General features: G+C 43.1%; 3 protein-coding genes and 1 non-coding gene across 5 annotated transcripts; 2 read left to right on the top strand and 2 right to left on the bottom strand.

Moving 5' to 3' along the window:
* The first annotated feature begins 9,015 nt into the window (after positions 1 to 9,015).
* Positions 9,016 to 12,120, top strand: her1 (hairy-related 1). Of its 2 annotated transcripts, none has more exons than XM_062988329.1 (4): positions 9,016 to 9,250; positions 9,759 to 9,854; positions 10,292 to 10,379; positions 11,001 to 12,120. In XM_062988329.1, exons 1-4 carry the CDS (start codon positions 9,185 to 9,187, stop codon positions 11,705 to 11,707), a joined length of 957 nt encoding a protein of 318 aa, XP_062844399.1. In that variant the 5' UTR covers positions 9,016 to 9,184; the 3' UTR covers positions 11,708 to 12,120. The 2 variants fall into 2 exon arrangements, with proteins under 2 accessions (XP_062844399.1, XP_062844400.1); XM_062988330.1 differs by having other exon boundaries at positions 11,004 to 12,120.
* Positions 12,121 to 13,795: 1,675 nt separating this feature from the next.
* mepcea (methylphosphate capping enzyme a) lies at positions 13,796 to 22,782 on the top strand. Its single transcript, XM_062988325.1, has 5 exons — positions 13,796 to 14,174; positions 15,583 to 17,256; positions 19,124 to 19,342; positions 20,530 to 20,653; positions 20,832 to 22,782. Exons 2-5 carry the CDS (start codon positions 15,613 to 15,615, stop codon positions 20,882 to 20,884), a joined length of 2,040 nt encoding a protein of 679 aa, XP_062844395.1. The 5' UTR covers positions 13,796 to 14,174; positions 15,583 to 15,612; the 3' UTR covers positions 20,885 to 22,782.
* Positions 22,783 to 25,597: 2,815 nt separating this feature from the next.
* Positions 25,598 to 59,070, bottom strand: LOC134303070 (neuronal migration protein doublecortin-like). The gene is made up of 7 exons (XM_062988328.1): positions 58,868 to 59,070; positions 51,065 to 51,457; positions 48,421 to 48,746; positions 36,268 to 36,370; positions 35,694 to 35,783; positions 34,728 to 34,825; positions 25,598 to 28,963 (listed from the first exon to the last, which is right to left on the bottom strand). Exons 2-7 carry the CDS (start codon positions 51,420 to 51,422, stop codon positions 28,904 to 28,906), a joined length of 1,035 nt encoding a protein of 344 aa, XP_062844398.1. The 5' UTR covers positions 51,423 to 51,457; positions 58,868 to 59,070; the 3' UTR covers positions 25,598 to 28,903.
* Positions 36,583 to 36,656, bottom strand: trnat-agu (transfer RNA threonine (anticodon AGU)). The gene has a single exon. It is a non-coding gene; the product is annotated as a tRNA-Thr (tRNA).
* Positions 59,071 to 72,089: the final 13,019 nt, after the last annotated feature.

Consider the following 72,089-nt stretch of genomic DNA (forward strand, 5'->3'; position numbering starts at 1 on the left):
AACAAAAAAAAATTACTTTTCTATCAGATTAACTTAAAAAAGTTAAGTTAAGGTAATAAAACAGAAAAACGCCACCATTTACATGTAAATCCGCCTTTTTTCAGCTTGCTTCAGGCAGCCATTTGTTTTAACTTTTGAAACCTGTTGTTGCAAATTACTTTTTACTTTTCATTGAAGGCTTTTTGCAAAAGTAAACTTGTCTTCCTAAAATGTCTTTTGTGAAGTGGAACCTTTGTTAAACTAAGTGGACAAACATTTTCTTCCTCATTATGCTATTTTTGAGTAGCATGTACACCAGTCTGATGGGGCTTTTTCATCTTCCGTCTAATTTTGGTAAATGTTGAACTTTACTTAACAATTTTGTTTAAAATAAATGATCTTAATGTTGACACTAAATAAATAATCAAACAGCGCTGCTTTATTTGCCGTATTTAGGCTACATGCTAGCATGTTAGCATGCTAGCCTTCATACGAAGCAAAGAGTGTGCTGGCTTGGTTTATTTTAATCCTTAAATTAATGCTATTAATGTTGATTTTAATACTTCTGTTTCTTGTTTCTTTTTGTTGTTTTACAGGTTCATGGTTACTGTGAGGAGCTGTTTGTGTTTCATCAGATCTTTATATACAGTTTGTACAGTTTTAAAGATGTTTTCTTGACATGTTGTATTTTAAGTAAATACTTCTGAAGTGAAATAAAGAAAAATAATTTTATAATTGTGTCTGTTTCTCTATAAACATTTGTAATTCATATTTAAAATGTAATTAACATGAAAACTAAGAAAAAATCAATAGTTTTTTCCATTGAGCTCAAGATATTAAATAGAATTATTGGGAAAAGCAGTTGGTATAACAAAAAAAAGAAAGTTTAATCAACTTGCCTTTTAGGTGTAATAACTTAATGTTTTAAGTTATGCTAACTCAAGTTTTCATTACACATTACTTAACTTTTTTAAGGCAACCGGTTTCCTCAAATTTTTTAAGTAGATTGAACTTATCCGGGCTTACAGTGTACAGATAAACAACAGTACAATAAATATAAAGACATTTCTAATCTAAAAGTAATTAAGGGAGATGAGACTAGAGACAAGTGTAGTGTTGGCCAATACATGGTACTGAGTAAATGATAGGTCAGGTAAAAAAAAAAACCCAACATATTCTGATGTACAGGTAGCATAAAATACAAATCAGTAGATGATTAACATGTGTGGCATTTTGATGGCCTCTTAATTTCTCAATAATTCAGCTCCTGATTGATTATTTTTTGCTTTTACTGCATTTAATAGCTCTGTACTTGTACTCTTCCATGACAAAGTAAAAGTGCTAGTATGTCAGCACCCATTAAAAAGGTTGAAAGAAAAATCCCAAACTGTTACCTGAGGAAATTTGGCAAAACTGATACATGGTAATCCAAGAACAACCAAAACACAAAGTAGAAGCTATGATCGACACTGTCAACAGTAAAGCAAGCTTTATACTGTCATAGAGGCTGTCCTGCAGGCTTTTTTGTCTTTGATGGTGACAGCTAAGTTGTGTTGAGCTTTAAGGTCTGATGTATTAAATGTATTGCAGTCTAAAGCATCCCTGACTGAAGACAATTATTTCCATTGTTAGATTTCTGACCATTAAGAAAAAAGATTCTCAGCCTAAAGGAAAAACATTAGTTTTCTTGAGACTGCAGCCTTGTGATGCTTAAAACTACAACCTTCTGATTATTAAGACAGTAACTTAACAGCAGAGCTACCACAGCCTTATGTACGCAAATATAAAGCTATATACAGTCCTCTTATTATATGGACAATAGTATTGGGGCACAACCTTGGACATCTCATTCCAAAACCATGGGCATGAGTATAGAATTGGCCCCCACTTTACAAACGCCACAGCTTATACTGTTCTGGAAGGCTTTCCTCAACATTTTGAAGTGTGTCTATAGTGAGGTCAGGTCAGAGCTTTATGCATACCACTGAAGTTCCTTCACACCAAACCCGTTAAACCCATCATGTCTTTACTGAGTCAGACTCGTTCCCACGGTGGAACTCTGAGCTTCTATCACCGTTTGTCTGTTTCCTGGATTTGGTCACATGTTGGTGGTGTTAACGAGATGCATGAGGAGCATCAGAAGAAGAGTGTGTTCAGGAGAGGTGTGTGTGATCTCACCCAATACACACCGATAACTTTCCCACACTGGAAATATGAATCTTTGAACTGGGATCTAATCTGAAGCTGGATGAAGCTTAGTATCACCCGATCGGCTTTACTCAGACTTACTCTCTGAGCTCTGAATTTTATGTTCAGTCTGATCACTGTGGCGTTTTGTAAAGTTTAGGTGTGAGGAGGGAGCACTGACGGGAACGCAGGTTCATGTGTGATCAGGTACAAACTGTGACGTAATAAAACAGAGAGTCGTGTTTTCATTCTGATGTGCTGTTGAGAGTCGCAGAACATTCCCAGCCTGGCACGTCACCACTGAGGTCCTACAGACAAACTGAACAAACAACTTATAAACACATGCTTTTACAGCACAGGACCAAAAGTATGTGGACACCATGGACATTAATACAAAGTTCCTCCATTGGTGGAGCCTTAAGATTACACTGGACAACAATTTTTTGCCAAAGTTCTGTTACCTTGAATTTTTTTGGTGATTGTGACAAACCCATTTTATCTGAACACAAATGTAGTTTCTGATTGTCTGTATCACATAGACATTTTGAGAAACATGAGATTACCTTTACTGATACTAAGAACACTTACGTCAGGATGCTGTTTATAGACTTTAGCTCAGCATTCAACACCATCATTCCTCAGCATCTAATTGGAAAGCTGAGCACGCTGGGCCTGAACACCTCTCTCTGCAACTGGATCCTGGACTTCTTGACTGAGAGACCTCAGTCCGTCCGGATCGGTAAGACCACCTCCAGCACCACCACACTGAGCACCGGCGCTCCCCAAGGCTGTGTGCTCAGTCCACTGCTGTTTACTCTGCTTACGCACGACTGTACAGCGATGCACAGCACGAATTCCATCGTTAAGTTTGCAGACGACACAACTGTGGTGGGACTCATCAGCAACAACGATGAGTCAGCGTACAGAGAGGAGGTACAACATCTAACGGACTGGTGCCAAGTCAACAACCTGTCTCTGAATGTGGATAAAACCAAAGAGATGGTCATTGACTTTAGAAAGACACTAAGGGACCACTCCCCACTGCACATCGACGGCTCATCTGTTGAGATCGTCAAGAGCACCAAATTTCTCGGTGTTCATCTGGAGGAGAATCTCACCTGGACCCTTAACACCAGTTCCATCACCAAGAAAGCCCAGCAGCGTCTCTACTTTTTGAGAAGACTGAGGAAAGCTCATCTGCCACCCCCCATTCTCACCACGTTCTACAGAGGAACAATCGAGAGCATCCTGAGCGGCTGCATCACTGTCTGGTTCGGAAATTGTACTGCGTCGGACCGTAAGACTCTCCAGCGAGTAGTGAGGACAGCTGAAAAGATCATCGGGGTCGCTCTTCCATCTCTCACGGACATTTTTAACACCCGCTGCATCCGCAAAGCTCTCAGCATTGTGGACGATCCAACCCATCCATCACATGGACTTTTTACTCTGCTCCCGTCTGGGAGACGATACCGCAGCATCCGGACTAACACAACCAGACTGTGTAACAGTTTTATCCCACAAGCAATCAGACTCCTAAACTCAGTACTGTAACAATTTCCTCCGGACATTTTCTGCTGCCACACACTGAACTGTATTGACTGTTACTTGCATTTTTGACTATGTTACTTGCATTTTTGCACACCTCCTGGAAATGCACAATAATTTCTGCACCTTACTTGTATTTTGCACCATATTTACTTTTTAGGCACCTTATCGGCATTGCCAATTTTACGCTGCTAATGTACAACATGTCACTACCTCAGGAACCATTGTACCATCTATTCACCATCATGTACTAACACTTGTCTTTAGTCCTGTGTTCTAATTACTTGTTTAGATTAGGGATAATAAGGAATATCTTTTGTAGTTATTTATTATAGGATTTTTTGTATTATTGTTGTATTTGCACTGTTTTGTATTGTCTTGCACTTTTTGTACCGTGTTACACCGTGATCCTAGAGGAACGCTGTTTCGTTTCAATATGTACTTGTATGTAGCTGAAATGACAATAAAACCTCTCTGACTCTGACTCTGACTCTGATTATAACACATTTAAATCTTATACGTGTCATTAGTTCAACTGAGATAAAAGTGTTTTGCTGCTGATTTTTGTTTCTACTCAACATCTGGTGCATCTCGTATTAGTGTCCAGCAATAGTCAGCCAGCACTGACGGATTCCAGTGGCCTTGGTAACATTTTTCCATTGTGGCAATGTCTTGGTGAAAGCATTCGCCATGCTCATCACTTACTGCACCAAGATTAGGGAAGAAATGCAGGAAATGAATTTTCAGTGACGTTGCACTTCATCACTTTGTAAGCTTGAAGAAGGTTGTCACCCAGCTTGATGAAGTTTGGCGCTCGATAGTTGCAAAAAAAAATTTTTCAACAACATCCTGGAATGATTTCCAAGTGATTTTCTCAGGTCTCACCACCAGCTCTTTGAACTGATCATTCATGATGTGTCGCATTTGTGGACCAACAGAAATGCCTTCACTAATCATGGTATCAGTTATTCTAGTGAACTCTTCTTGCTTTTTATTTGTTCGTTGCCTTTATAACATTTTTCATCAGCCCGAGTTTTAAGTGAAGTGAATATCTTTTTTTTTTTGGGTCCACAAGTGGTTTATGTGCAATATTGTTCTGCCCTGGGGTCAAATTCTGATGAATTGGCCAGTTATTTTTAGTGTAATATGATTCTTCTTATGACTGTCCCAATTGCAAATGAAGCAGCAATACTTGGTATATCTGAGCTGCAATCCAAGAAGCAGTGCCACTCTAAATCTCCAGCTGTTTCAGTTGTAGTTGCTGTACTTGATGTGTTTCAACAACAGTTCCATGTTCTGGTATGTTTCCTTCATTTGTAAAGCATACCAACAGGTACTGAAGGATAGACATTGTCACTGTATAACAAGACAGCCTTGAGGCATGAATCAATAAAATGGTACGTGATAGGAAACATTTGAGGTGATTTTTGTTATCAGCAGCTCAAAATACCTAAGACACACCCAAAAGTGTTCAAGAAACAAAATCTCTGTTGACCAGTGTTATGGAACATGTCTATGGAAATTGGCCACATTCAGTCAAAAAAGCATTTGTGAGGTGAGGTCAGGCACTGATGTTCTGACATTCCTGGCTGACATTCCAGTTCATCCCAAAGGTGCTCACCAGGATTGATGTCAGGGTTCCCTGCAGCTCATTAGTGTTCCTTTACGCCAACATGGCCAAACATGTCTTTCTTCTTCAGACTGTTTCTAATAAGTTAGAAGCACATAATTGGTTGTATATTCAGGGCATAAAATATTTTACGACTTTTTTCAATAATTAGTAGGGCCATAAAGTGTATCTTATGTCTTTAAAGAGTTTATTTAGAGGTTTTGCAGGTTTTTCTTGTAAACCACACAAGCTTTATCGGCTAATAGTCCAGATCCTCACCAACCCGCCCTGTTTACTAGCCTGAGATTGTCCAAACCCATGCAAATACAAACCAAACAAGACCATCTAGACCTGGTCTTGAGGTCTATCAGAACCAGACTGACAAACTAAAAATACCAAACCATACCAGAGCTAGATTCAGCCAGACATTGTGCCGATTTCTTCTGTTCAATCCACCATACCAGCCAGTAATTGTCAAAAACAACTTAAATAACAAAATCAGAACAGAACCAACAGTCTGAAAGCTATCTATATCATCTATATCCACAAACCATCAAACCAGGCCAACCTGAATTTAGAACTATAGATAATTTACATTTAAATTTTCAGCATTTAGCAGACGCCTTTATCCAAAGCGACTTACATTACAGTTACAGTATACAGTCTGAGCAACTGAGGGTTAAAGGCCTTGCTCAAGGGCCCAACAGCAGCAACCTAGCAGTGGTGGGGCTTGAACCAGCAACCTTTGGATTACTAGTCTTGTGCCTTAACCACTAGGCTACGGCTTGCCGTAGATAATCAGACCCAGACTGGGCTGGCAAGCTAGAACCAGTCTGAAACTGTTTAACACAACTGACCCAGAACCACCTGACCAAAACATGCCTGGAAATATTAAATCCCCCTAAAACCATCAAACCAGACCATCCTAATATGAATGAACCAGCTTGGAATTGTCCAAAATCCATCCAAAAGCAGCTTGGTCTTGTTGACCTGCCTTATAGACTTGATTTTATTGTAAATTATATCCATTTATAACGAATATCACTTCTACATCATGTCTTTATTAAAATTTAGTCACAAATTAATCTACAGTAACATTTGTGATGAGTGTAGGTGCAGCAGGTCAGCATGGGGTCAAAACTGCCCCCCTGATTCTGTATCTGACCTCATTGCTGCACTCCTGACCGCAGTGAATAAACTGTAGTTATTGGTTTATGGGTTTGTTAAACCTGCTCTGTTTACCCATCACGGTGGCTTTCCAAACACCCCACCTACAGCCCTCATGTGCACCACACACACACCTTCACACCCAGGTTACTTCACCCTGCAGAGCTCCGGTCTGGTTCCCACGGTGGAGCTCCGAGATTTAATCACCGTTTGTCTGTTAAATTCGGCCACACGTTTGTGGTGTCAACGAGATGCATGAGGAGCATCATAAGAACAAAATGTGTAACGGGTGTGTGATCTCACTCCATTCACTTTCCCACACTGAAAAAAAGCCCAAAATATTAGAATTCATCTCTCACCACCATTACGCACCTTCTGTAACTTCTGTAAACCTTCTGTAAGGCAGATCGCATTTTATGCACATTTTTAAAGATTAAATGTAAGCACTTTAAAGAATTTAAGCTGCACCTTGCTGAGCGATGGTTTTGGTTTAAGAGCGTTTATGTACAAATTATAATGAAAAAAAGAAAGATGTTTTCAGTTCTGATGAGAGCTGAGAGTCAGAGCGCATCCTCAGCCAGTCACTTCAGACAAAAAACAGCATCTGTCCATTTAAAAAAGATGCATTTAGATAGTCACCACTGTTTATTGTATAGTGTGTATATTTAAATGAAATAATTTATAAGTACATGTTCTTAAACTACAAGACCAAAAAAACAAACCATCGCGCAATCATGTGTGGGAGATTTTTATTCTTCATGCACAGGTTTGTGCTTTGAGAAAACATTTTATCATTCAGTCTCTTAATTCACGGCACTGGCAGGAATCACCACACTTCAGAAACACGCGTGATTTATTGGACACGTTTGGGTTCTGCTGCGCGTTTTGGCACAAAAGCGCACACGGTCAGCAGGTCAGCATGGTTTAACCCGCATCCACCTCCCCTCCCCTGCAAAAACATGAACACACTTAACACACAGGTGAGAAATCACACCTACAGATCTCACACGCGTTGCTGTTTTTATTGCTGACATGTATTTTCCATTAACTCTGGACTATTGATAAATACATGAAATTGGGAGTATTACGCATGTGCTTTGGACACTAGTTCAGTCCTGATTTGTGTGTATAAATGACGCTGTAGCCAGCGTGTGTGTGCAGGGTGTGTGTAAGCATAGTGTGTGTGTGTGTGTGCAGGTTGTGTATTTGCAGGTTGTGTAATGGCTGGTGTGTATGTAGGTTGTGTGGCGTGAACCGACTCTCGCGCTTTACGGTGTGAGTGTGTTTATTCTGACACATCCCGGTACATCACCGATCCGTTCCCACGAGAACCAGATAACCTTTTAACTTATTGGTACTGGTTTATGGGTTTTAGGTTACAGATTTAATTTACTAAATATCCGTGCTGTGGGTCTGTCCATGTTTTTTTTTCTTGCAAAATACTGCAAATGTAATATTAAAAAACAGGTTATGCAAGTGAAGCATTATATTCACCATATGACAATATGTACGTGGACACTTCTCCTAATGCACTGATTAAATTTAAGTGCATTCATGGTGTGGTGAAGGCCATTTCCTGCTGGAACATTTCTCTATTTCACAAAACGGTCAAACAGTCATGGTTTGGTGAGTTTGGTATGGATGAAGTCCAGTAGTCTGCACAGAGACCTGACCTCAACCCAACTAAACTCCTTTAGGATGAACTGAAACGCTGATTGTGTGCCAGGCCTGTTGTCCATTGTCAGTTCCTTATCACACAAATGCTATTTTATTTAAACAGGCACAAATTTCCAAAGACTTTAAAATCTTGTGAAAAGCTATCCCAAAATAGGTACCCTTGTTTTTGAAGTTTTCCAGCAAGCTAATGATCAAATGTCCACATACCTTTGGTCACATATTAATTTCCAGAAGGTCTCTAAAGCTTTTAGTTGCTACTATGAGGGACAAACAGAAAAACTACAGTGCAAAGTGTACAGTGTATGCGTGTGTGTGTGTGTGTGTGTGTGTGTGTTGGGGTGGAGCGTGTTGGTATAGGGGGTGTTAAAGAGTCCATTCAAAATGAGGCTAAATTAGGGTCTGTGCAATAAACCAGTACAATTCAGCCCATAAAGGCATAAGCAAATTATTGCAACGTAAAACATAATTGTGAACAGATCAGCAATAAAACAGATGAATGATTTCTGTTTGTTTTTGTGTTTTTAAATGACAGGTTTGGTCTATTTAGATCGTTTTTGTAGGTTAATAATAGTGTTGTATTTCAGATAAACGTTCAGAAAGTTTTTTACATTGTAAACATGCAAACAAGAAAACTAAAATAGAAACACACATCCATATCCAAGGGTTTCTTTCCATATTTATTTACTCTACACTATACATTTTACTAAAACGTTTCGATCACATTTTTGGTCCACTATTATTATAATGCTTGTAGAAACTTGACCACAAGATTCCAGCTCAGCTGTACAGAAGCACTTTGTGAATATTTAATCGGTTAATAGTTTCTTATCTTGGAACAAATCATCACACAGATTGGAAGCATCATGCAGCCCTTAATCTGGAGTTTGTGGACCGAATGGCTGAAGGTGTCATTCACACCTTTGCCCCAATGAAAAGGTGCCAGTTCTTCCCTATAAAGGGGCACCAAGAGTAACTCCAGCTCAGATCACTGCTTATTCACCAGAGGATTTACATTTCTGCATGACTGAGAAAAGGATTTTAACCATGGGGACTCCAAAAAATCCAAAAAGCAGAGCATCCAGAAGAGTGAGTAAAAATGGTTTTAATCATCATTTATTTACAGTCTGATTCTTTTCAGAAATCATGCTGGAAAAAGATGCAGCATTTCATTCAAATATGTGGTAGCAGTTTCTAAAAAAAGAGGAGATTTAGTTTGTTATTGTTTAGTAAATAAAACGTTCCATGTTACTAATATTCTCATTCATTTGCAGTAAATGTAAGATGCTGTTTCCTTTAAATCTATGAGAAATTTGGGAAAGTCTCATTTTTAATATCATGACAATAATGTGCTGCAATTCATTTCTTTATAAATATTGACTAGTACATATTTGCCTAAAAATAAAATTGTCAATACCAATTTATTTGATAGAATCTGTTAATACACGATGGTGTTTTTAGTGTAAAAATAAGGTCTGAATGTTCACAAATCCAAACGTGCTGAAATGATCAGAATACCAGATTAAACTTTTTAAAGTTCGATGGAAAACCATTTAAAGCAGTTTTAAAATGTACTGATGGGTTTTATGATGTTTAGGTGTTGAAGCCGGTCATCGAGAAGAAACGGAGAGACAGAATCAACCAGAGTTTGGATGAGCTGAGAACTCTGCTGCTGGATAACACCCTGGACTCGGTATTAACACACATTCATTCTTACTTTTATACAAAAATAATCCATCAACATGTTGCATCTAACACCCTACAGTTGGTGGAACGAAATGGTTTTGACAAATAAAAGCTTTTTATTTTGGCTGTATTAACATATTATGTCAGAAGTGTTCCAGAATATTAAAACACTAGATCTGAAAAGCTTTTCTTTTTTTTTGTAACATCATAACATTTAACTAGTGTGTACGATATAGTGATATTAGTATAAGTATTAGTAGTGTTTTTTAAGTGTGGACCAGCAGGGGTTCCCTTAATTTGGGTATGACTGACAGGGAACCAAAAGCGACCCTTCTAAGATTTAATCTTTAATAGGTCCAAACATTTGTCCTGTCTCCCCTGCAACCCAGTGGCTATATAAATTCCATATATTCTAAAGGAACTGTATTTTTATGATCTCTGTAGAGGCTACAAAACCCTAAACTGGAAAAGGCTGAGATTCTGGAGCTGACTGTGGAGTACATCAGGAAAAAATCAAGTAAAGACAGTACCGGTAAGCTTTCTTTCACCCATTTATCTAAAATGATACCACATCTTTTATTTATTATCCACATTCGACATTCTATGTCATTTCTGTATTTAATCAATGCCTTGTGAGTTGTGGGTTTGCATCCCAGCTCTGTTAAGCTTACATGTATATCTTTATATATGACAAATAAAAGTGTTCCACCAGCTCTTGATTATCCTTATGTTTACATTTATTGTGCAACCCTTTAATACTGCATTATACACACATACACGTATATAAAAATTTCATTATTGATTCAATCATGCGCTGTGTGATTCTATACAATAAATATAAATATATTTGCATATTTTAATGTATTTCTCTCTGTTTTTTCCCCGTTTTACCTTCAAACATTTCCTTCCCCAAATCTTTCCACTTTCTTGCTTGAACTATTTTTTTATCTCCCTCTTTGCTGAACTTTCTGTCTTAATTTTTTATCTCTTTTTCTTAACTGCATGAAAAAAAACATTATAACCTTTTACTCATCATATCTTATTAATCTCTATTTCACTATAAAAATCTTCATCTTCCCCTCTTTTATCTTGGTTGCTTTATCTATTACCTCCTTTTCCCCTTCTTATCTTCTCCTCCTCCCACACCTATCAGCAGATTTGAACAGGGATCTTTGTGACCCTGTCCCGACTGTCAAGACCACCGGCGTACCCCGTGTACCCTTTATCAACCTCCACGATGCACAGAATCTCCACGCCCCAGCTCCCTCTAGTCCGCTTTACACGGCCGGCTTCCAAGACTGCGTCTCTCGTCTGGCCAGCTTCATCGAGTGTGTGGATCCATCACAGCGGGAGAACTTCATCCAGGGCCTTCGTCAACACCTGAACTCACATACTGACACCATCTCCAAGGTCAGAGGTCACAATCAAGCCAGCTCTCCCCAGTGGGTTAGAGCCAACCTGCACCCAAGTCCTGAGCCATTTTCATTCAGCAATGGGCTCTATTCCGGCTCGTTTGCCCTGCATCATCCCTATCCATCTCCTCCATATTCATTATCTCCTCCTCCCTCACCGTGCTACTCCAGCTCCTCTCCTCCATACTCCTCATCTCCCACCTACCTTACCGTGCCCTGCCACTTCTCCTTTCCTCCATCCATCTCTCCACTCTCCTCTGATTCCACCTCATCATCGTCCTCCTCGTTCTCCTCATCTTTCACAATGTCTGCTCCTGCAGTTTTAGCTCCGGCGGCATCAGCAACTCAAGCTCCTCAGCAACCTCAGACCCCTCACTGTCCATCCCAGCAGATTCTGAGGCGAGAGCTGTTCCCCTGTCAGACAAACGCAGTCTGGAGACCCTGGTGATCAGGGAAAACAAGAACTCTTTGTATCTCTAGATTATTTATTATTAAACAGAAGAGAAACACCAGGTCGCGCTTCTACACTTTTCCCTCTCAGTCATTGAGAGAGATTGAGCTTTACATAAGAGAATCTAATTCGCAGAGACACTAAATATGAAACTAAAGGGGTTATGATCTTTCATCTCAGTCCATGGTGCTGTGTGCCAAATCTAATGGAATGTCATATATATATATTTTTTCCTTTCACTCTTTCATACTGTTGACATTCCTCTTTCCTCTCTGACTTTACCTACCTGTTCTTTGTTACTCTATATTATATATAAAGTGTAAATATATTTATTTTCTATATGTGTACAGTCTTGTAATTTAATTGTACATGTTTACCAAATAAAGCTCTAATTTTGTTACATATTAAAATGTGTCTTTAGTAGTATTATTAGAAAACACAGATTGTTTAAAGTATGTTGTGCAGAGCTTTGAGCTTTTGTCAGTTTATCTGGTCATAAAATAATCAAAATCTAACAAGTTTTTCTGTATAAAATTATTTGTACAAATACCAAAAATATCATGCAGAACACAGGCCTGAATATTAATCCATGTAGACCAAACCATGTAGACCAAAGAGTTAGTTTTAGTGCCATAAATCAACATTTTAAAATTTCTTTATTGTGTATATGTACTGTTTAATGATCTGAATATATTCAGTGTAACTTATTTGCAGCAGCACAGTCGATCAGAAAGTGGGCCTGAAAACCTCTTCATCTCTCCTAGTAAACAACGTCTAACACAAAAGCTCTACAGTGATCAGCTCATACTATCTAGATTACATGTTCTATATTTAGGGTGTTTATTGTTTGGGAGGTGGGTTTCGGATCTATTTTGGTAGACTGGTGTATGATGTCTTATAAATATAGCATAGCTTATCTCATATTAGAATCTAATTAGAGCACTCGGCCTTTAGACCAGTGTAGTCACGCCGTTAAAAGTCTAGGACCTGCTGACATTAGATCAAACTTTCTTTCTTGTTTTTACATTAAGCAGGGTGAAGAGCTGGCCATTGGAATTGGTCTTTTCTTATTTGTTATGCAATTGCAGGGTCTAAATATGCTTGATTTCACTCTGTATGGTGGGAAATAATGTTTTAATTGCTAGTAATGTTAACTGGGAATAGTTCATTAACATTAAACGTTATTGCTAGTATAGCAACATGAGTCTTTGAGGAGTTTGGTATGTTCTTTCAAGCAAACTTTAGTCTCGCCAACCTTCCCAAACACACAGAAGGATGAACTGGGAACACTAAGTCGCCACTAGGTGTGAGCAAGTGAGTGAGGGAATTGGATCGCGACCCTGTCCAGGGTGTATTTCTGCAAATGTCCAATGTTTTAGTGTGCAACTCGACCAAATGTAACACTGTTCAAGCTAAATGTATATTATATTTACCACACTTTAAGAAAAATGCAACCGAATACAAGCTACAGCCGTGCACGCTGTGTTTGTGTTTGAAAAACTACATTTCCCAGAAGCCCTTGCGGTTCAGCCGTTAACCACATACCTAAAGGCTGAAGATAGTCATGATTTATCAAATTTCTTTCTGATACAAGTCAGTTATAAGTCATACTTGACTTGTTTTAGACCCTGAAGAGTTAAATTACGAGACATTTGATTAAATAGCGTGTTTATTAATCAAACCTGACAAAAACACATGTTTACTAGGTACAAGCGTTAGACTTTATATTGCCTGTAAGGAAGCGTGAAAATAGAACTAAAACAAACGGATTTAACATCATTGTTACGAAATAACATAATACAGTGTTTATAATGCATTTGAATGATTATAAAGTGCACATCTCGGTTCATAACATTCGATTAATCTGTGTATCGTTTTCGCTCGGGCATCTGTTAGGACTCATATGTAACGCAAAGTAGGCTAGTCCCGCCTTACAACTAATTTGATTGGCCGTGGAAATCTAACTCGGCTATCTATTGGCTAAGTTGGCTGCTTGTCAGCGTGCTTGAAGGCTGAGAGACTATATAAGGCTCAGAAACCCCCTCGCTCGCCACAGTAGAGTCTGCAGCTGAGAGGAAAGTTTAGGGTTAGCTTAGTTCAGAGTGAAATAAAACAAAAGCGCTCATTATTGCTGTCATTGTAACTCCTCACGCACCATCACACAGATTCAAACAGTCTCACGGTTGTGTGTGTATGATTATTCGGATGATATTTGGTGAGGGGTGTGTCTGATGAACTGTTTTGGATCTTTAGTATGACGTTAGCAGCTGTGCTAGCTGGGTAGCTGAGCTAACTGAAGGCAGGGAGGAGAGTTAGGAAGAGGATTTAATCGCTGTTTGTGAGTCTCTGATGTGATTGATTATGTTCTCCTGCTTTAAACAGACTTGAGCTCTGGGTGATGAATTATTCATGAGGAGGCGGGGCTTACGGGGACGTTACGGAGATTGTGGGCGGAGTCACGCAGGTAACGTAAACTCAACGCTTTTGTTTTGACACTTTGATGTAAACCGAAACTTATTAACCCATAAATATCAGATTTTATGCTTAAAACGTGTTTATACTTAATGAAATAGTCTTATTAAACTATTAGCTTTATGTTTTATTAACAGTTAAGGTTAAAACTTTAAACACTCTTGTAATTTATGGCAGTCTTGAGATTTTAATGTTTACATTTAGATTTTCAGCATTTAGCAGAGATTTATATCTAAAGCGACTTACAGTATACAGTCTAAGCAATTGAGGGTTAAGGGCCTTGCTCAAGGGCCCAACAGTGGCAACCTGGCAGCAGTGGGGCTTGAACCAGCGACCTTCTGATTACTAGCCCAAGATGTTAACCGCTGAGCTACCACCGTCCTTTTGATGAATTGATTCTGTAACTGACTGGTTGATTAAAATACACTTCTTTGTCCAAAAATGTCTCAATGACCATATAAACAGGTCTAGGAAACGTTTAGATTTTATCAAGCTATTCCTAAGATAGTAAAGGTCACAAGACCAAGCACAAGGTACATGGACCAGTGGTCTCTTTACCAAGGTCTGGAAGAGAACCCAAACTGGTCAGAACCACCGGGCCATTTATTACTGGGTTGCACAGAAAGAATAAATAATAGATTTTTTTCTCTTTTATTGACAATCGCACTTTAAAAGATGGGTTTTTTTTAACGTCCGTCTGTTCCTCTTGACGCGTTTGGCACCTATTTCAGTCACGTTGTATAATTTTATTGTAAATCCTCCAGTCCCCGTCGGTCCCTAAAATGATATCTTATATGAAACCGGTCTGTGGTGCAAAAAAGGTTGGGGACCACTGACCTAAACAAAGCAAGTAAACAAAAATACACGAGTGCCATAGCCAAGCAAGCTTTAACCAAACGTCTTACCCTACAGGCCATTTAGTATAGTTGTGTAAATTAATCTAATAAATAGATTCAATCAACAGTTTAATACTTTCTGGCCTGTAAAAAGTTGTTTTAATGATTCACACAGTTGCAGAAAAAAGGTGCTCGTTTTGGAGCAGGAGATCATTTATTTTAAGCCCTTGTTGATGTAAAGCTTGCTTGACTGTGGACAGTGATACTTGTTGAATCAGCAACTGCTAGTTTATAATTGGTGTTGGACCTGCTTCTTATTCCGACAATGCTTACAAATAACCTCTCAACCTAGGCAAAGCGACCACTGTTCCATGTAGCTTCATACAGATGATCTCAGGACCTGAAGTTGCTCAGAAGTGGCTGTGAATGACATTCCTGACCTTCTAGCTGGTCATGATGTTTTTGGCTCAGTCCAATAGATGCAGTCCTACTATCCTTATGTATACGGGCACTGAGAAGTCACCAGCTGCAGTCAGACGATTGTTTGTGCTCTTGTTGTTTCAGATCGATGTCTGATCCTGCTCTGATTGGAAGATGATAGAAATGTTTGCTGATAAAGCCTCAGTTTTACTCAGCGACCCGTCGGCGGGCGCTTCTTCACCCCGACAGCATTCCCAACTTTCAGGAACCCGCGCTGAAAATCTTCACCATCCTCCAGATACACTTAGAGAACACGGCACTGAGGAGGAACCGAACCCAATGAAACCAGATCCCAGCGGGGACGAAGTAGCTCCATCTGACGTCCCATCACAGAGCCAGAACGGCCTCCAGCCACCCAAACCCCACCAGCAGAGACTGAACAAACGTCGGAGCACCATGAGCAGCACCGTGAAAAGCCCCGTGTTCGGCAAACGCCGTCGGCGCACCAATTCGGAGAGCGAGTCGGTCCTGCCAACCAACTTCTTGATGGGCGGGAACATCTTCGACCCGCTGAACCTCAACAGCTTATTGGACGAGGAGGTGAACCGGGTGCTGAACGCCGAGACTCCCAAGTCTTCTCCTCTGCCGTCCAAAAGCAGAGATCCGGTGGAGATCCTGATCCCACGGGACATCACCGACCCGCTGAACCTGAACGGGTGCACGGCGGGGGACGCCGGGATCGTTCTCACCCCTGTGAAAAGCGGGAGGAGGAGGCACCGGAATCGCCATCACGGAGGAGCGGGTGGAAGAGGAGGGATTGGTAGAGGAACAGGAAATGTAGATGTTCCAGGAGCAAGCAAGGGATGCGAACCGACACCCATCCAGCTCTACCAATCAGAATCCGAGTCGGTTCGACTTTGTTTAGCGTCTCAGCCGGAGAGCACGCTGACTTTAATGAACACGCAGCGGGTCGATAACGAGGGCGACCTGGACCCCGGAGCGCCTGTGGAGGAGGAACCAGAACCCAAAGTTCTCCCCAGGCAGGAGGTCCGAGAGGAGAAGGACAGCACGACCGTATCCAGCACGCAGTCGGCTCCGACGCACCGGCAGCGCAAACGACGGCGCAGCAACAGCAGGTCGGAGAACACAGGAGCCCCCTGCTGGGACAAAAACAAAACAACAGATCTCGGTTCTGGTTCTGGTTCTGGACAACACCATCATCCCAACAACAGGGGGCAGCCAAAAAACAGCCAAAAACCAAACAACCAAAAGAAGAAGTTCCAATACGGAAACTACAACCAGTACTACGGCTACAGGAACCCCGGAGCCAGCGAAGATTCCAGGATACGGGTTCTCCAACCTGATTGGTTCAGAGGGAAAGAGGTTCTAGATCTGGGCTGCAACACGGGTCACCTGACCCTGACCATCGCTAAGAACTGGCGGCCGACTCGCATCGTTGGCCTGGACATAGACGGCTCGCTGATCCACGCCGCGAGGCAGAACATCCGGCATTACCTGTCCGAAATCCACACGCTACAGACCAGGGGGGAGAAGAGAGACGGGCGAGAGAGAAACGAGGGTGACGCGGGCGAGCCGAGGAAACCGGAACACGACGGGAAAACGCCGGAGGCCGAAGAGCGAGAGGCGCCGGAGGGGAAGAGAGGAGGCGCAGAGGGGGAGGGATCGGCATCGTCCAATGGGAGCTGTTTATTCCCCGTTTCGATGCTCATCTCCAGAGGACCGATCGCTGCTCCTCCTTTACCCGACACACCTACACGCCCGCCTGGAAACTTCCCCTCCAACGTCACCTTTGTGAAGGTAAGAACGAGGTGAACATCAAAGGGTTAAAAACGTTCTTCAAGACAAAAACTGACACGAGCGGTCGGAAACACGAGGAGAGGGGGAACATGAGGAGAGGGGGAACACGAGGGGTCGGGAACACGAGGGGTCGGGAACATGAGGAGAGGGGGAACACGAGGAGAGGGGGAACACGAGGGGTCGGGAACACGAGGAGTGGGGGAACACGAGGGGTCGGGAACATGAGGAGAGGGGGAACACGAGGGGTCGGGAACACGAGGGGTCGGGAACACGAGGAGTGGGGGAACACGAGGGGTCTGGAACATGAGGAGAGGGGGAACACGAGGGGTCGGGAACACCAGGGGTCGGGAACACCAGGGGTCGGGAACATAAAGAGAGGGGGGACACGAGGAGTGGGGGAACACGAGGGGTCGGGAACATGAGGAGAGGGGGAACACGAGTGGTCGGGAACACGAGTGGTCGGGAACACGAGGGGTCGGGAACACGAGGAGAGGGGGAACACAAGGGGTCGGGAACACAAGTCAAGTCAAATTTATTTATATAGCGCTTTTTACAATAGACATCGTCTCAAAGCAGCTTTACAGAATCCAGGACCAACAGACCAAAAACCCCTATTGAGCAAGCCGAGGGCGACAGTGGCAAGGACACACAAGGGGTGGGGATCATGAGGGTTCGGGAACACGAAGGGTCGAGAACATTTGGGGTTTAGAACACGAGGAGTGGGGAACATGAGGGTTCTGGAACACAGGGGGTCAGGATCTTTAGGGGCCAGGATCGTGAGGGAAGGGGAACATGAGATGTTGGGAACACAAAGGTTCGGGAACACAAGAGGGGTCTGAATTATGAGGGGTCAGGAACGTGAGGAGTCACCTTACCTAATGTGTGATGCACTGGTGGCGCAGCTCACTGGTGTAAGACAGCTCACCCAGAGAGAGAGATAAACACCTCGATCAGACAGCAGAGGTCACAATTGTACAGTAGCACAGTAGCAACCCTGTCAACCTCCCTCCCTCTCTCCCTCAGGCTCAGCCAGTTCTGCCTGTTTGGACACCTGACCAGGTGGTTAGCTGATGCTGTAGTAGCGTCTTAGCCTGGTATGATAAGTGTGTGTGTGTGTGTGTGTGTGTTTGATCTACAATTAAATCCTTTCACTTCTTCTTGTTCACATGTTGTGGTAGTGTTTGTTTTCATACTGTGTGTGTGTGGTGTGTGTGTGGTGTGTGTGTGGTGTGTGTGTGGTGTGTGTGTGGTGTGTGTGTGGTGTGTGTGTGTGTGTGAGCAGTACCTACATGCTGTGAAACGATTCTTTAGCTATTTCACTTCCTGTGAGTGTTTTTTTTTTATTTGCTCAACATTCAGTACAAACACACATACACAACAAGGTCAAAAGTATTGGGACGCCCCTTCTAATGACTGAATTTGTGTGTTTCAGCCACAACAGTTGCTGACAGGTAATAAATCAGTGATATAAAGGAATTGACATGTTTAGGGAAGGTCCTTTCCTTGGAGTGGTGATGGTGAAGCTGTGTAGCGGGTGGCAGGTGTAGGAAGGATTCGGGGTGGTCGGTGAGGTTTAGTCGTAGCCAGTTTCTCTTACTCTGCTGGAGACCCTGATGGTGTATGAGGAGGGTATATTCTTCTGACACGCCCTCCCTCTGATCTCCACGTTCCTCCACTTCTGTACAGGAGCCTCGGGATACTAACCAGGGTCCTTACACAGCCTCGAAGACCCCGCCCACTTTTCAATCCCGTCTCTTCCCACCCAGCAGACTAGTGGCCGATTTGGTCTGCCTCGCCGATCGTGCCCACTAGGGGGCACCTAGATGTTGTTTTTCTAACCTCAGTGTGTGATCTGTTTGAATCCCAGGGGAACTACGTGCTGGACAGTGACGTGCTGCTGCAGACCCAGCGTGAGGAGTTCGACATGATTCTGTGTCTCAGCGTCACTAAGTGGGTTCACCTGAACTGGGGGGACGCCGGCCTGAAGCGCTTCTTCCGCCGGGTCTATCTCCATCTCAGACCCGGGGGCCTCTTCATCCTCGAACCCCAACCCTGGAGCTCCTACAGCAAGAGGAAGACCCTCACGGTACACACACACACACACACACTGTCAGAAATCAAAAGTCTTTCACTCCATGCCAATCCGACATGGCACAGTGCCAGTCAGGCTGTAAACCTGTGATGTGAGGAGTGGGCGGTCGGTCATCTGAACGAGACCAATGAACATTTAGCAATCTGGTCATCTAGGTAGATCCAGGTACACCAGGTCCCGCTGTAAAATTTCGTTTATGCATCTTTCCCCTAATTTTTCTCCACAATCTAGTCATATCCAATTCCCCAGTTGTATCTCCAATATCCCTGACCAAAGAGCGCTGTACCTAACACATGCCTTCTCCAACAGGTGTAGTATCCAACCACTTCTTTTCACCTGCACAAAGTACAGTACAGCGGTACTGTTGAGACTCAACATCAGTCGGTTCTGGGAGTGGTGTTGAGTTTTAAAGACGTTGAGTTTCGAGGTATTTTTCCCCATAAGGATGTTTGGGGAACCTGTTAATGCGTCCATGGTCCCGTAGAGCTGCAGATATTTCAGTCTCATGTAAAATAATGAGGTTGTTTTTGACACTTAAACACTGAAAATAACACATATAATATAAACACACTGAATTACAATTACTAACAGTTACACATCAATAAAAATACAATAAAAGCTGCACTTTAGTTTTACTTCTTTATTGTTTCCTGACGCTTCTTAATACCGTATTCCGTTCAGTACCGGCGCATTCACATGAGAAGTGGCAAAACCGCTTCTGCGCCGCTGTGCCGTTATTTCCTATGAAGTGTGACGGCGGTGCACAAAGCTTACCGTGACTTATTGTAGTAAAACAGCGAGTGAGGAATGTGATTAGTGGAGGAACTTATGAGCAGTAATAATGAAGAGAAGTTTAGTCTGTGCCGTTCCTCATCCAGCCAGCAGAGGCCACTATTGCAACAGTGATGAGATATTCCTCTGCCAGACATTAACCTATTGTGTCGGTGTGTAGGCGCCCAACGTCGTAGTCCTTATCTTGTAGGGTTCCGTCACTCTGTGCTCACTTGCAGCATGAGGCAAAAGAAGCAGCGCGTGGTTCTTGAGGGCGTGTTCGTGTTTACAGACAGTACTGGTAAAAACAGTCGTTTTTTTTGGTGAGGCCGTGAGGTACCAGATCTTTCAGGTTGGTCGAGGTTTCAGCATTGGGTTTCATCTTGTTCTTCTCGGTTCTCTTCCTGCAGGACACCATCCACAAGAACTATTCCAATATCCAGCTGAAGCCGGAGCAGTTCTCCTCCTTCCTCACGGGCGAGGTGGGCTTCTCCAGCTACGAGCTCCTCGGCACCTCCAGCTCCTCATCCAGAGGTAAGTGTGCTCGAATCCCTTTCATCTTTCTTCTTTTGAAATTCCATCAGCGCATGTGGCTGTGCTGGATGAAGCCCCGTATCCCAGGGGAACCGGACCCACCGCGACACTGACCGGGACAGAGCGGTCGATAGAATGAAATGACCCGTGTGTCCTTCGTTTGTTTTTTATCTTGCAGGGTTTCAGCGCCCCATCTACCTGTTTCACAAAGGCGCGGCTCCTCGAAAGTGACCCCCCCCAACCAGAAGTGATTTTCTCAGATGAACGTTGGCACAGATTGGCACCGGATGCCCGTCGCTGTGTGTTTCAGTGGAACACAGACTCATGACGTGAGCACTGGACGCCGTTCTGATCTCAGATCACCCACGGGAAGGTGTGTGTTGGGGGTGTTATTAGGATTTTGCTTTGTTTTGTGGTGTTGCGTGTGAGGACAGATTAGTAGTGAGAGGTTCTAGTGTGCTGATCAGATATTTTTGTAACGTGGACACTTGGACCTAAAACGCGTGGACTCTCGAGGGTTCTTTACACCTTTTCTTCTTAATAATTAGAACCTAAAACTCTGAGGTTGATCATTTATTGTGTTTAAAAAAAGACACAAAAGTCGTAAATAAAACATTGGTAACCCCACGATCCACCAGGTGGCTTCTGAACGTCCTGATGTGGGTTCTGCACACTGGAGCTCCAACACGTTGTTCCAAAATTTCTGCACCTTGTGACTGGAGGCCACACTGGACCGTGTGTCCTGTGGATGGAGGACATCAACATCATCCTGGAGGAGAACACTCCCATCAGATAGAAACACTCTACTGTAGTGTATTGCAGCGTATTGTTTCTGGTCCGTGATCTTGGCACATGCCTAGTCAATCATGCCACACGAGTCTGAATCTGATGCTTGCTGCCCCTGAGGTGCGAGTGGGGCACGGGTGGGGCACGGGTGGGGCGCAGGGAGTGTGATTTGCGATCAGACCCACGATCGAATTGTTTCTTTTATTTACACATTTCATGCCAGTCTGTGGATTTCAGTGATTAATGTTCATGATTTTCAACCAACATGTCTGAGTGAAGCTGTCGGCTTCTCTGTGCCCGTATAAATAGGGCTAGTTTGACTGCACTTACTGAAAAAGTACATGGAACAGTGTTCTCTACTGAGGCCTGCCAAGGTTAAAGCAACAAGCAGCCGGTATGAGAAGCTGCTGAAACATCTGTGACCGTCCACAGTCATGCAGGCTTTATTTTGCCAGGAGTTACAGACTAATGAGTGATAAAGTCGCTCCTGCAGTGTTTTGATTTGTGAATAGTAACCAAATTTATTTAAGCTCACAGCATCATTAAAGCTTGTTTGACTGTGGACAGTGTCCCCCATGTTCCAGCAGCTTCTAATGCTGTAGAACTTTGTACACCCTTCAGTAATCGTTGCTGTATGTATATTTTTGACCTGTAATTATTTCTGAGCTTCACTTAAACGTCTATAAAGCTACAAACATACGAGCAAAAGTATTGGGACGCCGCTTCTGATTATTGAATTTATGTGTTTCAGCCACATCAGTTACTAACAGGTGTAATAAATCAGTCATATAAAAGAAATATGCTTCTGACTTTGCAGTAACAGTTTAGGGAAGGCCCTTTCCTGTTCCAGCATGACCAAGCTTTATAAAAATGTAAAAAAAAATCGTTTGACTAAACAGGCACAAATTCCCACAGACACACTTCAAAGTCTTGTGAGAAGCTTTCTCTTTAGAGATGAAAAGATCACACAGAGGGTCACTCTGTTTTAATAATGTGTTTTCGGAACCGGGTCAGGAAGCTTATGGTCAGGCGTCCAAATACTTTTGGCTGTATTCTGAATGTTCATTAATGAATGTGGTTTTTTGAGGTTTCTTGCTAAAATTGGACTATTTTATTGAACACGTTTACTTTGCTTGATCTCGAATCCCGCTGGAGGCCTCGACGTGCCTCCCAGTTTGGATCACAGGTGCAGCAGAAATCCAGAAACCGAATTAGAGTCGTGACGTCTCGTATTTGGTTTTGCTTTAAACGAGGTATTAAATCTTCTGCAGCAGCTGAACATTCAGACGATCGATTGTTATTGAAAAATTCATGTTGTTCAATAATAAACTGATTTCTTTTAACCCTCGACTCCTTTCATTACGTTTTCTAACACGTGTGTAAAAGTGTTTCAGCTCTGTGAGTTCCTGGACTCTTCTCATGAAGTGGTGCTATCAGCCAGCTGGGCGTCCACGCAGACGTGATTGACTATGAAGGTGGGATGGCAAAAGCTCGGTAATAGATTTGCTCCCTGTCCAGGATGGTTCTGCCTTGTGTTTGTGATAATAAATAAATGAGTGCAGTGGTGCGGTGGGTAGCTCTGTCTCTTACAGCAAGGGTTTGGTTTCCCCTGTTGTGCGACCAAGGTCCTTTCTGTGTGGAGTTTGCATGTTCTCCCCGTGTCCGCATGAATAAATGAATAATAATCAGAATACTGATCGTTCATGCTTTAGATTTTAATGTTTGGAAGCTTTTGTGCTGGTGGAATCAGAGGACTTTTATTTTGAAGGAGTTTGTGTTCATGTTGTGATTTTTATTTTCCTCTGCAGAGCGGGTGTGTAAATCAAATCTTATTAATAATGAAATATTATTATAATATTTACTGTGTAAAACTTGGTGTTAAATAAGATGCTAAATGTTAATTAGGCCTGTAAGGTCATTAATGCGCTGTTCGAGGTGATGAAAGTGTTTATTATTATATTAAGGATTTAATTTTACTGCTTCACCTTCTGTCTTTTCAACATTGTCATTTTACTCGTTTCAGGCAGTCTTTTGTCAATTTGGAACTCTGTTAGTTGCATTTTGTTGCTCTTAAATCTCACTTCACTGTGTTACAGCTTCAACCAAACCAGGACAAAATAAAACGTGAAAAATAGAATTAGTCATTTGGTTTTAAAGTAACTCAGACTAACAAATCACTGCTTTTAATTTTTATTATTAGAGGATTTAACATTTTGTCTCAACTTTTTTGGTAATATATAGTATTACCAAAATATAGTATATAGATTGTATTATGTATTATGTTGTAATTGTATTATGTTTATCAAATAACTGCAAAGTAATTTTAATTGTTTGCTGCAGAATATGCTGTTTACTTCTATTCTTAAGAAAACAATCGATGCCCAAAGTTAATTTTGTTTTAAATGTGTTATTTAACCTTAAATTTATCGTTTTACCCCATATGCAACATGTTAATGAATCCACCAGGTGGCGCCAAAGTACCATAAATATTAAAGCAACATTACAACTACAGTGCAGGGAGGTTTAAGCTTTTAAGTTTTATCATCATTATTATTATTATTATTAATGAATAATGCACCTAGATAAAATAATAAATGTAATAAAATAAAAAGAACTTGACAATTCATGAACATTTATTTGAACATTTTTAAGAAATTAGAAGTAATGTTATAATTAAATGTTTTATAGAAACTTCAAATGTAAGAAAATGAAAAAATGAATGAGTTATCGGGCGCTTGCATGGTGCAGTGGTTTAATGTGCTAACCCACTTCTGCTAAAATCTCGAGTTTGGAAGTCTGCTGTGCTAATGACCTGGCCGAGTACCCACACAGACATGCATATCCTCGTTGCTGCTGCAGTTACAGCCTCTCCTGGCTAAGATGGAAAACTGAGACTCTGGCAAGTGAAAAGAAGTGGCTGGCAACTACATGCATGTCAGAGTTCCATCACTTTACCTGTGAGAGCAGCCTGTTTGTTTACATTCCTCTCCCTGATTGGTGCAGAGACCTGATTTACACGCTGTTGAAAAGCGTAGGCAGTGAATCAGTTATGAGAATGATAGACACTGTAATTAGAGGAGCTGCTTCATTCTAACTGACCTGAAGATGATGAAACGATGGAGAAGCATAAGTATGTGGACGCGGTTTGTTTTGAATGAAGTGGTGGAAGGTGAGCAGCAGAATAAAGGTTTGCTGGAGGAGTTGAGTGAGACGTCCGTGTTTTTATCTCTCTGTGTGTGTTGTGGTTTAGAGTTTTTGTGGTGTTTTCCTCTCCTTTGTCCTCGTTCGTCTCTCAGTCGGCGCTTGTGTCTCGTCCGCTGAGGACAAAAGAGAGGAAAACGCCAAAAAAAGCTTCAACCCACAAACTCCCCCCCACAGGAAGTGTGTAATACCCTGATACCCACCCAAGCGTTTACTTTATTCACGTTCTGGCTTCTTAATCCTCCCTATTAAATAAAATGTGTTCTTTTACGAGGCTTTGAGAGCATCTGAGGTCGAAGCTGAAGCTGAAGCTGAGGGCACCTGCTCCTGGAGTGACGGGTGAAGCCGCCCCCAAAACTGCTGAGAATCTCGAACCCCTCATTACGACGTCGACTGAAGCAGCCACTTTACGTCTGGTTCAGCCAGAGACGTTTCACACCCCCTCCGCTCTGATCCCAAATATTTATTTCAAATAATCTTTTACCACCGCTTTATTCTGGTCAGGGTCACAGTGGGTACTTCCCTAGAGTCACTGGGCACAATGCAGTAACACACCCAGGACAAGACGCCAAACAGCTTTGGGATGAACTGGAACATCAACCAACAGGTCAGCGCCCAGCAGCACAAACGCTGTCATCTTTTTACTGAATGGGCACAAATTCCCACACACAGACTTCAAAGTCTTGTGAGAAGTTTCTCAGAGGAGCGGCTGTTGTTCTAGATGTAAAGATCAGAGGTCACTCTGTTTTAATAGCGTTTGTAGTCCAAACAGGACATCCGACAAGCTCAGGGTCAGGCGTCTAAATATTTTTGGCCATATAGTGTATAAAGCTGCTCGGTTATAAACGTCATCTAATAAAAGATAAAACGTAGACCACTCGTATTTACCGTTCAGGATCATCTGCTGATCTCACACTAAGTAAAAGAAATAAAACTGAGACTTAAAACTGAGTAACTTGGTAATTTTATTGAAAAGTTGATACACAGAATGAAGGAATCACTGAAAAAGTCACAATGACACGGCAGGAAAAACATCATCATCATTATTATTATGTTTATTGTTATTATTAGAGGAAGTTCAAAGTTCATCCCCAAACTGAACCGAAGGATCCAGAAGTGTGAGAAGAAAATTCTGCACCGTATGAGATTTTAATCTACAAACCAGATCCAGAGACAGAGAGACAGCGGAGGAGAACGACCTTTTAATAATGAAGTAAAAATACAGAAAAGCTAAAAAAAAGGCACCGCAGGAAGTGACACGTTCACATCCCGCCCCCTTCATCATGGTGTGCACCAATCAGACGGAAACATGATTCACTAGGCATGTACCGATAATCACTGATAATCACGATATACGAGGGTCTTCAAAAAGTTTCCACACTTTTTTTTTAACTCTTTATTAAAAATTATAAAAACAAACTTCATCATTTTTCTACATCGTCCCTGCTGATGCATTTTTCCAGCATCGTACCGACTTTTTAATGCCGTCAGATAAAAGTCATCACATGAAAATTATCCTCCCCTTAAAGCTTCTTTCAGCCTCCAAAAAGGTGTAAATCAGACGGAGCTAAATCCCGACTATAAGCGTCTCTCAGACACGCCCGATTCCTCCTCCACCCTCACCGAGCAGAACCACAATATACACGTGAGGAAACTTTCTGAAGATCCCTCGTATATAAAATATCACAGCGTTACTGCAGCGTCTTTTTTAAAACATAAATATTTAGACGCCCCGACTGATGCAACCCTTCTGTTTATCTGGGTTTGGGACCTGCACTAAGAGCGCACTGATGCATCCCAACAATGCCTAGGTTCACATAACACCAGGCACCTTCTGTGGATGTGAGTCCAGCTCAGGATTCGAACCCTGGGAACTCGGGCAGCGCCCCAAAACGTCCCATCGTTTGAGTATCAGCACACGCCGAACAATCAGAAGAACGATGATGTTATAATGTGTGAAAAACCACGAGATTATTTTCTTACTTTGTACATTTATGTTATTATGTTGGTTGTTATGGGAACAGGAAGTTATGACATCATGTGTGTGTGTGTGTGTGTGTGTGTGTGTTACATTAAATTTAAGACAGTTAGCATTAGCATAAACAATTCCACGTTCTCCGCTGGTTCTCTTAAGACAGAATAAAAAAAACCGCCATGCAAAAACAAACCTGGCGTTTAATCCCGACGTCCTCGCGACCGAAAGTAAAAGATTAGCGTCAGCGCTCGAGTCTGATCCGTGCGTACATGTGAACCTCCACCTGAAGATGAACAGATTAACGTTTAAACATGAGAGGGTTCAAATCCTCCCTCAGCGTGAACGTTTCGTCCTGATGGTTTATTTCTGTGTGACGGTTTATTAGATATAAAACTGGATGATAAACGAAGCTGCTTATTATTATTATTATTATTATTATTATGTGAAGGATCCCAATCTTATGGCTTTGGTTTGGACACGCCTTTCATCTTTTTTTGCTTGTTTTTTTTATTATTTTTATTTAGTATTTTTGTACTAAAACACTGTTGGAACACTAAATTATTCCCCTTGTTTTCTTTAGAAAGTTCTGAGAGGTTCGGAGGTGATGAACCGCTGTGGTGAGCGTCGGGACTCGGCACGTGCTGATGATCGATGATACGGTACATCACGATATTTAAGAGTAATCGCTGGGGGTGTAACTGTAGATAAAATCAGGCTTTTAAATAAATGTAGTTTAAATAAATAACAGAGAAATGTTGCAGCCTGGTTCTCAGTCACTCGGGGGTTGTGATAGTTATGATGCACTAATGATGGACTTTTGTGCTTTTTACTGTCTATAAGCGTCACGTTAATCTAGACTGCTTACAACCGACTCAGAAGCAACAAAGAAAACTTTGTGTATCAACCTCTGATTTACAAACTACTAATAAATTGTAGACTTAGCTTAGAATGTTAAATCATGGTGAAAATGCTACAAGCTGCGTAAAAAGGGGCTACGTTCCCATTTTCAACATGATCACACCCATTTAGTGGAAAACAGCACGTTTCTGGCTTTAGTGACCTCACGATTTGTTCCAAGAAATATTTATTTAGAGGACGTACTGACTAACAGAGCAGAACTGTTCATACCCAAACAAACTTTGTGCATCGACCCTTTATCTAAAAACTGCTAATAAATCCTAAATCTTAATTTAGCTTCAGCTAAAATCATAAATTGTGGTGATAGCAGTTGTGGCCTAGCGGTTAAGGTACTGGACTACTGTTCAAGCCCCACCACTGCCAGGCTAACACTGTTGGGCCCTTGAGCAAGGCCCTTTACCCTCAATTGCTGAGACAACATACTGTCACAGTACTGTACGTGGCTTTGGATAAAAGCGTCCGCTAAATGCTGAAAATGTAAATGTAATAATGGGCTTCATTCCCATTTCCAATCTGATCACGTCTATTTTAAACGCAGTAAGTCCGTGCCTTCAGTGACCTCACACTTTGTTCCAAAAATGATCCGTTTAAAGGACGTACTCGCTAGTGTTGGTTAGTTTACATGATCTGAGGGAGCAGAAGCTTAAAACCTAGAGAATAATTGTGAGTGATTTTTGGTGGGTGTTTGTTTATAATTTTGAGGATCTGAACATCCGCACGTGCCCAGTCCGGACTGAAATCATGGAACCACAGCGAGGTTCACTCACACAGAGAGGATTATAAAATAAAGATTCATTAAAAGCGGTTTGTACGGGTCGGACGATACATCGTTAGTAAAAACGTTCTTTTGCTGCTCAGAATTCTCAAGAGAAAAACCCAAGCACCAAAAAACCATAAAAACCATAAAAACCAGGTCTGAAAATCTGTAAAGTGACCAGCAAACAAAATCAACAACAGGAACACGAGCCACCACAGACACGCCGATATGAAATGCACCAAAATTACAAACTGTACATCTGATATCAGGATTTTTCCTCTAAAAAATGCAGAAAAGGAAACGCTGGATAAAAACGCGAGCGCGCCGCTCGTTTAGCGTCGTGTATCCGCCCCGCAAATACACAACAACTCTTAAATATTCTTACAAAAGAGGGAAACCAACGCAGGAAGGTGCGGAGACGGAGGCGACGAATTCACAAGCAGCAGAAAATAAGAGGAGAAGCCGCCGCCCGGAGGCCCGGCCGTGCTGAAGCTGCGGGTCAGGACCGTGAAGCCGCTCCACACTGCCAGGGAGCGACGGTGAACATGTCAGGACAGCACAGGTACGTCTGTGATCGGCGGGTGGAGTTGGTCTCGGCAGAGGTGGGAGGGGCTTACATGGATTCCCCCTGTGATTCGTTGTCATCCTCCAGAGAGAGGGGCAGGTACAGATCCTAAAAGATCAAAGGCAAAATCAGAAATGTGAATAATGCTAAATCATGGAATATTAAAACAGGACAGTTGAGAGAGTTTGGAATGTTAGTTGGAATAGTTCAGAATATTGGGACCACTGAGACAATTTAGGACAGTGTTGATAGTTAAGAAAGTTGGGAATGTTGGGGCAGTTGGGAATGTTGGGGCAGTTGGGACCACTGAGACAATTTAGAACAGTTCTGATAGTTAGATAGGAAATATTGGAAGAGTGGAATGTTTGGTCACTTTGAAATATTGGGACAGTTGGGAATGTTAGAACATTTGCCATGGTGATGGTGGACGCTGGCGGCCGCTACCGTTACCGTATTTTACCGTATTTTACCGTATTTTATTGTATTTTTATCGTTTTTCGTTTTCATCTTTTTACACACCTTGTGGATCTATTTCTTTTATGTTACTTTTGATACTTTTATTTGTGCTTTTGATACTTTTTGTTCTTTCTACTGTACATCGCGTCTGCGGCCGGTGGTGAACGGTGGATGAGTTTTCCTGGGATCGGCACGATGTTGAACTATTCCGTTGACCAGCTGAGGAAGTTCAACAACTGCACTACTCCATCGTGTATTTCAGTCATCAAACAGCTTGGACTCCTTCGCCGGCCTCGTTATATTCACAGGGGCTCCCGGAGAAAGCTTGTTTATCTTCGAAACGGTAACGCTATTCCATCCTTCTGGTCAGCCGTGCGCACTGTCGCTCCGCAAACACGTCATCAGAGCGCTGCTGCCTTGCACACCAGTAGCGGTGTAGTCTCCATGACAACGCTGTCCACGGAGTGGGATAGGAAACGCGGAGTGGACTTAGCAAATCTCCGTTCTCTTCCTCGTTCCTCACAGCCAACTACACAACAATACCACTTGAAAATGGCATTGCTTAATGTTCGTTCACTCAACACAAAAAGTACTGTACTCAGTGAATTTATATCTGACAGTGAACTAGACTTTTTCTGTCTCACTGAAACTTGGCATAAACCCTTGGATTATTTTATGTTAAATCAGACCACGCCAATGGGATACTCGTATATTGATGAACCTCGTATGGAAGGGCGAGGTGGTGGTGTTGCTGCAGTCTATAGGGATGATATTAAAATAACCACTTTGTCTTTTCCTGCTGCTCTTTCTTTTGAACACCTGGCTTTCAAGTTGTCAGGGCCTACTCCTCTGGTCACTGCTGTAGTTTATCGTCCGCCAAAGCCAAACGCTTCCTTTCTCTCTGATTTTTCAGATTTTTTAACCCAGCTTAGTGCCCTCTCATCCTCTGTACTGCTTATGGGTGATTTTAACATCCATATTGATGACAACAACTGTAAATTTGCCAGGGAATTTTTGGAATTGTTACAGTGTTTTAATTTCACACAACATATACATTTTCCAACTCATAAAAAAGGTCATACTCTTGACCTTGTCTGCTCTACTGGTGTCCTAGTTCATCAGCCGTCCAGCCATGACCTTACTGTCTCTGATCATTTGACAATCATCATGGACATTGAGGTCACTAGGCCCATCACTAGAGCTAAACGTAAAATATCCTTCAGGAATCTTCAATATATCTCTCCCTCTGCTTTCTCAGATTCTCTTGTTAAAAAGATGTCTGTCTGTCCTGTACTGTCTAGTAATTCATCTGACCTTGTCGATTACTATAATGACATACTCGCCTCATGTCTTGATGAGCTGGCTCCTTTGAGAACCAAATTTGTTTCATTTAGTCATTCCGCACCATGGTACACAATTGAGCTTCACCAAATGAAATCCCGTAAACGCCAGCTTGAAAGACTTTATAAGAAAACCGGTCTAACAGTACATTATCAGATTTATTCTGATTATCTTCAACATTACAAAGACGCTCTTACGGCAGCCCGATCCACTTACTATTCCGAACTCATACATGCTGGATCAACAAATCCTAAGACTCTCTTTTCCACAATAAATAAACTTCTCAAACCAGTTGACAATACTACCAATTCCTTTACAGTTGACAAGTGTAACTCTTACCTCTCATTTTTTCAAACAAAAGTTGAGAATATCCACAATTTTCTGACAGTTTCCCCTGTCATCTCTGTTTCTCCGCCTGTCTCACCTCAATTTATTACCCAGCCTCTGTCTCAGTTCTCACCTGTGTCTCTTTTGGACCTATCTGAGATCTTAACAGGGATGCGAAGCTCCACTTGTGTTTTGGATCCTGCTCCATCAAAACTTGTTAAGGGTTGTTTTCCAGTTATCTCATCACTTATCACAGAGATAATCAATTCCTCTCTTAGTTCTGGCTCAGTCCCTCAATCACTCAAATTGGCTGCTGTTACTCCCATACTTAAAAAACCTGGACTTGACTCTAACATTATGAGTAACTTTCGGCCCATTTCCAATCTTCCATTTCTGTCGAAAATACTGGAACGTGTTGTTGCCTCACAGCTCAAAGATCACCTAAATTCCAATAATCTATTTGAATCATTTCAGTCTGGTTTCCGCCCCCAGCACAGCACTGAGTCAGCCCTCCTCAAAGTCACAAATGACCTTCTTCTTTCCTCAGACTCTGGACAAATTAATATTCTCGTCCTCCTTGATCTTACTGCAGCTTTTGACACCATTAATCACTCCATTCTTCTGTCCCGCCTTGAATCATCTGTCAACATCACTGGTACTGCCCTTTTGTGGTTAAGGTCATATCTCATAAACAGACAACAGTTTGTTAATATCAACAATTGTAGTTCTGCCATTGCTCCACTGTCCCAAGGCGTTCCCCAAGGCTCAGTGTTAGGTCCCCTTTTGTTTATTCTTTATATGCTCCCCCTTGGTGACATCATACGTCGGCATGGTTTACATTTCCACTGCTATGCTGATGATATTCAGCTTTACATCTCCTCCAAATCCATTAATACTGAACTTCACTCCACTCTGACAAATTGCATCACTGAAATGAAATTGTGGATGAAAGCTAATTTCCTCAAATTAAACTGTGAAAAATCAGATATGATCATCGTAGGTCCTACAACCCTGGCAAAAACCACAAAAAATTTTCAAATTACCATTGATAATGACACTTTGTCTCCGTCTTCTAACATCCGAAATCTTGGTGTAATTTTTGATAGCAACCTCTCTTTTGACCGCCATGTAAATCACATCACCAAAACTGCTTTCTTTCATCTAAAAAACATAGCACGTCTACGTCCATCACTCTCCTTTTCTGCCGCCGAAACCTTGATTCATGCTTTTATTACATCCAGAATTGATTATTGCAATAGCATCCTTTATGGTACATCTAACAAAATCCTAAAAAAACTTCAGTATATCCAGAATTCAGCTGCTCGCCTCCTTACTCATACTCGCTCCCGTGATCATATTACACCTGTTCTACAAAAACTTCATTGGCTTCCCGTTGCTCAACGCATTCAATTCAAAATTCTTCTATTCACTCACAAAGCTCTCCATAATCAGGCCCCATCCTACCTCACCGACCTGCTCCATCAGCACATTCCCTCCCGTAGCCTTCGCTCTTCTGAGGCTAACCTACTGTCCATACCCTCTAGGACCAAGCACCGGACCTGGGGTGACAGGGCCTTTTCCATAGCTGCTCCATCTTTATGGAATGCTCTCCCCAAACACCTACGAGATTGTCCTGACCTGTCCAAATTCAAGTCACTTCTCAAAACTCATCTATTCAGAGTGGCATTTAACTTGTAACAACACAAATTAAATGCTTTTATTTTTGCTATTCTTTTTAATAGTTTTTATACTTAGATCACGACAGAAATGTGAAGTCCTAGATCCTAAAACTTGTAAAGTTTTCAGTTTCCTGATTGCATGTAAATCTGTCCTGTTTCTGTCTAATTTTAAGAAATTGTTCTATATTTGTTGTTCTCTCTCATAATTTAGCTAATTTTTAATGAACTGTCTTATGCTGCTCTCTTTGTTTTTATCTTAATTATTCTTGATGTTGATGTACTATTTTGATTTTGTACTATGATTTGTATGGTGTATGTACGTATTTGTTTTGATTATTTGTCTTATGTAAAGCGTCTTTGAGTATCTTGAAAAGCGCTATATAAATAAAATGTATTATTATTATTATTATTTGGAACAGTTTAGGACAGTTGGGAATGTTGGGACAGTAGGGACTATCTGGAATGTTGGGGCAGATTGGAATGTTGAAACAGTTTAGGACAGTTTGGAATGTTGACAATGTTGGAAGTGTTGGGAATGTTAGGACAGTTTGGAATGTTGGGACAGTTTGGAATGTTGGGACAGTTTGGAATGTTGGGACAGTTTGGAATGTTGGGACAGTTTGGAATGTTGGGACAGTTGGGAATGTTAGGACAGTTTGGAATGTTGGGACAGTTTGGGAATGCTGAGGCCGTTTGGGAATGCTGGAGCAGTTTGGGAATGCTGGAGCAGTTTGGGAATGCTGGAGCAGTTTGGAACGTTGAAACAGTTTAGGACAGTTTGGAATGCTGAGAATGTTGGAAGTGTTGGGAATGTAAGGACAGTTTGGAATGCTGAGAATGTTGGAAGTGTTGGGAATGTAAGGACAGTTTGGGAATGCTGGGGCAGTTTGAGAATGCTGGGACAGTTTGGGAATGCTGGGGCAGTTTGAGAATGCTGGGACAGTTTGGGAATGCTGGGGCAGTTTGGGAATGCTGGAGCAGTTTGGGAATGCTGGGGCAGTTTGAGAATGTTGGGACAGTTTGGGAATGCTGGGGCAGTTTGAGAATGCTGGGACAGTTTGGGAATGCTGGGGCAGTTTGAGAATGTTGGGACAGTTTGGGAATGCTGGGGCAGTTTGGAATGTTGGGACAGTTGGGAATGTTAGGACAGTTTGGAATGTTGGGACAGTTTGGGAATGCTGAGGCCGTTTGGGAATGCTGAGGCCGTTTGGGAATGCTGGAGCAGTTTGGGAATGCTGGAGCAGTTTGGAACGTTGAAACAGTTTAGGACAGTTTGGAATGCTGAGAATGTTGGAAGTGTTGGGAATGTAAGGACAGTTTGGGAATGCTGGGGCAGTTTGAGAATGCTGGGACAGTTTGGGAATGCTGGGGCAGTTTGAGAATGCTGGGACAGTTTGGGAATGCTGGGGCAGTTTGGGAATGCTGGAGCAGTTTGGGAATGCTGGGGCAGTTTGAGAATGTTGGGACAGTTTGGGAATGCTGGGGCAGTTTGAGAATGCTGGGACAGTTTGGGAATGCTGGGGCAGTTTGAGAATGTTGGGACAGTTTGGGAATGCTGGGGCAGTTTGAGAATGCTGGGACAGTTTGGGAATGCTGGGACAGTTTGGGAATGCTGGAGCAGTTTGGGAATGCTGGGGCAGTTTGAGAATGTTGGGACAGTTTGGGAATGCTGGGGCAGTTTGAGAATGCTGGGACAGTTTGGGAATGCTGGGACAGTTTGGGAATGCTGGAGCAGTTTGGGAATGCTGGGGCAGTTTGAGAATGTTGGGACAGTTTGGGAATGCTGGAGCAGTTTGGGAATGCTGGGGCAGTTTGAGAATGTTGGGACAGTTTGGGAATGCTGGGGCAGTTTGAGAATGCTGGGACAGTTTGGGAATGTTGGAGCAGATTGGAACGTTAAAACACATTAGGGCAGTTTGGAATGTTGAGAATGTTGGAAGTTTTGGGAATGTTAGGACAGTTTGGAATGTTAGCTGCAGAACGCAGCGGCTGTTGTGAAGTAGCCTGAGAAGAGGTTGAGAAGATCAGGAGCAGGAGAAGAAGAAGATGGAGGACGGACTGGGCGGTACCTTCTGCTTGTGGGCGTTTCCAGGGCTGGTGGGGGTGGAGATGGGCGACTGTTTGGAGATTGGAGTGGAGAGCTGACTGCTGGAACCTGTTCCATTAGCTACAGACACAAACACAGAGAAGGTGAAGATCTACAAACATCATCACCATCATAAACCTCATCATCTTCATCATCATCATCATCAGTATCTGACCAGGCCTCAGTCCATCAGAATCACATTTAATCACTTCAATACTTTTTAAAACTTGATGATCAGGACTGTATCACATGATCAGAAGCTCCTGGATGTTTGTGGTGCAGTGAGGAGGTCAGGAGAACGTACGGTGTTAAAGGGAACAACATTCAGTCATTTTGGCAGAATATTAAAGACACGTGAAATAATTCCTGAATGTGACGTGAAATTTAATCATCAACCAATCAGCTGCTGGAATGAATTACAACCACTGACAGTTTTAACCCCACATCACGGCTTCATCGTTACCGGCTCCCACGTTTCTGCACCCAGAACATTTCCTCCGATTAGCGCCGTCCTGCCGTCTCGTTTCCGTAGAACCACAAACCGTCCGGTTGCTACGGCGCCCAACGCTGTTCACATGTGAGAGTGGTGTGATGTGGCTGCCACAATAACCAGAGTGCATTGTGGGTAATGAACGTTAACTCCGGATTTATTTGGTCCTTAATAAAGTGGACAAAGGTGTAGAACTCTCAGAACAGCAGCCAGCGGGGGGGGGGGGGGGGAGAGCCAGCACGCCGCCGTCCGCTCTATTACCCACCAGAGTTACACGCCTTTTCTAAACTGCTCCATGTTTGTTAGTGAAGCTCTGAGTGAAGTGATGATTCCACCAGGTCCTCCAGTGAGTCTCACTGCCGCTGTGTAACTGTGACCCCTGCTGCCCGGTCAAGGTCCCTGCACTAGCAATCCACTGAGCAATCCAGCACTGTGTGATGGGAGTAATAATGATCTTACTGGACTCGGCGGGGGATTTACAGCGGCGGATGGGACCGGGACTCTTGGTGGATCCTCTCTGTCCTTTAGGGGTTTTCATCACCCTGCATTCTGCACACAGAGAGAGAGAGAGGCAGAGTGAGAGAGAGAGAGAGAGAGAGAGAGAGAGAGAGAGAGAGACAGACAGACAGAGAGAGAGAGAGAGACAGAGAGAGAGACAGAGAGAGAGAGACAGAGAGACAGACAGAGAGAGACAGAGAGAGAGACAGAAAGAGAGAGAGAGAGAGAGAGGCAGAGTGAGAGAGAGAGAGAGAGAGACAGACAGAGAGAGACAGAAAGAGAGAGAGAGAGAGAGAGAGAGAGAGAGAGGCAGAGTGAGAGAGAGAGAGAGAGAGACAGACAGAGAGAGACAGAAAGAGAGAGAGAGAGAGAGAGAGAGAGAGAGAGGCAGAGTGAGAGAGAGAGAGACACACACACAGAGAGGAGAATGTTTGCTAGTTAGTGTCCAAATAGTCCAAACACGCCCTCAGTTCCATGTTATATGCAGATAAACTCGGGTTCCTGGTGTGAGAATCCCTCCATCAGCTGAACGTACCGTTCTCATCCAGAGAGAAATCATCCTGAGCGTATCGGAACTTCTCAGGTCCACAAGCGATGAACACGTCGTCATCACCGAAGAAATCCTGCAGGCAGGCCACCTAGCACCCGCAAAATCACACACATGAGACACGAGCCGTTATTCAGAGTACAGCAGGAACCGAGATACACTCCTACAGACTCGTAATAATAATAATATTTACATTTACATTTTCGGCATTTAGCAGACGCGTTTATCCAAAGCGACTTACAGTACTGTGACAGTATACTGTCTGAGCAATTGAGGGTTAAGGGCCTTGCTCAAGGGCCCAACAGCAGCAACCTGGGGCTTGAACCAGCGACCTTTGGATTACTAGTCCAATACCTTTACCACTAGGCTACAACTGCCCTAATAATAAAGATATTAAATATAATAACAATAATAATAACAATAATAAAACAATAACACTAACAATATTAATATTAGTAATAATAATAATAATAATAATAATGAAAATCAGAAAAAAATAAAGAAAGTAAATGAACTAGTCCAGACATGTGCATATAAACACTGATAATACTCTGTGTGTGTGTGTGTGTGTGTGTGTGTGTGTGTGTGTGTGTGTGTGACGTGTATAATATTAAATTCATTTAAACACACACTGCCTGCAGAACACATGTCAGGGTCGTATTAATCCATACCATCTCCACCATGAGCAGCTGGGCAGCAGGGTGTGTGTGTGTGTGTGTGTGTGTGTGTGTGTGTGTGTGTGTGTGTGTGCGCACGCATGAATGTGTAGTATTTAATGGGTCGTCACTCCTAAAATCAGAGGGGTGGCTCAGTCATCACAGGCTATACCAGCTGTGCCCACTTACACACACACACACACACACACACACTGTGCCCTGGGGACAGGGGGGTAAGTGTTAAAATGACCAGTTCTGGGTGTGTAGATTAAAAGTGAACGTTCATGTTGTTCAGTTACAGAAGCATAAACAGAATTTAATCATATAAACTGTTTCTTCTTCTCTTAAATCCCAGAATCCACCAAGCAAGCACGAGCAAGCAGATTCAGCCGGACCTGTTAGCTGTATGAAGCAGTATGAAGCAGTATGAAGCAGTGTGAAGATTGCACACATGAAGCAGTATCACACTGTCACTACGAAGAACTTTCTAAATCACAAACTGAGACGTACAGTCGAGCTGTAGCGGCTGGAGATGAGTGAAACCCTCAGGTGAGTAAGTATCGTGTTTATAAATCTTTAAACTTCTGTTATCTTCATATTTCTATATTTTTTGCCTCTCTCTCTCTCTGCTGTAACAATACAGATTCTCCCCTGTGGGATTATAACAGACCGTAGTTTTATTGCTATATTATTTACACCTCGAGTCGGTCTCATCAGTACCAGAATCACCAGATACTTTAACCCTGTCTCATCGTGTCTCATCGTGTCTCACTGTTTAAAGTAAATGAACCACATGTAAACACTCGGCCTTTTACGTTTCCAAATCCTTCGTTTTTTAGCTCTTTACTTTTGGGATTTAAACACTTTCCTCTGATGTGGCGCTAAATGAGTAAGAAAAAACCTCAGGAGAACTTTGACTGCAGGGCACTCGGGTGGTGCAGCGTCAGAACTATCTGAGCTATCTCTGCTGTGATGCCTGGAACGCGGTTCTTCGTCGCTGGTGTAAGTGCGACCTCTGCTGGCCGCTCGAGGCGTCTGCACGGGAAGGGCTGAGCACAGATGGCAGCAAGTGGCTGCACGTCAGGTAAAAAGAAGTGGTGTCTGCAAGGGGGTCGGAGGGGGGCGCATAACAGCTTCAACCGTCATCGATCAAGAGTTGAGTGGTGGCAGCAAGGAGAGAGAGGTGGTTTGGGTGATTTGATCATAAAATAATTGATTGTTCTATTCTATATTCTAAGCACCACCACACATGTAAAGCATAAACAAAGCAGTGCAAGGGGATTCTGGGTAATATACTGTAGTATAAATACACCAGAATGACGTGCTGTGTTTACTGGTTAGTCACATGACCGGGTCTGATCAGAATCAGGATGTTTAGCCTGTACTATGCTAGCGTATATGAGAATGTTTTCTTCTCAATCCCAGTGTCACCATTACACACATTCAAGCTGCCATTTCAGACCAATTAACCTGTCAATCAACTACCAGCCCCGCCCCTACACCTGCTAACCACGCCCCCTTTCATTGTCATCACAGTAATGAGATGGAAATTGGTTCGGCTCCAGACTAAACTGTGTGTGTGTGTGTGTGTGTGTGTGTGTGTCTCTCTCTCTCACACACACACACACACACAAGAAGCTCAATAATGTGTGAATAACAGCAGCAGTTGATGCGCCGGTGTGTAAATGGTTTAGGGTCACTAGGGGTCAAGGATTAAAGCTAAAGGTCATTTGAGAAAAAGGAAATGAAGAAAACAAAGAGAGCATGTGTGTACTCAGCAGCACCGACCATTTCTTTATGTTCCTCTCTACAGCACGAGTGGGTCCAAAAGTATTCGGACGCCTGATTGTGAGCTTGTCGGACGTCCTGTTTCAGAAACGAACCGTATTAAAACAGAGTGACCGCCTGTGTGATCTGTTCAGCTAGAACAACAGCCGCTCTTCTCAGAAGCGTCTCACAAGACTGAGTGAAGCATGTCTGTGGGAATTTGTGCCCGTTCAGTCAAAAGGTGACAGCATGTGTATGGTCGGCACTGATTGATCAGTTGGTGTTCCGGTTCATCCCAGAGCTGTTCAATGGGGCTGAGCTCAGGGCTCTCTTCTTCACGTCTTTATAGAGCTACACTATCATGCTGGTACAGGATAGTCCCTTCCCTAAACTGTTGCAGCAAAGCATATCATTTCCTTTATATCATTGATTTATTACACCTGTTAGTAACGGTTGTGGCTGAAACACATCAATTCAAAAATTAGAATGGGCGTCCCAATACTTTAGTCTATGCAGAGAGACTCTGACTCTGTTCCAGTCATTCAGTCACATCAAAAGAACAGTCACAGAAGCCAATCGCGTGCGTGTGTGTGTGTGTGTGTGTGTGTGTGTGTGTGTGTGTGTGTGTTCCAAACTCTCAGTCCTTGTCACCCAGGGAAAGCTGGCAGGATCTGTTGGTTTCTCCATGCCACCCAGTGAGACCCAGCAGCTCTAAAGTGTGTGTGTGTGTGTGTGTGTGTGTGTGTGTGTGTGTGTGTGTGTGTTTAACCTGAGTGCCACAGCCTTTATCCCGAACACAAAGGGACAGAATAGGGTCAGTCCATCACTGCCCCATCAAACCATCACACACACACACACACACACACATCAGTAGATTTGATTTGTGCAGAAGTATTGAGACGCCACTTTCAAACACACGGCACGTATCATATCGACCCCCCCCCCCCCCCCCCCCCCCCCCCCCACACACACACACCAGTGTAAATTAAATTCACTATCATGCACCCCCCCAGCCTTCTCTAATTCGCCCAGTACACACACACACACACACACACACACACACACACACACACACACACAAAACTCCCCAAAACTGAGGGGGCTGCTCCTAATCCTGGCCTTACCAGCTGTCAGGACCAAATGTTGCATCTCACACACACACACACACACTTATGTCCTCAAGCTATAGTCAGTCAATTATTAACTGGGTCGTCAAGTGTTTTACTGGTCTGGTCTGGTCTGGTCTCAACCACACACACACACACACACACACACACACACAGGACGATCGGGTGTGGTCGCAGGTGGGATGAGACTCGCTGTACTGATTCATGCAGCCCATTATTAATCTACTATAATGATAAATATTACATTAATATGATTACACTGGATTTGATGAACTCCCAGTTCCCAGAGGCCGAGCATAACCAGCATAGACCCAGTTTGTGTTCCAAACTGAACAGGAGCGACACCACTGCTGGTGTACAACTGTGAGTCCTGACCTTAACCCCTCTGACCACCGCTGTGATCTGAGCGACGCTCATCTAACATTAATGCCTGATTTCAAATGATAAATGAATGGGTCCAAATTCCCACAAACACACTCCAAAATCTTAATAAGAAGACTTTTCCAGAAGAGTGGATGCTGTTATCGCTGCCAAGGATGGTGAAGCGACTCCAGATGAATGCTTATGGTTTTGGAATAAAGTTTAATTGGAGGTGTCCACATACTTTTGGCCACATGGTGTACCTTGGAAGTGTTTGTAAATTCATCACACTGTAGAACATACAGACTCGTTTACGTGCACGTAGTTTAGCGGCGGCTTCTATCTAAAGCAACTTGAATACAATGCCAGCGATTGAGGGCCTGGCTCAGGGGCCCAACAGTGGCAACTTGGTGGTGGTGGGGCGTGTGGGGTTTAAACCAGCAACCTTCTGATGACAAGTACAGTACTAGTACCTTAACTACAGAGCTACCATCGTGCTAGCTCTGCACAATCCAGTGAGTAAAAAAACAACTAGTGCAAAGAATTCTGGGAAATGTAGTCCATCAGCGCCCTTCCTGCTGGAATGAACCAGAAATAAAACGACGCGTGCTGTTTGTTGAACCTGTTTGTAGGATCTGCTTAATATTCCTGAGAGCGTGAGAGTGAGGGACGCTTATATTCCCTTGAGGTTCTTCTCCTGGTTCCAGAGCTCTGATTGAGTTGGTGTCCCTGAGGCAGAGCTTCTCCTTGATGGATGGATCAGTGCGGTTAATAATCAGAGCAGAACGAGTCCACGTCTCGAGTCTCCGGATCTTTTTATGCCTCCGTATCTGGATCGTTCCGTCTCCAGCTGATCCTGAACACTCCGACCCGTCTGGATCGAACAGATCTACTGACGGTGTCAGTCAGTCATGGATGCTGGTTCCACCTGAACGGTTTCAGATGAGATGGTTCATGTTCGTGGTTAGGGTAACGATGTTGGGTGAGAAGGCTTGGGTTGAGGTCAGGGCTCTGATGGACGGTGGTGGTTTAGTGGTGCAGGTGTCGGACTAACGCCCCAATAATTACTGCGGTACATCAAGTGTATGGAGCAACAGATGAGCTACAGTCAGTAATTGTATACCCTGAAAGTGTATCTATATGGTAGGAGGGTTAGATCATAAAATGGCCCGTGACTGTACAGGTTATTATATTGTAATACAATAACATGCATTATTACATCCTGTGTTTTACACAATGCTTGGCTGTGTCCCAAACCACATCTCAGCGATGCAGGTCAGTCCGGTACTGATGTGGCGTGAACGACGTTTGTTCCCTTTATATTCGGGAATAAAACAAAATAATCACTTTTTTAACCATCAAATAATATTGTGTCCGACTTTCAACAGCGACCACAACAATGAGTTCAAAGATGAGATGAATCATGGGAAAGTGGCATCACGCTCGCTTTAATGTGGGGAGGATGAACGTTCTACTGTTTCACTAAACACACACACACACACACACACACACACACACACACGTCATCAGAGTTTCTCCACATCTGATCACTGGAACTGATTATTGAACACAGGCACGTTTATCCAAAGCGACTTACAATTGTCTTCTATACAATACAAGCAATTGAGGGTTAAGGGCCTTGCTCAGGGGCCCGACACTGGTAAATTAGCAGTGGTGGGGTTTAATCACTAGTCCAGTACCTCAACTGCTGAGCTACCACTGAAACGTAATAATCAACACCAATCATCAATACTGCTGTTATTCCTTCAGACACGCCCACAAGAGCCGTCTACCCTCTTATCTTACTGCTCACAAATGAAAACATGGCGAACTCCCTTGCTTTACGTTAGCTTGCTGCAGGTCCCTGTCGATGATGCAGTTCTGGATCATGCCTTCACCTCTAAAAAATGATTTAACGATCATTTATGTCATTAGGGCGCCCGGGTGGCAGACGCCCGGGGATGGACTGGCACCCTGATGTACGGGGTGTTCCTGCCATACGCCCACTGTTACCCGGTGAAACCAGACCTGTCACGACCCTGACCAGGATAAACCGGTTAAAACAAATAAAATAAAACAAAATTCTATTTCATTAATGTCCAAAACACATACACACACATTATTACACACACTCACACAGACACACACACACACACTCACACAGACACACACACACTGGGCTTAGGTGCATCAGTCAATCATTCCTCTCTGTGCATCTTCTGCTGGTTGATAGTGACGGTGTAGACATAATGTAGAAAGCATTAATCACACACACACACACACACACACACCAGTGAAATCTCACCACACTGCAGTAACTGTTTCCTTGGCAACAAGGAGAAACCAGGTTCATTGGGTTTATAACTACAGCAGCTCAGGGAGAGTCTCCCCACACACACACACACACACACACACACACACACACACACAACAGTGTGTATGAAACCCGATCTTTGTATGAAAGAATGCAGAGCAGCTTGTTGGTTTATGATTATAATGTAAATGTAATTAGCTCTCATCCATTCATCAACGTTCCTCTCGTTATCCCTGAACTGTGAGGTCACAACAAATACCTTTTAATTGTCTTAAATTAAATTGAAAGTTCTGCATTTTAGACATACCTAGTTCCCCTGTGCACTCTGACGACCTCTGTATGAAGACTCCATATAAGGGCGACGCTACCGACCCCATTTATTTCCAGCATTTGAATGCATATAACAATTAAATAGGTTTACTTCATTATTTAGCGTGTGCGATGTGGTTTAAGACCATGTTTAAGTTCAAGTTTGCTGGGGGGAGGGTGGGGGCACCTGTAACTCCCGTCTATGCATGTTCTGATGTATTAATCCTACAGGACGTGTGCATTATAAGGAGCGATGCTGATCGGGAAGGGTCCGTGCTTCACTGAATTTCTGCCGCATTGTATAACTGCATTCTGCTCTGTAGTGTGCAATGTAGGGTGAGTATTGTGGATTGGGAGTGGTCCCTTGCTGCTGCAGTATATAATGCTGCATGTGGAAAAGGGTCAGTGTGCATATAGGATTGTGTGTATGAGCGGCTTCTTATTTCTGTATTAATGAGTGTGTAAGGAGTAGTGTGTGTACACAGTAGTGTGTATGGTGTGGATTGGGAGTGGCCCGTATGTTCTGTATTGTGTATTCAGTGTGTGGAGTATGGGTAGTGTGTGTGTACAGGGCATTGTGCATGATGTGGATTGGGAGTGGTCCCAGCCTTCACGCACAGAGTGCTCGATCAGCGCATTTGTCATCATCGCTATTGTCATGGCAACCATCAGGTTCTAGTGCACCATCATTGCCATGACGATAACCTTGACAAACCAGAAAGACGAGCAAAGAGGGAAAAAGTACCGAGAGTCTCTTTGTCTCGTATTACTGCTCGTCTCTCGTTCAGCAGCAGTGAGATCATCCAAAAATCCGCAGTGGTGGTGAAGGGGGTGTGTGAGGGGGGGGTGTGTGTTGAATGAGGGGGGGGTTTGCACCCCTAACACACTAACACATCAATTCTAACTCATACTAGCACACTCAGCAAAGGAAACCAGGCTGACAAAGCGCGCGCGCACACACACACACACGGACAATATAAAACAATCAGAACAAGTTACACCAAAATCCCCCAAATTTCCTAACAGGATTACACTAATGCTGGGTAATTACTGTGGGCTGTGTTCCAATAACCTACAGCCCAGAAGGGCACACACACACACACACATTATGCATACTAGAAATGCACCACTCATGAATACTCTGACGGTAATACTCTTCCATTTTAAAAACCAATCATATTAATATAGAGCGACCCTCTGCGGTCCTTTCAGCAAGAACAACAGCCGCTCTGCTGAGAAGCTTCTCACGAGACTTTGCGGTATGTCTGTGTGTGGGAATTTGTGCCCCTCGTGTCAAAAACCTCAGCTGGTGTTCCGGTTTATTCCAGAGCCGTTGGGCGTTGAGGTCAGGGCTAAACCAAGGATTAAAACCAAGCATTTCTTCATGTGCACAGGGGGGCACAGTCGTGCTGAAACAGGAAGGGCCCTTCCCTAAACTGTTGCTGCAAAGTTGGAAGCATATAATTTCCTTCATATCGTTGCTTTATTACAGCTGTTAGCGATTGTCGTGGCCCCCCTCGGCCAGCTCGGACGTTGTGCAGCAGGCTGCCAGAGTTCTCGGGGGAAAGCGAGTATGTCCAAATAAGGACAAGTAGGAAAGATAAGCGTGTCACAAACATCACACTGCACCCATGCAGCTGAGCTGGACGGATGAAAGAAGCACTCGTCTTCGGAGACACCGAGCCATTAACACCCAGATTTTAAGCCGAACTGAGCATGTGCTTCCTACACACACACACACACACACACACTGATCCACCTCAGCCATGCCTTTGTGGAGGAAGCAGTTGCCTAGCAACCAGAAGGGGCAGCTGCCTCAGCATCCTCGGCATCCGGAGAAGAAAGAGAAGAAGGAGACGGACGAGCGGAGAGAGAGAAAACAGGGGATCAAGTAAGGACACAGCGGTCCAGTCCAGTGGTCAGCGAATACGGACTGGTTACCGAAAAACGCTTTAATTAATCCAATTACTTATGTGCACCAGGTGGTCAAAAGTATCTGGACACCCCTCTGTATTAAAGTTCGGGTGTTGTGGCTGTTAAAATCAACCATATAAAAGAAATTAAGTGCTTCAGACTTCATGGCAACAGTTTTGGGAAGGCCCTATCCTGAAGCTCCGTAATCCCAAGTTCCATAAAGACATGGTTTGGTCTGAGGAGTTTAGTGGCACACAGCCGTGACCTCAACCCCAATAAACGCCTTTGAGATGAACTGGAACATCAACTGCCAGTCAGTCCTGGTCCAGCATCCCCAACTAGACTTACAAATCAAAGTGGAGAAGAGAGAGACGGCGGGAGGAAGTGGAGAACGAAACAAAGAGGAATAAATAGGCCAGACTGAGACAAAAGAATCACAGGGGGTACTGCTGCAGCAATTACTGACATCACAGCTCAGTGGGTGGGACAAGGACAAGTTTACTCTGTGTGTGTGTGTGTGTGTGTGTGTGTGTATGTGTGTGTGTGTGTGTGTGTGTGTGTGTGTGTGTGTGTGTGTGAAGACAACGAGCAATTACACAAGCGACAAACTAATTGCTGCGTAACGAGTTGAGGGAGGTGTGGAGGAACTTTGGGTTCTTCTGTGTCACAGACGAAGGAATTTTGTCCCTCATGACATTTTATCTTCTGCACACACACACACACACACACACACACACTGCAGAGGACCAAAGTGGAGCAAGTAAATGGAGCAGTGATGGTCCACACTCACACACACACACACTCACACACACACACACACACCAAAGAACCAATTCCAGGGTTAGAAATAACCCATTATTAGACACCACAATCTAAAATACTGTTGGGTTTCACAGGTGTCGTTTCCTTCTCTTAAAAGTCTCTGTGTACAAACTTCTCACCTTCTCAAACATCCACACGACTCTACAGAGAATCTGCAGCATCTCAGATTTCCAAATCGAAAAGTTAATAAGTAAAAATATCTATTTTCGAAATAGTTTCTTTGACACACACACACACACACACACACATGACCATATATCAGGTTGGTCCAGTTTCCCCCAAGATTAACGGTATGATTTACATATCCAACACCAACAAACCAACAACAGCTTCTTTCAGGAACATTCAGCCGTTCTGTTCATCTATAATCTGTACAAATTTATTCATTCACGTTTATAATATAAGAGTCTTAATATACAAATACAGGCTTAAAATGCAGGGATCACAGGATCCACCACCAGAACTACAGGATCAACCACCAGAACCACAGGATCCACCACCAAAACCACAGGATCCACCACCAGAACTACAGGATCCACCACCAGAACCACAGGATCCACCACCAAAACCACAGGATCCACCACCAGAACTACAGGATCAACCACCACAACCACAGGATCCACCACCAGAACCACAGGATCAACCACCAAAACCACAGGATCAACCACCAAAACCACAGGATCCACCACCACAACCACAGGATCCACCACCAGAACTACAGGATCAACCACCACAACCACATGATCCACCACCAGAACTACAGGATCAACCACCACAACCACATGATCCACCACCAAAACCACATGATCCACCACCAGAACTACAGGATCAACCACCACAACCACATGATCCACCACCAGAACTACAGGATCAACCACCACAACCACAGGATCCACCACCAGAACTACAGGATCAACCACCACAACCACAGGATCCACCACCAGAACTACAGGATCAACCACCACAACCACATGATCCACCACCAGAACTACAGGATCAACCACCACAACCACATGATCCACCACCAGAACTACAGGATCCACCACCAGAACTACATGATCCACCACCAAAACCACAGGATCCACCACCAAAACCACAGGATCCACCACCAGAACTACAGGATCAACCACCACAACCACAGGATCCACCACCAGAACTACAGGATCAACCACCACAACCACATGATCCACCACCAGAACTACAGGATCCACCACCAGAACTACATGATCCACCACCAAAACCACAGGATCCACCACCAAAACCACAGGATCCACCACCAGAACTACAGGATCAACCACCACAACCACAGGATCCACCACCAGAACCACAGGATCAACCACCAAAACCACAGGATCAACCACCAAAACCACAGGATCCACCACCAGAACTACAGGATCAACCACCACAACCACAGGATCCACCACCACAACCACAGGATCCACCACCAGAACTACAGGATCAACCACCACAACCACATGATCCACCACCAGAACTACAGGATCAACCACCACAACCACAGGATCCACCACCAGAACTACAGGATCAACCACCAAAACCACATGATCCACCACCAAAACCACATGATCCACCACCAGAACTACAGGATCAACCACCACAACCACATGATCCACCACCAGAACTACAGGATCAACCACCACAACCACAGGATCCACCACCAGAACTACAGGATCAACCACCACAACCACATGATCCACCACCAGAACTACAGGATCAACCACCACAACCACAGGATCCACCACCAGAACTACAGGATCAACCACCACAACCACAGGATCCACCACCAAAACCACATGATCCACCACCAGAACTACAGGATCAACCACCACAACCACAGGATCCACCACCAGAACTACAGGATCAACCACCACAACCACAGGATCCACCACCAGAACCACAGGATCAACCACCACAACCACAGGATCAACCACCAAAACCACAGGATCCACCACCAGAACTACAGGATCAACCACCACAACCACAGGATCCACCACCAGAACCACAGGATCAACCACCACAACCACAGGATCAACCACCACAACCACAGGATCAACCACCAAAACCACGGGATCCACCACCAGAACTACAGGATCAACCACCACAACCACAGGATCCACCACCAGAACCACAGGATCAACCACCAAAACCACAGGATCAGCCACCAAAACCACATGATCCACCACCAGAACTACAGGATCAACCACCACAACCACAGGATCCACCACCAGAACTACAGGATCAACCACCACAACCACATGATCCACCACCAGAACTACAGGATCAACCACCACAACCACAGGATCCACCACCAGAACTACAGGATCAACCACCACAACCACATGATCCACCACCAGAACTACAGGATCAACCACCACAACCACATGATCCACCACCAGAACTACAGGATCAACCACCAAAACCACAGGATCCACCACCAAAACTACATGATCCACCACCAGGGCTACAGGATCAACCACCAGAACTACATGATCCACCACCACAACCACAGGATCAACCACCAGGGCTACAGGATCACCCACCAGTATTGCACCACCCTCTTTCACACTTGAATCATAACCTGTGAGATCTAGGTTGGGGTGCACGTGTAGTGAGAATGAGCCAGCCAGAGACACAACCCTAGGTGCTCAGGTGGAACAGTGGTCTGATGCGCTACATCACCACTGCTGAGTGTTTGAGCTTAAACTAAAGTGTGAAATCAGATGTAGTGTGTGTGTGCTGACGGTTCAGGGGTGAAGGTTTGGGCCATGAATTACACTACGACGTCAGCAGTGTGTTTATAGAAGTGTGTCTGCAGAGTGTGTGTGTGTGTGTGTGTGTGTGTGTGTCCTCCTACCTGTTTTCCATCCAGCGTGTAGATCCTCTTGACGGCTCCGCTCTCCAGTTTGATGGCCTCGGTGATGTCGGTGAGCACTTGTTCGAAGGAGTGAGCAGTTTTTTTGTTCAGCAGGATGCGGACGGCCTTCCTGGGCTTCACGCCGCTGCGCATCACCGTCACCAGCTTGGGCCGGATGAAGTCTTTGGTCTCGCGCACTTCGCTCGCCAAGCGGCTGGCCGCGTTCTTCTGAATGGCCTTCACGTTGACCGACCAGTTTGGGTTGACGTTCTTGGTGTAGTCCACTTTCTTGTAGTAGTTCTCTGAAGCGCACACGTAGCTCTCACCTGAACAACGGAACCAGAACCAGTTAGAGAACCTTCATGAAGTGAGACAAAATCCAAAGCCCGCCGCCGCCGCCGACGACTTATATCTCTACACAGAGCGTAACTGCAGATATCTCACACACACACATGTCAGAGCCATGTAGAGAAAGCACATGCTGTGTCAAAATCTGAACCCCTCAGTGATCAAGCAGCAATTCACAAAAGCTTGTGTGTATCACAACACTGGTGTTATGCTGAATTCTGCTTCCTGCCATCGGCCATGTCCCCGTTGGAAGAGCGTGATCCTGATTGAAGGTTTTAAGATTGTAATTGCTGTATTAACGCAACCGTTAGCTTGTTCATTTCAGATCTACAGTCTAAATGCTTATCAAGCTTTGATGTTCATGATGTTTATGTTCATGACATGGGTTTATAGAACAGTCACGACACTTGGGTGGAGCAGTGGTCTACTACGTGAGCCCACCATCTCTGAGATCTGGGTACGAATCTGTTGCATGGCGTTATGTGAACTTGGCCATTATGGGTACACAGTGCACCCTTAGTTACGGTCACAAGCCCAGATAGGAGGGGCATCTGATGCAAAAATGTTGGCCAATATGAGGATGAATGATCCACTGTGGCACCATGGGAGGAGCTGAATGAAATCGCACATTCATATTAAACAGGCTTATGGTCAAGGGTCCAAAAACTTTAGGCCATTAGATATAGGAAGCGGTTTCTTTGAAAAAGATTCTTTTTTGCAGGTAAAATATATCGAATGAGCTGGTCACTAAATAAAGCGTTTTCCTGATCAGGACTCTAACACGAGCATGTTCAGAAGGAGGTTGTGACTGTGAGGAGGATGTTCTCTGAGGAACGTTCTGGAGTCTCTGTAAGATTTTTAATCCCAGGAGCTTGAGAGCAACATGAGATCCGGTTCACTTCTAAAAACGGCTCCTGTTTGTTTCTCTCGCCCACACGGGCACCAAAATCAGCATCAGCACCAGCACCAGCAGCACCAACAAACCTGCTCTTCACAGCCCACGTCTTCTGAGTTCCTCTGTAAGATCAGCAGAACATCCTGGTCTCTCAGGATAAATCAATTCTCTGCATTTCATGAATCTTATTATTACAGTCTAACCAAAGGCTGGATGTAAGAGCATGACTGCAGGGATTAGCTTCTAATAAAGTGGTGCACTGAGAAGGTGCCAGTGTTTCTGTGGCATTTCCATGGATGCTCGCTTGATTTTATGCTCATGTGATCTACTAGATCCGAGTGTGTCCACATACTCTTGAGCTCATCATTGAATCTGTACTGCTCGTCTTTTGCTTCCTTTTGTCTCTGTAGCTCTTTTCATTCACTTTAATAACCATGATGCAATATCTACAGCATCTCATTTAGCAGACCGCAGTGTGTGTGTGTGTGTGTGTGTGTGTGTGTGTGTGTGTGTGTGTGTGTGTGTGTGTGTGTGTGTGTGTTCTGGATGTATCTTGAATCTTTGTAAGTCGTGTCTCCTACACCTCATTTCCTCCGTCCCTCTGTTTGTTCCTGCATCTATCCATCAGACCCAGTGCGTTAATGTCACTGACAGACTCAGCCGGAAATCACACACACACACACACACACACACACACACACACACACACACACACACACACACACACACACACACACACAGACACACCCTGTCTGGATGTGGGTCAGACGATTGGAGTAACTGCATACAAAATACCACCAACATAAAGCACAGAGTAGTTTCACCATAACCTATATCGAGCTGAGGGGGTGTAACGATACGATACAGAGGATACACACACACGCGGCCAAAAGTATGTGGACATCCCCTTCCAAAGCTATTAGGCATTAATATGAAGTTGCACCCCCCCTACACACACACACGCCCACCACCTTTGTAGCTATAACAGCCTCCGCTCTTTACCGTGTTCCTGAGGAACACTTGTCCCTTTGTGAGGTCAGGTACTGACGTTAGACGAGAGGGCCCGGCTGAGTATGGACGTTCCGACTCATCTTAAACATGTTTAACCCGTTCCTCCCGCACCAAACCATGTCTTTATGGACCTTACTTTGTGCACATGGGAACAGTCATGGAACAGAAAAGGGCCTTCCTCAAACTGTTGACATAAATTTGGAAGGATAAAATGACTATTATACTCCTGTTAGCATTGGGTGAGCCTAAAACACTAGAACTGTATTATTATTATTGAGTGTCCACATACTTTTGGCCATGTGGTGTAATATGTCATGTTCTCTCCAGGTCACATGTGTGTGAGCAAACAGGCGAGTAGGTGGATTGGCGCTCAGACACACACACACTTACCCTCCTCCAGCTGGTCCAGGCTGCTGATCTTGCACGCGCCGTCGATGGTGAAGATGAAGCGGACGCCGTGCGGCAGGTTGATGTTGTCGGCGAGCGAGCGGGTCAGGTCCTCCAGCAGGGCGTCGAAGGTGCGGAAGCGCTCGCTGGCGATGGCGTAGACGATGCCGCGGAAGTAGCGGTCCCCGTTCCGGTAGAAGCGAACCTTCTTGGCCTTCTTCTCGTTGCTGAGCGCCTGCAGGGTGCGCGTGCGGTAGAAGCTGCAGTGGGCGCTGTGCGTCGGGCTCGGCAGCCCGTTCTTCTCCAGCTTCTTGCGGTGCGTCTTGTCCCGCTCGTCGAAGTGTCCGAAATCTAGCTCCATGGCGATGGTCTCAGGCACTGTGGAATTATGGGTAACTGGAAAAAAAAACACAGAGAGACTGGAGTCAGATGGAAGTATAATCGAGGTTTTAATTCCATTTATTTATTTCAACGTGAACTCTTATTTCCGAAGGAGTTCGACCAATCAGAAGCCTCAGTATTAAACACACACACTTAGGTTCGAATCTCAGCTCTGCTAATAGTGACTCTTTGTGCGCTATATGGATCTCCATATGAACCTGCCCGGTGCAGGTGAAAAGAAGTGGTCGGTACTGCACCCTCCTCGGTCAGGAGTGGAGGTCTGCAGCGGTAGAGGTGAAATACAACCGACTGGGAGGAAAATCAGTGGATGATATCTACGCTGTATGACCAAAAGTATGTGGACATCCCATTCCAAAATCACCCCCCCCCCCCTTCATCACAATAACAGTCTCTATTCCTCTGTAAAGAGCTACTGTAAGATTCTGCAGTGTGCTTATTAGAATTCGTGTCGATGAGCATTCGTGAGGTACAAGAGACGTTCCCATTTATCCCAAATATGTTGAGTGTCTAGAACAGTAAAAGGACTTTCCCTAAACTGGTTCTACAAAGTTGGAAGCATGATATTTATTATACAGAATTATTATTATACAACTGTTAGCAATGAATGTAGCTGAAACACACAGAGTTAATCATTAGGTTGGATGTCCTCATACTTTTGGTCATGATCAGCTTTTCCACTTCGACTCAGATCTTTTTTTTTTTATTTCTGGATCTTTTTCTGCCCTCATGAGCAGGTTGTGAATTCATCTGAGTGAGTTGAATGGAAAGTGTATCTGCTCTCTCTCTCTCTCTCTCTCTCTCTATATTCAGACTGAAAGAGCTGATTTAAGCGGGTTGGCGAGTTTCGGTGGACAAACGCCAGAAAGTGCAAAAACACAGCTGCTTCTTTTCAGGCTCAAACGATCTGTCCATCGTCCGAGAGAAAAAAGGCAAGAGCAGAGAGAGAGAGAGAGAGAGAGAGAGAGAGAGAGAGAGAGAAGTGACAGTTTAAACTGCAGCTTCTCGCTTCGGTGACAAACTGAATTAACAGATTTAAACAGCTAAAAGGACATAAAACACACACACACACACACACACACACACACGTTTGTCTATTTTCCATTACACGGTTCCCTACAGCACAATACAGTATCACGTCAGAATCCAGAACTATCCAGGCCGTACCTGGTGTGGTCCAGCTCGGGTCACTTGGCAGTGGAAACAACCACTGAATGTGGGCTCACGGATTTAAGAACCGCACCACAGGGTATCGCGCAGTGGAAAATGGGTATTTGTAGACTGTACACCCCTCCCAGCAGTACTCATCACTCATGTATTTAAGTCATCTGAGGGTGTTAACTCCCAGTGGGCTACACACACACACACACACATATACAGGCTCCCTCACATTAGCATAAAGCTACACAACACAATGACTTTTACACACTCCATATATACCCAATCAATAATCAAATGTGTAACCTCCAACCTTCTGTTGCACTAAAGGAAACCCCGCCCCCGCAGCCCTTCCTGACCAATAGCGGACTCTGCTCTGGACCCACAAAGCCACAGCATCTGATGAGCAGGATAATAGAGCTGCACCCTCAGGGTCTCCACGTCCTGTTCAGACTGCAGCAGACCACAGCAGAACACAAAATCTCATCTCTGATTGGACGCCAATCCTGATCTGATCAGATCAATCACTGAAAAATAACTGTCGGATCAACGCTGAGGGGGCACCATGTAGAGAAAGCAGGTGTTGTGCTTGATTCGGACCCCCTGGACATGCAAGGATCAGTGAAAGACACCAGACTGGTGTTACACTGCATTCTGCATGTATAACACCAAGATGGGCCTGGGTTCGAATCCCTTTCTGTGTGAAGTTTGCATGTTCTCCCTGTGTCCGAGGAGACATGGGTTTCCTCCCACAATTCCAAAGTCATGCAGTTAAGCTGAATGGAGCTACTAATTTATCCAAATAGGATTTATTAATCAAGGGCTCTTCTGCAGTTATCAATACATTCAGTGACGAGGCTCAGGGTCAATTGGTGGTAAAGTTACCACAGACGAGCAGGTTTTACAGCGTCTAAGATAAACTTTTGATGCAAGAAGAAGTGATGAGACATTTTTTGGAAGAGAGGAGGGGAAGACAGGGCGTGGCTGATTCCAGTGTAAATAAAATTAAAGACTGCAAAGCAACTGTAAAGGTTACCACCTCATCACAAACGTGGACGTGTCCCAAATCACACAGTAATTACTACACGGCTACATGTCCCAATCCACTTTATTCAGAGAAGTGAACATTTTGGGCTCTGTGTACACTGTTAGAACGCATCGAGGCGTCCCACGAGAGGATTTTCTCCTGTACACCTGTATAGAGCAGGGTGTGGTTTTGGCCCCGCTGTGAGTCCTCTGTCCTCTTTGTACCTTTGTCCCCTCAGCCAGGTGTTCTAACATGAACTCACACGACACTCGCTCGTCCTTCCTGTCACATTGTCTCACATCAGACCTGTTTTATAGAGTCGTGATTTCTCTATTTATTTTATTTTGAATTATACTTTTTGAATCCTGTTTTTAAGAGTCCGTGTGTTTGGACTCGGTTTTGTCCTCAGTTCCCCTCTAAAGACTGTGAATAAGCCTCGCTGCACCACCCACCTCCACACACGGGACGGAGCAGCATGTGTGGGCCGAGCCCCCTCTAACCGAATCCTTCCTTCCCCCGGAGCGCCGGGTGTTCCTTTGAAGAGAAATTTGTCTCTTTAATTCTTAATGCTGTGCTTGTACAGAGTGGATCGGACGTACAGAGAGAAGGAAACGATTCCAAACCCCTTTAAATCCGATATAAGACAGAAAAGCAAACAGCAGACGAGCAGAAAGAGCCGCCACAACAATAATGAAAAACTTTCACTGTCGGGGTTTAATCCAGATGTTTTCATCAGTCTGATGTGTTTAGTCTGATCACAGATGAAACCGAGCAGCTCAGGAGCTTCATGATGGAATATCAGACTTTGAATCTTTGAGTTATCTGATAGCAGCCAAAGTGTCTCCACATTTCCTTATTAATAATCAAATACATTTACTATTATTATTGTTGTTATTATCATTAATATTATTACTATATTATTATCATATTATTATATCACTATTATTGTAGTTTTATTATTATTGTCATTAATTATTTATTATTTCCAATACTGTATTATGAATATAATATTATTTTAATAGTGTTGTTATCACATTATTGTTTTATATTACTATCATTTATTATGAATGTTTAAATTATTATTATTATTATTTATAATGTTGAAAATGATGTATGTATATTACATTTATATATTTAGTAGTCCATGCTTGTGCTTAGAGCTCCCAAATATGCAATATATGACCAAAGTATGTGGACACCCTTATGAAGTTTTTCATTTAACTTCATTTTTAAGGTTTTCTGCTTTATCCTGGTCAGGGTTGTGGTGGTTCCAGCCTCCCCAGAATCACAGAGGAAGCTCTTCTGGTCGTACGCCGTTGTGGAGAAAATGCTGGAAATGTGAAACCTGAGTAGAATTCAGGTGAGCAGAAAGAAGCACATAGGTGGCCCTTCCCAAAACTGACAGTGGCTTTAACTAAGCTAGAAACGGTCGGCATCCTAATTCATCTGTGTGCGAGATGATGGCTGAAGGACTGAAGGGTGTCAGCAGTGAGGAGGTTCTTCCATATCAGCAGCCAGCAGAGTCCCTGCGGTTCAGCCCTGACGAAATAAAAGCCCAAAACTGATAGTCCAGACGTCTAATCGGCGTGTTTGAGGCGCCCCTTTGTCCCTCCCTGCAGTAGAGGACAGCTGTCCTCACGCTCTATCTCAGGAGCGCAGATGCTGCTAAGTATGTCGTTTCCTCCAGACTGGAACGCAGGGGCGTGGCCCATACTTTATAACTCCACAGTTCTAAACCACAGCACGTCGTATATGTGACATTGACATGGTACAGAATTCATTTTATTATATAATAACTAATAAATGATGATTTTGCTAGAGCTGAATAATAATAAAGATCTTTAAGGTTGAAGTGATGTTAAACTTGTAGTTCTAATAAAAGAGGCTAAGCAGCGGATCCAGAAGTGCAGCGTGTCCTCCGCCTTCCTGTCCTGATGGGATCTTAATTACACCATTAATCAGCACGTAACGCTTCCGCACCATGTTTAGGCGCTAAGCTAATTATAAGATGCTAAAGGTTGGTAAATGGCCTGTCTCGCTGCGTTAGCTGTTATTAGCTGAACAGGAACCCTTGCTCTTTTTCTGCACCCCCGTCCCTCTGTACTTTTCAGGCGTAGACAATGTGGTGGTGTGTGCTGGCCCATGTCCAAACTCTTAGACACCTCCAGGGGGCGCTATGGGACTGGAGGTATCGTTTTAATCTGTATTCATATACAGTTCATGTCTTATTGGTCTTGTTTTAGCATTTAGCAGACGCTTTATGACCGAATACCATGCAAGCAATTGATGGTCCCTTACCCAACAGCACGTCTTACAGAATATTGTAGTCATCACCTAATGCAGCAGTTTAATCAGATACAGGAGCAGCGTAGTGTGGACACGTGGTGGAGCCAGCACAAGACGCTTCTACATTTTAATGCCAACGCACCACCCCCTCCACCCCAACCACACGTATGTAACTGCCCCCTCCAGAGGGTTCCCCATGCCGTGTAATACCCCGGGTCTAGATAAGAGCCAATGATGTCACTGCTGATGTCAGAGAGCTAACGTAGCGATAATAAAACTTTCAGACACGTGCGAGTGGAGCTCAAACGTTCATTACGTACTTATGAGAGAATGTTCCAATAAACCACGATATGGGATTCTGGGAAACGTGTGTGTGTGTGTGTGTGTGTGATGGGATCCCATTTGAACACTGTATGTAGGATACAAAGGGCATGTGGTGATATTTAGTAAGAGCTACTTATAGATTTTTTCATTTTAATTGTATGGTCAAAAGTATGTGGACACCTGCTGGTGAGTTCATCTGACATCCCATTCCAAGACTATCAGCCGGATTATGGTGATGCCCCTCCTTTGCAGAGTCGATAACGATCTCCATTGGACTGTGTCTGTGGGAATTTCTGACCATTTACAATGCTGGTCAAGAAAGCCTGACACACAATGAATGTCCCTGTTCATCCCAACGGTGTTCAAAGGTGAGGGGTTGAGATCCAGGCTCTGTGAGTTTGGAACACAGTCAAGGAAAAGGCCTTCCCCAGACTGATGGCACAAAGTTGAAAACATTCATTGTTAGATAACGGATTTTAGTGTTGGCGGGTTACGTCATGCCTCATGGGACTTGATTGGTGCCTGAGGGCTTGGTATATAAATTAGTTTTGCAAGTGTTTATGGGTAATGTTAATTTCTGTTATCTACCATTTTGTGTCACGTATTGGCTTTGGTGGGGTCTGCATGTGTGTGTGTGTGTGTGGGGGGGGGGGGGCTTGGATGTCTGTAACTTCACTACTGGGAGCTCTGCTCTCTGTACATAGCTCAATATAAATGCAGACCTTGGTTCTTCACAGTCTAGTTAAGCCCCATGTTAGTGTAACACCTTCAATTAGGAAGTGTCCACATACTTTTGGCAATAGTGTGTAGTTATGAGTTTCTGATGTGAAGGCTACTGAATCCTAACAATAGGCCTTGTAGCCTTTAGCGTTTGTGATCTGCTGGGATTCAACTCAATCAGGCCCTTCACACACACACACACACACACACACACACACAGGTATCATGAGAAAACCACTGAATGCTACACACAATGGTATGTAAACAACTGGAATTAATCCTGAGGATTAAAAGATGTTCAGAAATCAAAAATCAAAAACCAGCTCTGAGAACGTGTGTGTGTGTGTGTGTGTGTGTCCAAAACTAAATGGGAATTAGGCGTGCTTCACAGCTGACAGAGGGGCCGGACACACACCCATCTGCTCCTCTAATGGACAATAAATGACACACACACACACACACACACACACACACACACACACACACACACACACACACACACACACACACACACACACACACACACACACACACACACACACACACAGTCCTGTGTCCTACACGGTGGATCCAACAGCACCCTGGACAGGGCGCCAATTCAGGGTACCGCACACTAATCAATTTGCTTACTCAGAAAAAAGCCAATCCACCTACTGCATGTTATGCATGGATGCATTTATGACAACCAACACATACATTCAAACCTACTTTATCCTGCCACCAAACATCTGCCCTGTCCCATAAGTCTCAGGATGACACCCCCTCCATCAGGATGGAAATGTGTATGGTAAAGGTCTATCATTCAGACCTATACTGTTCTTTTGGTGCACATCACACATATCTGCACTGCTTTCACATTCACATAGTGAATTTTTCAAACAGAGTCGTATTTTGATCAACACCCCACTCACCAGATTCATTCAGTGTCGTTCCCTAGTGCTTGTATTGGGGAAGATCCATTTGGTGTGGATGAATTCTATTGGCCTGCACAGAGCCCTGAGCTAACCTAATGGTACGTTGATTGTGAGCCTGGCCTTCTGACCTTACACATGCTCTTTTACATAAATGGCCACAGATTCCCACAGGCACACTCAAACCTTGTGATATGCCTTCCCAACCTGTGTAGACTGTTATAGCCCTATATGAAGGGGTCCAATTCCATACTGGTTCACATGGTTTTGGAATGAAATGTCCAGTCAGCTCACGGCCTTTACATGAAGAAGCTGCCGGAACACAGGACCGTTCTCTACATCTCTGTAAGCTTAGAGTCCATGTGCTCCTACTCTTCTTTGTCCATGTGATAAGAAATAAAGTTCAGTCTGCCGTTAAGGTGCAGATTTTGGAGCATGGAGATACAGTCCTGAGTCTATGTGATGTGAAGCTCACTGGACTGTGGTCAGTGTCACCCATGTTATTGTACTTATATATAATGTATATATGTACACACCCACCCAGAGAAAAAAATTTAAAGGCCACACTACAGCCAGTTAGACAAAAGCAATTCTGAAAAATTAATTAATGAATTGAAATATTAATAGAACCTGGACTGATTTACTGACTGACTGACTGATTGTGAGATAACGGCTTCAGGCAGGTCGGTTATGTGGTTTGAAATTTGACCGTTAATTTAATTTTGAATCTGAGGCGACATTCAAATTTAAATTTAAAATAACGGTTAAATTGTAACGGTCTTAACCGTCAGTTTTCTGAGGCGGCTCCTGATGCAGTGTGTAAAAGAGCGATTTTAACGGTTTTTTCAGGTCACATCACAGCTCACAAGTTAAATCACACACAAAAAATCCAATAAGAAAGGAATGAATGAAAACTTTAAATAAACGTCATTTTATTCGGTATTATTAAGTAAAATGAGAAGGTAAGCGGCCGGTACTTACCGGTGAAGCTGCCGGTATGAGCGCGTGTGACAGTCCTTGTGTGTGGAGCTCGCGCGGGTGGGTGTGGATACTGCAGGATCGCGAGCTGCCACCGCTACCTCTCCCTCTCGTGCCTTTGTCTGTGTGCGTGCTCGTGCCGGTGGGGCCGCGTGGTTGTAAACCCACCCTTCATGAGCGCGCACGCACGCACGCACGCACGGCACAGCGCGATACCGTTTAAAGGCCCGATCACCGTGAACGCGCCGACAGTACAGGTGACGTCATTTACCCAAAGAGCTGCTTACTTTCTCAGTGATTGTACATTTACATTTTCAGCATTTATCAGAAGCTTTAATCCAAAGCGACTTACAGTAGTGACGGTGTACAGTGTGAGCAATTGAGGGTTAAGGGCCTTGCTCAAGGGCCCAACAGTTGCAACCTGGCAGTGGTGGGGCTTGAACCAGTGACCTTCTGATTACTAGTCCAGTACCTTAACCGCTAGGCTACAGCTGCCCTGATTCTTTAAGAAAAGTGTAAATAAATAAATGTATACATCATTTACATCATCAAGCAGTTTAACTTTGTGCTTATAAATCTAAACAAGAGAGTATACATTTATTAACATTATAGCTATATAAACTATATGGACAAAAGTATTGGGACACCACTTCTAATTATTAAATTCATGTGTTTCAGTCACAACAGTTAATAACAGGTGTAATAAATGAATCATATTAAGGACGTGATATGCTTCCAACTTTGCAGCAACAGTTTAGGGAAGGCCGTTTCCTGTTCCAGTACGACTGTGCCCTTGTGCTCAGGGTAAAGAAACTCCAGTGTCCTGCATATAACAGCTCTGGGATGAACTGCTGAACAGGCACAAATTCCCACACAGGCATATTTCATAGTCTTGTGAGAAGCTTCTCAGAAGAGCCGCTGCTGTTCTAGCCGAAAGATCATAGAGGAGCATTCTGTTTTAATACCGTTTGTTTTTTAAATGAAACGTCCATGAGGCTGTTGTGAGTGTACTGTTTAGACTCACCGGTGAGCAGACTGAAATATTCAGATAAAAAATGGGGCTTCTGTCTTTCACCTATAGCACCAAGGCCGTAATCACAGTATATATTAGGGGAACACGCCCCCCAATATTCATATATGCCCAGAACGCTTCCCTTCATGACTAATATAGTTTACCAGTAGAGGAAGTGGCTGTTCTATCAGGGGTTTTCTCTTTTTAAAAAGTCTAAATATTAATCACGTCTGATTTATTTCTGTATCTGTGCAGTATTTTGGAATCTCTTAGGTCATGAACTATAAATAATCAACAGAAAGTCCAGGGGTGTTAAAACTTTTGTTTAAGATTGAATATGAGCATGATGAAGTAGGTGGGAGGACCGGGGTGTGCTGTGTGTACGGTGTTGTCGGGCCCGATTGATGTGAGTTCATATAGACCTGAACACAAACGGGTCACGTTACACTTCTGGAGACCAAACTCACGCTGAACTTCTTCTCCTTCAGGTGTGAGTCTCCAGTTTAAAGCTTCTCTTCAGTCCCGAGGTGGAAAACGTGCAGATGAAAAAAAGGAAGCTGATACGTGTTTATAAAAACTCTGCGTATCACAGCGTTAAACACCACGAGGTAAATACTGTACAGAAACCTACCTGAGACTCACCTCCACATACACCTGGCTCTTTGTAATGCTGATACACTGATCATGTGACTCAGTATCAAGTATATAAAGCATAAAACACACAGTGGCATTTCCAGTTCACCCCAACAATCAGCAGCATCATGATCATTAACACTCGGTGGAGATAATGAGTGTTTAATATTAGTATAATGTGTGTGTGTGTGTGTGTGTGTGTGTGTGTGTGTGTGTGTTAAATTCGGGAATGAAGTGGGGGACAGCTGAGTATGGTGGTGACGCTCATACACACCCAGCATCATGTGTCTATATGAGAGAGGGATTCATGTCCATTTTCCAAAAACGGAGCACCACACCCAGCAGAACCCAAACAGAGATGGAGCAGGATGGACGGATAACAACATGACATCCATACAGACCTGACACGTTTGGTGTGGAGGGACCCCACAACTGGTCTGTTAACTAAAACGCTCACAAATTTCCACAGACACACTCCAAAATCTTGTTGAGAGCTTCTTCCAGAAGAGTAGAGACTTTTGAACTGAAGATTTTGCAGGAGTTTAAATGTTGGAGAGATTTAAAAACATATATTACCTATATTATATAATATATTACATATATTATTATTATTATATAAATACATATATAACCCCAACACACCACCAAACATCATCACATCACCAACACAAACACCAATCAACATCACCAACACAAACACCAACAGTCCCAAAAAATCACCAAACACCAACAATCCATTAAAGAAAACAATAAAACACTCATTATTATCAAACACACACGTTATCCTATCCTCTCTAACAGATCAGTCAGACTGTACTGTGTGTTTATGAGCTCAGTGTTTAGTGTTTCCTGCTCACGCTCGACTCATCACACTCCAACATCCTCACAGCAGAGCCATTAAAGATCATCGGCCTCTGGAGAACTGATGACCCCGACCATCATCCACCCCCCTACACACACACACACACACACACACACACACACACACATACACACACAAACCCCACCCTCATTACAGACACACTTTATTCCAGGAGGGTCTCTTTGGGCCCCTTGATGCTCTCAGCCCCTAAAATCACGATTACAGACCCCTTAACAACTCCCCCGCCTACAGCGCCGGCAGTAACCAGAGCAATCTGATCATGGGTATAAATCAGATCTCCACCTGAAATCAGATACACAAACTCAATCTGATACTAACTTTCATTTCATAACGTCTGTCTGTAGAGGCTCATACACACACACACACACAAACAAACACACACACACACACACACCGTTCATCACAGTGTTAGAGCCATCTGCTTTGATTAATGATGAGTTTTAAATTAGTTTCCTAAAAAACACTACACTGTGTGTGTGTGTGTGTGTGTGTGTGTGTGTGTTTGCTACCAATCAATTTGGAATTGGAATTGAAAAGGTGCTGTACAGTCATCAATACTATAAAGGAAATACACACACACACACACACACACACACACACAGTCTGTGCCTGTAGCTGGAACACAGGAAATGACTGAATGAATGATTCAGGCTGTCTGGAAGCTGATGATGGTTTAAAGGAGTCACAGGTGGTGTGTGTGTGTGTGTGTGTGTGTGTGTGTGTGTGTGTGTGCGTGTGTGTGTGCGTGCGTGTGTGTGTGTGTGTGTGTGTGTAAGCTCTTATACGATTAGCCATAACATTTAAACCACACGTCTAATTTGCTGTCGGTTCAGCTCTGACACGAGGACACATGGAGTCCACCAGACTTCTGAAGGTCTCCGGTGGTTTCTGGTACCAGGACGTTACCAGCAGGTCCAGCGGTGCGTCCTGGTTCATAAACGATAAAAGCATTGACGTTAATGTAGAGTACGACTATAACAGTCTCCACTGTCCCGTGAAGGCTTCCCACAAGATTTTGGAATGTGCCTCAGAGAATTTGTGCTTTGTGCTCTCGTCCATACGGTGTAGAAATGGAGAATAAAGAAAAGCATGTGATCTGATTTGATGTTTGTTTTAAACGTCATTTTTAAACTCATCAATCAAAACATGTCACGCTGATCAAAGCCTGGAGAGCACTTTTTATGAGAAGATCAAAGAGATAAGCACATCAAATGTCTCTCTGATCTTCTCTGAACTGGCAGCCTGATTTGGATTGATTTAAAAGTTTGTGAAGCACTTTTAGAAGACCAGTGTTCCACGCTCGCCGGGCCGTGCAAGGGCGTTTGTGTACGGTGTGTGTTGTGGTTTGGGTGTGGGTCACTTTAAAGTGGTTTCCTCTGATTATTGGCATGTTTTCAGACCTTCCAACAGATTTTATACCATGACTGTGGGCATTTGCTTTCAGCCAGCAGGCAGAGTAAAGTTCAGGGGTCTGTCGGTTCTCTCACAGCCCTTTTCAACCATCATGGAACCGTGATTCCTGCATCTGCATCAGAAATATACAGACAGCACCTCAGATGAATAATTTGGTGGTGTGTGAAGTTTATTCAGTACAAACTTCTATTTAACTTTGTGGTGTGGCTCATTACTGATTAGAATAACTTCTCTGTGCCCAGATAAACAGATATGTGGAACAGTGGTCTCCAAGCATTCTCCAAGATCAAGATGAAAATGCAAACCGCCACTTTAAAGATAAATAAAAATGGTCCGGAGAGTCAGTTGTAATCCGTCATAAATTAAAAGCTGCAGGAATGAGTGACTCTGTCCACAGTCAAGCAAGCTTCACATGACCCAAAAAGACGAAAAAGCTTCTGCTGTAAAATTTGACTGAAGTTTTATCTGAAGTGAAAAAAGAGCTTTCTTTCATGCACTTGACAAACTAATGCTTGCTCGACTGTGGACAGGAGCTTTTCATTCATGGCAGACCTGTAATTAAAGATCAGACCATCTGAACGAATTCACTGTGAGCATGAGGTGACAGTTCGAGTTTTCTTTCCGACCTTGGCATGATGACTACTGTTCCATGGACATCCTAATGGGTGCAGCAGTCGAACTAACTTTATTTATATGGACACCAGCCCCGGTTCTGGACTGCTTTGCTTGGGGGGGCAAAGACACAATTTGGGGGGGCAATGCCCCCCTCAGCCCCCCCTAGCCCCGGTTCTGGACTGCTTTGCTTGGGGGGGCAAAGACACAATTTGGGGGGGCAAAGACACAATTTGGGGGGGCAATGCCCCCCTCAGCCCCCCCCTAGCGCCGGCCCTGATGGACACTGAGAATCACCAACTGTAGTCAGACTGAATCACTCAGAGAATTAAACCAGGCCACAAAGTTAATGGACATTATCAATCCTTTTGCACCACCACCAACGATCAGTCATCTATTACATCAGCAGATTTTTGAAAGTAAAAAAACTCAATAAACTCATAAAGAAATAAAATTTATACTCCAGAGAATCGACATTATATCTAAAGATTACAATCAACGTATTAAACGTGACCACATAAAGATTAAACACTTTAAAGTGACGTCCCTTACCCCGAAACACTACACTCAGGACACACCTACCCACCCACACCCACACCCACACCCACACACACACACACACACACGGAGCAGCGGTTGTGGAACAGTGGTGCTGTATAGGTGTTTTACAGACTATTGAATATGAGAGATGTTTGATTCTGTCTTCATCTGCCCACTCACTCGTTCATTCAGCTTTTATTTACAGACTGCTCGTCCCTTTCATCTCCTCATAAAGAACTTTCTTCAGGCTTTGATCATCATTACATGTTTATACTGATGTTGGGTTATTCCAGAAGTTCAGTTCACAGAGTGCACCCACACCAGACTCCCCCCCCCCCCCATATGGCTTCCGCCCCCATATAAACAACCATCAGTTTAAACACATGCACGTCAGAGTAAATCAGGATGGTATTGGTAATCGTCTCGTCGTTACATACAAAGCAGGTCCAGATCCTGACCAGATCCTGGATCCGCTCCCAGTTACTGCCCCCAGTTATTGCAGAGACAAGACAGTGTCCACTTTTTAGCTGCTCCAGCTACTGACGCTTTTCTTTGGTGTGACATTTCTGACCCCTGATCCTGATCCCAGCCATGGGTAAAAAAACACGAATCGCTGCACAATAAACACACCAAACACTTATTTAGTATTCATATCATATCATTTAGTTCATTTTAATACAGATGCACTTTGTTATTATACAATTACTGACTGTGGTTCATGTGTTGCCCTGTACAGTTTGTCACTTCCCCTGTACCCTGTTCACTAATGGAAAAGGGCCCCACAAGACCCCTAACTGATCGGATGATGTTCTTCTCAGTATAGCACTGACACTAACAAAATAATGACAGTCGTTCTGGTTGGAGTGTATCAGGTGCAGCAGTGTCAACAACTGTTGATTGGCTGTTTTAAATGGACTCCTTATGAGTGAGTGAATACCTGGGTTTTGAAGTGAAATGGTGGAATAGCGTCCAAGTTATATTCCCACCTATCGTCCCTAGATTGAACACAGCACCCACCGCGACCCTGACAGGAATAAAGTGACCAATAAAAACGTAAAAATACATTAAATAAGATTTATTGTTTAGTCGTGGCCGTGAAGCAAACGTGGCGTGAAATAAATAACCAACACTGAGCAGAGAGCGCCCCCTGGTGGACGAATTTAACACGTGTCCCAAACACACATGAACAGCATCGTCAGTCCAGTGTGGACGCGTCCCAAATCACACTTCTGATATTCATTTTGACCACAGTGCACATTTGAACAGCATCCATCAACGTCCCCAAACCAAGTTATTTTAAGAACAGTGGTTCCTAAACCTTTAGTCCAAAAAACAGGTTTGATCAAATCAAAACTTACAGGAACACCCAGACCTGGGCAGAGCTGATTATGCAGATTTTACCTGAGTGTCTCTATTTACTCCAGCAGGACTACAGGTCCATTTCAACCCCAACAAGAAACCAGCTAATGTTTTTGTTTTTAAATCCAGGGTCATCTCAAGGACCACACAGGGGTGCTTCCAGAACCGAGAATCACTGGTTCCCCATCATCGCCAAGTTACCACTGCTGGGACTTAACCAACCCTAAATTTAGGGTCACAGTAAATTCAGTAAAATAAATTAAATAAAACAGCATTACCAAGGTCCCTTAAAATCAGGCTGTTGTAATGTGCATGTCCACACAGCACATATAAACCATAGAGGAGGGTTGTTTGCCCTCCTTGTGGCTATAACAGCCTCCTCTGGGTGTGTGTTTGGGGGATGCGTGTATGAATAGATGGGTGAATGGATGAATACTGAGCTCCAGTCCTCTGTTATGTTCCATTCTTTCATCTGTAATTTCATGGTGAAACCCTGAATATTCATCACACAGCGCCGCTTAATTACACATCTCATTATAAACATGAAGTGCACTTAACCACGGCCCTGCAACCCTAAGTGTGTGTGTGTGTGTGTGTGTGTGTTTATTCTTAAATATTCTGTCCAAATCAACACTCTGTAAAACTAAAAATCATTAGTAGCTTCTAAATATCAGCTCGATCACTACACACATTAATTCTGTTTAAAGCAGTCCTGGACGTCAGATGTTGTCCCTACAGCTACTGCTTTTAAGAAGGTTCAGGTCATTCCTCTTCTTAAGAAACACTAGACACCACAAACATTAATAAACTACAGACCCGTCTCACTCCTCTCTTTTCTATCCAAAATTCTTGAACGTTCTGTCTATAACCAACTATCTGCCTTTCTTACTCAGAATGACGTACCAGTCTGGCTTCAAGGCGGTGCATTCTACAGAAACAGCTCTTGTGGCGGTTACTGAGAAGCTTTATGTCATCTGTCCTCATTCTTCTTGACCTCTCTGCAGCCTTCGACACAGTGAATCACAGCATTCTCTCGTCTACTCTCTCCAACCTTGGAGTAACTGGTTCAGCACGGCAGTGGATGGTGGAGAGGAAGGCCTCTCATGGTGTAAAAAAATCCTTTGGTTCTAACAAGAGTTTCAGCAGATCTGTATTCTTGGACAGAGGAAGGTAATGGTCAGTGTGGAAGCTCTACTGCTAAATGCTGAAAATATAAATGATGTGATGGTTTGATTCTGATGATGGTGATGATGTCCTGGTGTTTACTGGTGCATAAATAATTATGATTTATTAAATAAATGATAAATTAATCCATAGCCCATAGTAGTAAAGTAAGAGAGAATTAGAAGATTTTTTATTAGAATATTTTAGTTTGTAAAAATGAAACAATAATAATAAGACAACAGCAATAATAATAATATAATATAATAAAATAATAATAATAACATAATATAATAATAATAATATTATAATAATATAATATAATATAATAATAATGATGATAATAATATAATAATAATAGAATAGAATAGTAGAGCTGATATAATAGAATATTTTAGTTTGTAAAAATGAAACAATAATAATAACAAAGACAACAACAGCAATAATAATAATAATAACATAATAATAATAATAATATAATATAATACAATAATAATAATATAATATAATATAATAATAAAAATAATAAAACAGAAATAAAAGCACAAAGAAGCATTAAAGTTTTAAAGCAAAACAAGAACAATAGACAGGAAGGTTCAGGTAAAACAGCATCAAATGATCCGATTTGAAGGATTTAAATAAATCATTTAATAATGAATAATTATCAGTCTGACGTCACGTGGTCCCTCCACCGCTCACACTCTTTGATCATCTCTTGTTTTCCACGTGCGGCTCAGACCGGGTGATTGATGTTGGGCGGTGTGTCCGCGCGCATCTCCCGGTCCTGCTCGGTATCCTGCTCGGTTTCCGTGTCCGTGTGCGCGCGCGCGTCGGCGGACGGTTCCGGTGCCACGCTCTGTTTGATCCGGTACAGCATGACGAACAGCAGCGCGAGCACCGTGAGCATGAGGCACGTGAACACACCCAGGTACACGGACAGGCTGGGCAGCGGGGGGTCCGGAGACACGTCCGTGACAGCCGTGCACGCGGGGCGCGCGGTTGAGCCGCTCGCGGGGTGAACGTGGGGTGACGGTGATGCAGCGATGGAGCTCCTCCATACGAGCATGATGAGCAGCGCGCGCGGGTCGGTGCGGCACCGATCAAACGATATAAACGGTTTAACGGCGTGTATCGATGAAACCGCTCCACGCGCGCACGCTCATCACATCCTTACTGCACGTGCACGTGGGTAGAGATCCGGTGCGCGTGCTTTTCCTCCCGGTTCTTAATCCGTCTGTACCGAGCGCAGGAAGAGAAGCGCGTAATATCAGAGCATCATTGTGTCTCTACACAGAAATCCCTCCCACATGATCAATCTGAACTCTGAACTTTGCAGAAACCCCCAAATACAGACCTGAGTTAAAAGCTTTAGGAACATGACTGACTCTGTCTACAGTCAAGCAAGCTTTATACTGACACAGGCTTATAGAGGCTTCCATGCAGGAAAGAACCTGCTCCAAACTCACATCAGCACTTTAGCTCAGGTTTTTATTGCCCAAAAGCAACTTACAACTATCAGTAAATATAAATCATTAATTACACTAAACACTAAATAAAATGTAAAAGATAGTACAGTAATATGACATAAAAACAGCTAAATATCAAAGAAACAAAGACAATTATTACAAATACAGAAACACTTTTAACTTCATGCACATTTTTATCAGAAATATTAAAAACATAAATCATTTTATATCCACACGTTATTTATATAAAACATGAAATATCTGATTATTAACTAAATATCTGATAAAGGCAGAGTAGGAAATTACAACCTTACATTTAAAAAAAGAACAGGTTATGGGCCAGTGATAGCTCAGTGGTTAAGGTACTGGACTAGTAAACAGAAGGTTGCCGGTTCAAGCTCCGCCACCACCAAGTTGCCACTGTTGGGTCCCTGAGCAAGGCCCTTAATCCTCAATTGCTCATCGTGTTCAGCTCATTGTGTAAGTCGCTTTGGATAAAAGCGTCTGCTAAATGCTGAAAATGTAAATGTAAACAGGGACTTTTCTGGAATTCTCTTGAGTTTTGGCACAGTGTTCCTGTAGGAACTTTAAGGTGACTGCATGATTTTGATGGTAAGATGATTTACATCCTACAGAGCTCAAATCAGTTCTCTCTGTGTTTAATGAGCTCAACTTCTCCACCATTTACCTTAGTGAGCTCATCGGTTGAGGAACCAGAAGGGAATTGATGTGTTCATATGTGTTGGATTTGTGTAAGATTGTTTTGTCAGATTACTGTATATGAAATTATTTAACAGGACAATCATGCAATACCAGAGAAATACTTTTCACACCACTTTACAACACATGGAATTCTAAAAATAGGGTAAATCTAACACCGTTTACCACCAAGAACACTCACAGCACACACCCAGCCCTCCATTTCCTCTGAGTCCGACCATGCTGGAGGACCAGTCTGAACTCCATTATCTTGAGGTGGACACTGATGGAGAGTTTCATTTAAAGTTTCATCCTCATCCCAGAGCTAAAAGTACAAGAAAAATCTGATTAGACACAGAATTATTATTATTATTATTATTATTATTATCATCATTATTATTATTGTTATTATTATCATCATTATTATTATTGTTATTGTTATTATTATCATTTGTATTATTATTATTATAGGAAATCAGAATCAGAAGTAAATCTTACGTTAATCCACAGCTTCTTCCCCTTTAACTGAGGCAACAACCAGTTCTGTAAATAAACAGAAATCATTCAGTTACCATGGTACATTTATCAAAAAAGTACATTACCACATATTATTATTGTTGTTATTCTTACTGCTATTGTTATCAGTATTATACATATAAATTCTATAGAACTATAGAATCCTGTAGAACAGTATAGAATGTATAGAATAATTCAGTATTGTACCTTATTCCAGGGATCCAGGGTGGCGATGATGGAATCTTTTTGTTTACAGAATGTTAAAGCTTCAGCACAGGTTCCTTTAGCCTCCCAAATTAAGTAGAGCTCACAACGATGAAGTTTCCACTCCTCAGTTCTCTCCATATCTTCTTCAGATCCATAAAACACACAAACACGTACAAACATCATTTTACTTCATTTTACTTCCACATCACATCATCACACAGATTCAGATCAGGTTGATACTGACTGATGATTACATGAACCTACAGATCTTCCTAATAAAGTGGCCGGTGTGTGTATTTACATCAGCACTTTTTAGCCCAGTTTATTAATCTAATAGAAAATATAAATAATAATAAATACTTGATGTTGAACGTGATGATGGATTGTTCATCCTTTCACCTGAAGCAGGAACTTTATTCACTCGTTAGTTCTGCTCTGATTTCACTGAAACAACATTCTAGAAAACTGTGTGGACATGGTGATCTACATTACTAATACTGTGTTTAATCTAAAGGTTGTGTATCTGTTTATTATTATTTATGAATATTTAATATGATTGTAGAATGATAAAACTTACTGTATAAGATTACAGTCGTCAGCACACCGATCAGTAACAGAGAGTTGAAGATCAGCAGCATGAACATGAACCTTCTGTTCCAAACTCGCTCTGTTACAGAAGATCCATCCCAGTTTCACCACACAGAAATTTACTTCCATTTTATTATTTTATCTATTTGCACTATCAACTTCATATTTACAGACATTATATTTAACATTGTACTTAATAACAGAAAAAGACTTTAACATGCTGGGGAAAAAATCTTAAGACTAAAAGCATTAAACAGGAAAGAGTACAAATTCCAAAAACAAGAACAGAAATTCTTGGATCCTAAAAGCACCTAAATGAAGTGATATTCTTTGATATATTTTGATATTTGTTGTGATATTAGCTAAAGTTGGTATTACTAAATACCATAACTTCAATTTATTTATATTAAAGATTATTAAACATTAATGATGATCTGAATTATGTATTTATTGGTGATGTTGGTGTTGGTGGTTCCTCACTTGGTGCTGACTGGATGTTCTTAATTACTGGTGGTTGGTTTAGAGTCTGATAGACGTCCTCAGTCGTCTGGTACTCGGACTGATCCTTGATGGTTCCGAGCTTGACGTCTCTGTAATCATCCATCTACAGAAGAGAAGAGAAACGTGTCTGATGCTGAAGTGAGTAAATGATGGTTAATAACCCAGTACAGGTGAGTCATCAACCTTTAACTCAACAATTAGAAGGAGTGTCCACATACTTTTGCATGTGTGATGGTCAATCAGATTAAAGGATTAATTTTACTGCACTGTGTTCAAAAATGGTTCAAAGTGTAAATTTAAAAATAAGTTGTGTAGTAAATGAGGGAATTTTACTATTTATGTTTTACAGCTGGTTTAACATTTGTCAAACAGTAAAGGAGCATAATGAATTGATCTTTATTTATTATATATTTTATAATATGTAAATAAAATTAAAATGATGAAAAAAACAACATCTGAACGTTTCTGCACATATTATTATCAAATTAATAATTAAATTTGATCTTTATGGGACCTCCAGCAAAAAAAAAATGTTATACACCAGCGTATCAGAAGTATCATGGGTTTAATACCATACAGTAATAACTATATAAGAACAATCTGTACAGTTAAATAAATGTGGAGAGAAAAATCTCATACCTTTCAGCATGAACTGAATTCTGCAGGACGTTCTCAGCTTCTCCTGCTCAGTGAGAAACACCTAAACCACACCTCTGCAAACTTCCTCTTCTTTCTTCCTTTAAGATGATTACCAGCTTGTGGTTTCCGCAGTAAGAGAGGATGAAACTGCAGGCTGGAGTCATGTTTAAAAATACTGAACATCACAAGAGTGACAGGTTGTGGTCAGGGTTATGTGTAAAACACTCGAACTTAAATGGTAATGAGGGGTGTTCACATACTTTTGGAAATATTGTGTATCTCTACCTAAGATGAACATCCTCAAAGCTTCAGTACTTGGTGGGTCAAGCTATGAAATATTTCCCCACCAACCACATCACCCACCAACGAGGGGAGTAACAAATGCTCTCATTGTGAGTGTTCTTCATTAGAGGAGGTCAGTTTAGAGTCTCACAGACGTCCTCAGGTTTCTGACCCTTGGCCTGATCCATCCTGCATTGAAACACCTTCATCACAACAGTTCTACACATCAAACACACATACAGACACGTGCATGAAAACGTCTGTGCACCTTTACTGATGTTCTTGTGTGTTTGGTGAAGTGTCTCCAGTCTCTGAGAGGAAGATGCCGTTTTCCTTTGAAACAGGAAGTGACTCTGTCGTCTATAATAAGGTCCACCAACAGTGAGTAATGAAAAACCATCATCATACCCGTAACACTGCTGAGTACAGGCTGCTAAGCAACAATAACATCCCTCATTGTTTCAGAAAACTTTAACCATCAGTTAAAATGCTGAATAATGGATGGACAGTAAAACTGATACAACTCACAGTTTTATTATCAGACACTGAAGAATTATATATTATTATGATGTATATTAGTAGGTAACTTCCAGGTCCTGTCATGGTGCTTAAACCCCAGTTACTGCCCACGGTCTCACCGAATACACCGGCTGCTCAGAGAGACTCTGTCCACTCCTCAGCTGCTGACCCCTGATCCTGAAATGTATGGACATT

This window comes from Trichomycterus rosablanca, chromosome 26 (genome assembly GCF_030014385.1).
Source record: "Trichomycterus rosablanca isolate fTriRos1 chromosome 26, fTriRos1.hap1, whole genome shotgun sequence".
Lineage (NCBI taxonomy): Eukaryota > Metazoa > Chordata > Actinopteri > Siluriformes > Trichomycteridae > Trichomycterus > Trichomycterus rosablanca.

Bases quoted from the DNA above. Each gene is read 5' to 3' on its own strand.
- LOC134303070 (XM_062988328.1), bottom strand. From the start codon at position 51,422: ATGGAGCTAGATTTCGGACACTTCGACGAGCGGGACAAGACGCACCGC. The intron at 36,371-48,420 runs GTAGGAGGACAC...TGCGGGTGCTAG, and splicing joins ACACGCTGGATGGAAAACAG to GTGGCCTGCCTGCAGGATTT. The intron at 28,964-34,727 runs GTACCGCCCAGT...TTGATCTTTTAG, and splicing joins GAAACGCCCACAAGCAGAAG to GATCTGTACCTGCCCCTCTC.
- mepcea (XM_062988325.1), top strand. From the start codon at position 15,613: ATGATAGAAATGTTTGCTGATAAAGCCTCAGTTTTACTCAGCGACCCG. The intron at 17,257-19,123 runs GTAAGAACGAGG...TTTGAATCCCAG, and splicing joins CCAACGTCACCTTTGTGAAG to GGGAACTACGTGCTGGACAG. The intron at 19,343-20,529 runs GTACACACACAC...CTCTTCCTGCAG, and splicing joins GCAAGAGGAAGACCCTCACG to GACACCATCCACAAGAACTA.
- her1 (XM_062988329.1), top strand. From the start codon at position 9,185: ATGACTGAGAAAAGGATTTTAACCATGGGGACTCCAAAAAATCCAAAA. The intron at 9,855-10,291 runs GTATTAACACAC...TGATCTCTGTAG, and splicing joins TGGATAACACCCTGGACTCG to AGGCTACAAAACCCTAAACT. The intron at 10,380-11,000 runs GTAAGCTTTCTT...CACACCTATCAG, and splicing joins ATCAAGTAAAGACAGTACCG to CAGATTTGAACAGGGATCTT.